The sequence below is a fragment of the Nothoprocta perdicaria genome, unplaced genomic scaffold, assembly GCF_003342845.1.
Source record: "Nothoprocta perdicaria isolate Ctin4 unplaced genomic scaffold, notPer1 scaffold_217, whole genome shotgun sequence".
In the NCBI taxonomy this organism is placed as follows: Eukaryota; Metazoa; Chordata; class Aves; order Tinamiformes; family Tinamidae; genus Nothoprocta; species Nothoprocta perdicaria.
This window is the reverse complement of record NW_020455390.1, coordinates 923,922-993,034: the sequence shown is the minus strand read 5'-3', so window position 1 is coordinate 993,034 and position 69,113 is coordinate 923,922. Positions and strand designations below refer to the sequence as shown.

At 55.2% G+C, this 69,113-nt stretch overlaps 1 protein-coding gene across 2 annotated transcripts; it reads left to right on the top strand.

Moving 5' to 3' along the window:
- Positions 1–13,553: 13,553 nt before the first annotated feature.
- EPHB1 (EPH receptor B1) lies at positions 13,554–42,490 on the top strand. Of its 2 annotated transcripts, none has more exons than XM_026038708.1 (15): positions 13,554–13,649; positions 17,681–18,362; positions 29,343–29,498; positions 30,851–31,186; positions 31,549–31,730; positions 32,650–32,812; positions 33,606–33,714; positions 33,793–33,857; positions 35,368–35,490; positions 36,353–36,600; positions 37,313–37,528; positions 39,709–39,858; positions 40,212–40,405; positions 41,398–41,553; positions 42,347–42,490. In XM_026038708.1, exons 1-15 carry the CDS (start codon positions 13,593–13,595, stop codon positions 42,453–42,455), a joined length of 2,946 nt encoding a protein of 981 aa, XP_025894493.1. In that variant the 5' UTR covers positions 13,554–13,592; the 3' UTR covers positions 42,456–42,490. The 2 variants fall into 2 exon arrangements, with proteins under 2 accessions (XP_025894493.1, XP_025894492.1); XM_026038707.1 differs by lacking the exon at positions 42,347–42,490 and adding an exon at positions 41,921–41,948 and having other exon boundaries at positions 13,593–13,649.
- Positions 42,491–69,113: the final 26,623 nt, after the last annotated feature.

Genomic DNA, 69,113 nt, shown 5'->3' with positions numbered 1-69,113 from the left:
CTCCCGTGGGGCAGCTCCTGTTCGGCACATTGTTCCCGTGCCCAATGGTTGGGATTTAGTGCAGTGAGGACCTGATGTGCCCTACACGTGCTTTTTCCTTCCTTTAAATCCCTCCAAAGCCATTTTGGCTCTTGTATCCCAGAGAAACCCGGTGGGAAGGTGGCTTTCCAAGGATGCCGCTTGCTCCAGAGCAAGAGCCAGGCTCCTCGGTCGGAGAGGCTGCCGCGATCCACTTCACTTGGCCCTGGATCCCCCGGGAGATCTTCCTGGAGCCAACAGAGATGAGACAACTCAGGGGCCAGGCCTTTCATTTCCGAAATGCTGGGAGCGATGAGCTGCACGGGAGGATGCACTAGGAACGTGGCATGCGAGCAGCACCGGAGCGGGATATTTTCAGAGAGCTCCACGAGGCGTCAGCTGGGCTTTTAATTTGAAACAAATGTGCTTGAAGCGGATAAAAATTGAGCTTTTTGAGGCTTACAGAAATAGCTCGGTGTGTTGCCAGGAGTATTTAGTACCACGTTTCGGAGGAGCCCGAGACCTTCTCGTGCCGCGTGCGTCCCGCTGCTTTGGCGCCGTCTCCTGCTGTATCCCAGAGCGGGTTGTCCTCTCCCGCCCGGGTTTTGCCATCGCTGTGCCCCTCTGAATGGTCCTCCAAGGACAGGCTGGTGGAAACGGGGACCCTCTGGGAGAGCCACCAGGGTGGCACTTGGGTAAGGAAGTGCTGGGACCCAAGTGGTTTGGAGGTGGCTCATGATGCTGGTGGTGGGTGCTGCTCCCCAACAGCTCTCCAGGCCAGGGAGTGAAGGAAGCAGATGATTCTGGAGGGCTTCCCAYGTGTTCTTCAGCATGTCTGAGGGCTGAGGTGTTTTGGGGCTGGTTTGGGAGCCGACGGGGCTCAACAGGCTTGTGCTTGAGGCGACTTGCCAACACTCAGGTGCYGTGGGACAATGCGGTGGGCGGCTCCCTCACGAGACTATCGCTTGTCACTTAGACCTGAGATGCCTCGGATCACCTATCAGGTTTGGGAGGCAGTTTGCCATGAGACACGTTGTTTATCTATTTATTTACAGTTTTGCCACGTTTTGGTGGAAACYGTGGTGTCTTTTAGGCACAGTAAGTGTACCTGATAGGTTACCTTGAGAGCTCCCATACGTCTGAGATACCCAAAGTGCAAATGCTTATAATGCGATGCCCATGCAGACCAGGAGAAGCGTTTTGTTAAGGGAGGAGAGTCGGAAAGCAGCAGAAAKAAAGCATGTTTCATGCAGTTGGTGAGCAACTTAGGAAATCTGGGAAGTTTCTCCACGTGCAGAGTTGGTGCAAGCTGTAAATGTGAATTCCTAGCCTGGTCCTTGGCTCTTGCTCTTTCTTACCTGAACTAATGCTTTCCACTTTCCATAGTTCACTTCAGTGGAGGGAGCAGAGCTTTTTGTCTTTCTGTACGATCTGATCTTACCATTTCCTATGCCAACTTCCACCTATCCTGAAGACTTCCTTCAGAGCTATCCCTGAGTAACCCAGAGGCACTTGATGCTTAGCACGTCTCTGCTTGCTTGACTGGGGTGGGAGCACCTTAGAAACCTTCCTAGACCTTTCTCATAGTCTGGATTATTTTGGCACCTTACCGTGAATGACGCCCTAGAGCTGACYGATGACCTTCCCTTCCCTCCAAAGTGTCCTTTGGCGAGCCGTGCTTGGAGAAGGGYGCCTGGAAGCACAGAAGTTGACTCGGTGGGACCTCTTGATGACTCAAGTCTTGGACATGTCCTATGTTGCCCAGATGACATAGGGGAATGGTGCCAACTCATCCCATTGAGAGGGTCTCCAGCGGGTGCCACCAAGTGACTCAATAGCCGTGGAGCAGTGTCTGTGCCCAAGCCCGCCTTGGTGCCCACCAACGTGGGTTGACCTGCCCAGGAGCAAATAGCTGGTTTTCCCTCTGCTCCGTGCGGCCGGTTCCTTCGTGTCGGCTCGGCCCCAGCTCTCCGGTGGCCGCCGYGCGCGAGGGAAGCCTCCAAAGGGATTCCTGCAGCCCCGCCTGAAGCGTGCGCGCCCGAGGAGGTCGTTCCTCTTCAGCAACCGCGTGTTTGCTTAGGTAAGGTGTTCCGGCTAATCGCTGGATTATTCCTTTGAAAACTGGGAAAGTAATTAGTTTTTTTTTAATAAGCTTCACATCCTTGGATGTAGCTGGGATTAGTGTACGTGGGTGTGTAAATATTTAATTTCCATTCATTCTCCCAGCCCCCCTCTTGAAAAACAGCGACTTTCAGGAATGGCAACAGGGCTGCAGCGATGCTTGGGCTTTCCAAAATATAATCCAACTTAAAGGTGACCTACAAAGGCGGGAGAAATTGGACTTTTGCTTGTGTTAATATACAAAGAAGGCTTAAAAGCGGTCTCTCAAAATCAAGTTTTRTTCTCTGTGCATTTGAAGTTCAAAGGATGGGCTTTGCCTTGGCTGCAGTATTCTCTTTCTCTGTCGCCCAGAAGAAGACATTGACWCCAAGAGGCTGTGACGGGGCAGCGAGCTGAGAGCTGGGCTGTCAACGCGCAGTTGTTTGGGGGCGGTTTTTGTTGGTGTCACTTGAAGTTTGCTGCTAGACTAATGTTTGGAAGGATGGGAAACAAAATTCTTGGTGTTTCAACTGGGCTCTTCTGCGTTGGGGGTGACAAATGGGCCTCCCTGGACCCTTGCGCAGGGAACCTCCTCTCTCTGGGCTTGGCCACGCGGGGACCTGTTGTCCCCAGCAACTTTGCTGGATGTTTGTGGGTCACACACCTTTTCCTTTGGAGCATTTTGTCCTGGATTTGAGAAGAGGGGAGGCAGCTCTGGATATTGGGCTGCTGCTTTGGAGCTCAAAGTGGGTTGATGCTCTCCTGGGATGCATCTAAGAGAGCTTGGACTATTAGAGTAAAGCATTGGACTTGGTCAAAACTTCCACCTCTTTGAATGTGTTTTCAAGAAAAACAAACCCAAATAGACCAAAAACCCACCTGGTTTGGGATTGTTTCCCCTTGCGGAGGTTTCTTTTTATTGGCTAAACAACTCGGACGTTTAGCAGCGAGGCGCCGTGGCGCTTGGATTCGAAACGTGGGTTTGTTTTGTAAACTTCTTCCCATGCCCACGGAAACCTTGGTGCCCAGCTGGGAAGATGGGCGAAAAGAGGCTGCCGACCTGATGCGGCCTGACGCCGCGGTGAGGGGCTCAGTATCATCATGGACCTGCCATGCGGCTCCTGGGCTCCCCAGCGAGCCCAGGACTCGTTTGCAAGCCCGGAGGGTCCCTGCGAGGTAGTTTCGTGTCATCAGTATTTAAAGCATCGAGTGCATTTGTTCCTCCAGCTGGCCGGGTTATTTATTGCCCACGTTTGCCCGGGACGGTCGCTCCGATGGCCGAGTCTTTCGGCAAAGATTTCCCTCGTAGCCTTTGGCCACAGGTGCCACGTTGGCGTCTCCGTTTCCTTGCCCGGGCCCTGGAAAACCTTCAGGGGTTATTTAAGAGGAAAAGCACTGAAGCGCTTGCAGATCTGGATTTTTTTGTTATTATTATTGTAATATATTATTATAATTAAGCATATATTTTTAGCAGCTGAAATTCAAGCTGTTTGGGGCACTTAGGCAGCAAGACGTGTTGGCTGAAGAATAGGCCAAGGCGGTCACGTGCTTGGGGCCAACATGAAACAAAAGAATCCATTTATTATCCAGGCAGGAAATTTGTTCTTCTGGATGTTGTAGCTGCAGACATAATGATTTCATTTCCTTTGGTTCCCCCGGATTAATGGCTTGTGCTCTTTTGTTTGCGCGCCCGGGGCTGYGGTTTCCCCCCGCCGCGCGCCAGCACGTGTGCGCGGGCTCCGGGCGGCGCTGCCGGCGCCCGGCRTTCCCGGGGATCGTGTTTCCCCCCGGCTCCCTCCTGGGCCGTGATGGATGGAGTCGGTCCCCGCGGGCTCTTCCCGCTGYGGCGCCCCGGGCTGTACTGGTGGGCACTGGTCATGCTCGGCGAGCGAGGGCGCCGGGGCTGCTGCGGGAACCTGCACGGCGACGCGGGTCCTTGTGGAGACCGAGTGCGCGGGTCCTTGTGGGCACTTCTTCCTSCGGTCCCGGTGGCCCTTGTGGAGCTGGTCCTGGTGACCCTCGTGGAGCTGCAGGGGCCTGTGGTGGGGTGGCCCCGTGGACCGYTGCTGCCATGGAGGTGATGCAGGCGGCAGAGGGGCGCCTCCTCCTATCTCTGGAGTCTTGAGTCTGCTCCAGGCTCTCCAAGGTGGGAGTTGGGAGGAGCGGAGCAGAGCAGAGCGCTGCAGCACCTGGGACAGGAGCTTCCTTCAGAGTCCAGAGTCCTCGTGATGCTCCATGAGTGGAGCAGCCCCCGTGCTCTCGGCGTTCAGCAGTTCATCCCGGGCACCGAGCTGTCCCCACCGCTTGAGCTCGCTCATGTCACAGARGTTCACTTTCAGAAGTCAGGAGGATCCTCCATTCTTCCACGTTAGATAATTATGCTGTTTTTTGGGTAAATGGTGAGAAGTCGCTTGGTTTCCCTGTCCCCTGGCAAGTGATGTTATCCCTACAAATGTCCTGATGGATCCAAAGCTTTGCTTCTGCTGAACTTCACAGAAATCTCCTTTGCTGTTGGTGAGATCAGACTGTCACCTGTGCTTGGCTTGTACTGTGTCCTCTYTCAGCACTCACTGGCTTGCTGGGCTCGCTTGGGCCTGCACAAGGAAGGTCTTGAGGGGTCCTGAACCTCCTGTTGTGCCTGCAGCTTGGTGACCGTGGCTCTGCAGGCCTTGGTGGTCACTCCTGGCCACTGCCTGTGAGCACAGGTCCTGCTCATGGTAGGCTTGGTTTTAGGGGGTGGCTTTGTGCACCCAAATTAGCTCAGCTCCTTCCTGCAGCCTGGGTCAGTTTGGGTGTCCCACCCAAACCAAGTCCCCAGCCATGTCCATGGGGCTGTGCTCCACGCTGGGCTGCTCCTGACCAGGACCCGGCTCCTTGCTGCTCGGCGAGCTCCTGCGTGCGGGGCGGCCGCCGTCCCCTCGCGCGCCCTCGGCCGTCAGGAAGGTGCCGCCGCTTACGGGAGCCGCAGGCCGGTGCTCAACGCGGACACCCCGAGATTAGYGCGAGTTTAATTGTTCCCTGCCTCGCTTCTAAGCGTGGGGCTATCCCCGCGGCAGCCGCCGCGCCGCCCTGGCACCGAGGTTTTCATTTACTCTTTGGAGTATAACGGTGTCACTCTGGTTCAGATTAGTCCGGAGCAACCTAATGGCTTTTAAAAGGCGTTTCTATAATGAAGGGTTGAGTCTGGCGTGGTGGGACCCGGAGCTGGCAGGGGTTTGGTAGCCGGCCTGCTCCTYTGTGCTCCTGCACAGCTTTGGGTTCGTGGGGGCTGGTGCCCTTCAGATAGGGGCAGAAGGGAAGGTTTTGGCTGCTCCTCTTGGAGGGGGTCCCTCAAGGTGAGGGATCTCATCAAGAGGAGACCAGCTTGGCTGCTGAGCTGCTGCTGCTCTCCACCRTTGTGCCAATTACTCCTTGCTCCAAGTTTCCATCTTTTGGGCACTGCTGTCCGACAGTCCCATCCTTCTGCCAACTTGCACATGTTTCTCAGTGGCTTCCTGACGCTCATCATCATCCAGCATGAGCTGTGAGGTTGCCAGGGGTCCGGCGAGCTGAACATCATATCTCAAGATCCAAACGTTGCCCAGAGATGGGGGCTGTGGGCTGCGATACCTGCCACGGGGAGCTGCTGCTGCCGCTGCGTTTCCTCCTCCCTACCTGTTCTCCAGCCTCCTCTGTGCTGCCGAGTGACAGCATCCGTAAGGCTGTGACAGCTCCATTGTGCAGCTGATGATGAACGGTAATGAGACCCCGGGCACAATGTGCGCTTGAAGTGATTGATTTCGGCGAAGCAACAGCAATCGGGGAGGATGGGCCCCGCCGTGAGGAGAAGGGTGCTGGGGAGGGGAGCAGCTCGCGGGGCGGTTCGGCACRGAGCACGGCGGCTCCTCGCATCTTCCTCCTCCTCCCTGACGTTCCTGGTTGTTTTGCTGCTCCAAAGTGAAGCTGGAAGCTCTGGATGGAGCCAGGGCTTAGCAGAAGGTGCTGAGCACTGGGCTGTGGTAAAAGCAGGGGCAGGACAAGGTGGGGCTGGGGGTACCCATCGGCACCGTCAGCCCCGGTGAATAACCAAGGCACTGGGGTTTGGTCCACGAGGTGCCAGCATGGGAGAACTCGTGTCCTGCTCCGGCCGCACACGGCCGCCCCTTCGAGTGGCACTGGGGTAAAATACGTGGGGTGAAGCCAGAAGCCRGGCGTTCCTGGCCCTGCAGCTCGGCGCGCTCTCATCCCCGCCGCCGCGAGCCGCCCGTCGCCGCCTGCTTCCGCTCCCGGCTTCCCGGATCCCCCCGGGAGGCTGGGTGTGCGGGAGCGGGGGGTTCTCAGGACACGACTCCCGACCGGTGGCTTTTCTTTCCCTCCCCTCGCTCGGTGCTTATTTATGCATGGAAATAGCAGGCCGGCTTCTCTGGAGGCTCGAGCACGTTGGGTACGCGGCRGAGGAAAAGACGCGCTTGGAAAAAAGACAGCGTGAAGCCGTCGCCATTCCGGTGCCGTGGGACCTGGCGACCGCAGCTGGGTGGCTTTTTCCAAGATTTTGATGCCTGCTGAGGACTTCATTGCCTCATTGATCTCGGAGGAGGTGTATAGGGGTGGAAAGGAGGTGTATAGGGGTGGAAAGGGCTCGTTTTTTAACCCCCGGAGTCAATAAACGGCACTTGGCTGCCGTCTGAGCAGCCTGTCATGTTGGGAGCTCATGCAGAATCCCTTTGACATTTGAAAATAAGATCTAGTAAACAGGAGCTGGACTATCCCAGGTGCATCTCTTGTCGTAAGGAGTCTCTGACAGCGCGGCTGGCATTTCAGATTTAGGGCTGCATGATTTTGTAGCGAGCGCGAAGCTTTGCTGGAGGATAGAGGCCAAGACGGTGACTCATCCTGATTCTCTAAAGAAATAAGCGCTTGTAGGGAAATGCAGGATAAATGTTTTGATTTGGAGAGCTCGCCTCATAGGCGGTGCTATCCTGCAAGGAGGCAAAATAAATCCGCGGGGAAAGGGAGGACAGCGCCGGGCTGTTTGCTCAGCAGGATTTACTGCGCCCCTCGCGGCGCCGCCTCCSTAGCCGTAACGCGTGGGGACGCGGCCGGGAGCCGCTCCGGCCCAGCCGCTTCCCGGGAAATCCCTYGGCAGCCCCGCGCGCCCAGGCGTGACGGCGGCTCGGCCTCTTGATTTGTCCTAACAAGTGTGATCGAGGATGCTCTGTCCTCTTCATTCACTAACTAATTYCCTATTTATAGGCTGTTGTTTCCCAGGAAATCCAAGGTGATTAAGAGCCCGGTTCTGCCGAGCTTGTTTGGCTCTGGTAGCCCCTGTCTTTGACATCTCGGAYTTCGTTCTCACTTGTTTTCTCATGGAGATCCTCATCCCCAGTCACTATCTACCAGTAACGAGACAGGATGTGGCCATGGCCTTGAAGGGCCACCATGATGTGGGAATGGGGTGGTACCCATCTCTCCCAGAGCAGAGTTCTGGAATTAGCTCCCTTGCCCTGTACAGGTTGGATGAAGAGTCCAAAGAGTGTGTGTCCGAAGCCACTATGTAGTATTTGSGCAGCAAAATCCACAAAACTGTTGTGTTTGATGACAAACTACTCTGTGACTCGTGTCCAGGCTTTTGGAGAACATCTGATCAATCCTGACTAGGGGAAGATGGAAGCTAAAGGCTGTGTTTTCTGGACAATGTGTTCCTGGTAAGGCCCCTCTTTGACTCGTAGCTGCACGGTGCTGTTAGGCTGCAGCAGGTTGGTAATTTGTCATCTAATACCAGAGAAAAGCAAGAGTTTAACCTGTTCCATCGGAGAGACCAGCAAAGSCCTTTTGTGGGAGCAGGTTCTCCCAGATGTTTGGTTTGACCTTGTCTCCCTTTAAGACATGGGGTCCAACTTGGAAGTGTGGTGAGTTGGAGTAGTCGGTCTCCACTGCTCGCTTTATCCACCTGTGCTATGTAGTGACAGGGGACGAGGCGGCTGAACCCAGCTTGTGCCAAAGCCACCTGGACTGCGTGGTGGTGAATGGAGCCTCGTTGGGCTAGCGACCTGCAGCTGGAGCCAATTTGGGCTTCGTTCTTCCTGAAACAGTGCAGCTGGTGAAGAGATTTGGCCATAAAACTTGAGCTGGAGGCCTAAGTGGTGGCCTAGGCAGAGGTCCCTGTTGAGATGGGGGTGTGTGTGCCCTGAAGCTCTGTGCAAAGCTGGAGCAGCAAAGTTTCCTGGCAGCCTCGTGCCGGGCTCCTGTGCGGAGCCGTCTGGAGGATGCGCCGAGGAGCTGCCAGGCRGGACATATGGCGAGTTTGGGGGCAGGCTGCGGAGTCGAGTGACGTCTGTTGGCACCCGGGGCCGGAGAGAGCCCGGAGGAGGAGGAGGAGGGCTGAACCACGCGGCGCCGTTGGTGTCGAAGCCGCTCCAAGGGCAGCCTGCGCTTGCCGGAACTTTTCCTCTTTTCCTCATTTCCATGCTGGTTTTTGGCAGTTTTCTATCAGTTTCTTTCTCTCTCTGCAGTTCTCTTGCCTTTTTTCTCTCATCCTCCCCTTCCTTCTGCCTCCCTCCCTGTTTCCCATGATGTTTTTCCAGGCAGGCTGTCCCTGTGACTCGCAGCGTCTCGGCAGGGTTGGGATGAACGGATGGGGCTGCTCCGGTCGCTTCCCTTCGGAGCGTGGCAAGCGATGCCCAGTGCGCGTGTGACCTCCTGCCCTGGTGTCCCTGTCCCCTCCAACAGCGGTGCCCTGCTCGCCCTCGTCATCCTCACCCGCCAGACCTTGGCAGCCCGTCGCTTCGTGTACGTCTATTAAATACACGGTGCAACCACATCCGGAAAGCGGCAAAATTTGCCTTGTCCAGCTCCTACATTTTTCGGAAAAAAAAGGATTAAAAAAGCTGGGTTTTATTATTTTTTATTTTATTTTTTTTCCTCACAAGGAAGGAAAAATAAATAAATAAACTCCAAGCCACAGTTGGAAAAGCGGTTGCTAGCAGCATTGTGGCTGCGAGGCGGCCGGCCCTGCTTGCGCACGCGGCTGCCGGTGYGTGGTGTGGGKTTTTTTTTGTTTGTTTTTTTGTGGTGATTTTGTTAAAAATACGCAGCCCGTGGCCGCCCCTCGGGGGAGCGCCCGGGCCCGCTCCGCGCCGCTTGCTCACAATGCTCCGCGCCGGGAACTTGGCTTCCGCCGTTTCCTGTTATTTGAACGGCTCTGTCAGGCACAGGGCTTGGTGCAGGGTGGGTTTTTTTGTCTTCTTTTTCCTGATTCGGTGGGTGTGCACGTACRTGTGTGTGCACAGAAACCCAGGCGGGTAGCTTGGACACTCCATGCCTGTATTTTGGACATTTTTTGCCTAAACAGGGTGAAAAATGGGGCTTTTTTTTCCCCTGATAGCAGTGGCTCTGCCTCCTCGGAGCGCCCGGTCCCGTGGCGCCGGATTGACCACGTTGTCCCAGGGCTGCTGAGCAAACCCACCCTATYCCAAGCAGTGTCCTGGTTCCTGACGCGTCCCCCATGCTCCCAGCTCGGTTTGTTATTCTGCGGATCGCCCTTCCGAACGAATCCGCGGGAGATTGATGGGGAAAAGCTCGTTATGCACTTCCYGAGCCGCTTCCCCATAATTTGGTAGCGGCAAAATGCACCATTAAAGGCAGAGAGCCCTGGGAATGATGGGCCGTAATTAGTTGTTGCTATAATATTTTTGATGGAATGTGTGTGGATACCACGAGTAGTTCTTTGGGAAGTCGGTCAAGGCGAGCGGCGCTTATGGAGTGGGAAGGGGCGATCCCGTTCTCCCAGCCTGGCYGCCTCTCCATTAAAGCGCCTGGCGCTTGCGGGAGGGCTTTGAGGGGAGCAAAGGGACCAGCCTGCCCTCCCTTCCAATTAGGAAGGAAAACCCGGAGGAGATTTCTCTGGAATAAAAGGCTTTTTRGGGGGCGGATGGGCGCTGTCGCTGGCCGTCTCCGTGCCGTGGAGCTGCGCGTTGGCTTTGCTCCTGCTTTTCTCATTCCCGAGCAGTGCAGAGCCCAGGATGGAGCAGAGCTGCACCCACGGGTGCCCCTGGGGCTTTTTGCACCTGCATTAAGGGGTTCTGCATCCTTGCACTGCGGAGGGAGGGAGGGAACGTGCAGGTCCTGGCAATGGGGGCCGTGGCGCAAACTCTTGCGGTCCCGATGGCCTCGGGACGGCAGAGCTGGGACGTGATTTCAGTGGATGCTGCAAGGGCTGGTGCTAAATAATAGAGCCTCTTGGCGTTTGTTTCTTGCATTGTTCCCTCTTCCTTATAGTGCTGCCAAAGTCGGAGTGAAGCTTCCCGAGCTGTGTGGCCGCTGTGGGCTGTTTTTGCTACAACTCTCAGGAGAGAAACAGGGTGGCGGAGGGGAAAGTTGGCTGTTTCTGAGCACGAAACATGGGGGAAAGGTGGTGCTTTCCTTCTGGAAAATGAAATCCTGGAGTCTTCTGCCTTTCGAAGGGACAGAGACTGCTCAGGGGCTTCAGTGTGTCTCTTGGCGTGGGCCTGAGGCCCGTTCTGCTCTTGTGGCCTCCTAGGAATGAGAGCTGCTGCTTGGGCAAGGGACTGCATCTGAGCTGCCCCTTGGAAAAAGGCAGAGGAGGATTTTCACAGCCTCCCTGAGCAGAGCACTTGCTGTTACCTCCTCACCCGTTACCTTACCTGAGTTTAGGGGCGGTTGGTCTCTTGCCAGACTTCCAGGCGCGTTTGCGTTCTCCCTGCCCGCTCCTCGCAGGCCGGCCGTCGATCGCGGTGCGCTGGACCTGCTCACACTGGACCTGCTCGCGCTGTGTCGCTCTCGGCATCGTGCTGCGCTGGAGGGGTCTCAAACGTGGCTTTTTGGGCAGGAGCTGTCAAGAAATGAGCTTAGCTCCGCTTCCTGGCAGTGCACGAGGGTTTTCCATGGAAGAATCTTATACCTTGTTGGGAAGAGCCRTCAACAAGATGGCATTAGATGATGGAAACGAGAAGTTCAGCTCTGTTGTATCTTGTGCTGCTCTGCTCAGCCCTGGCCCCTCAATATTTGTGCTCCGAGTTCACAGAATGCTCAAGGTTGGGAGGGACCTCTAGAGACCGTCTAGTCCAAGTCTAGGACGATCTAGATCGTCCTTTGGCCCCATGATTTGAGACTTGCCGCTTGCTCCTACGAGATGCCACTTACCCCAGCCCAGACATCAACTCCTTGTTGGGCCTGGGGTCATCTCCGTGTCGGGCATGGGGTGCCTCCCGTGTCCCCCATGAAGGAAGGCGTGGGCAGCCCCTTGGGCCCGGCCTCGCAGCAGCTCCTCCCCGCGCACCTCGAGTGCGGAGCAGTGGAGCCGCGCCGCAGATGGGCGCTCGGCGCCGCGGAGCGCGTGTGCTCCTGCATCCTAATTGCTGGCATCTTTACTTGTTACCAGTGTAATTGTGAGTAGACGTTTGTTTTTGTATTGATAATTAGGGAGTGGAGCAGATGGCGGAGGCTTCGTTGGAAGTAATGTGTCCATTAAAGAAAATCTACTGTGTGCAGCTGAAGATTCCCCGCTCGAGCGGCGCCTTGCGTGCCCTCGCCGGGCGCCGCGGCCCTGCTCTCCCCGAGGCCTCGTGAAGGATGCGGGGTCGCTCTCCTCGCTCCTTCCCCTGCCCGTGATGGAGGCCCTCGCCTCTGTGGCACCAGGGCATGCGCTGGGGCCTTGATTACCTGTAACCTGCAGGAGATCCCGTGGGTGGCCCCTTGGTGCTGGAGCTCCCAGCAGGGTCTGTCCTGCGTGGGCACCTCGGGTGGGCACCTCGGCCCGGGCAGGGCCMAGCAGGAGGCCGAGTGCCCGCTGGGACAGGGGAAGGGGCTCCGCGGTCAGATCCCCCCGCGCCTTGGAGGCGCAAGCGCTGGATGAGGAGGGAAGGGAGGCAGGCGYGCCGTGAAGGCTCTGCAATGTCCGTGCCTGCTGAGCCCTGTCTCGCTAAGCCGAGGCTCAGGGTTAGCCAGCAAAGGTGTGGAGGCATCATGCTCACCGTGAGGCACGTCTTGCCTCGCCTGGCAAACCGTATTGTGCAGATATGGGCAGAGGGAGGTGTCTCGATTACCAGAGAAACGCAGCGGTGTYGTTCAAGGGCTGCACCTCGCCCAAGGGGGTTGTCCTGTTGCTACAGAGCCTCCACAGGACGTGGGACACGAGTTGCACGGACCTGACTGCCGGTGTGTGGGATGTGAGGAGGTGACGTGGCCCGTGGCTCAGCCCTGCGCTGGTGTCTCTCCGTGACCTGGCAGCCAGCGCCGCTGAGGCCCGGGATGGCTCCTCCTGAGGGCACGTCGCGGTGGTGTGGTGGGGCAGAGCTTGCTTGCAGGTCAGCGCTTGGGGTTCCTCYAGCGAGCGACCCAGAGGGGACTCGGTGTTCAGCTCTGTTTCGGTGTCAGTGACACAATCRATGGATGTCTTAGGTGTAATGGATGGTGTCCTACGTGAGGGCTTCTCCTGAGGGGCCTTAACGTGCCTCTGTTTCTCCTTCTCTTCCCTGGCTTCCTGAGGGCCACGGGGGCAGAGCAGGGCATGGGTTTGTCCAGCCAGGCACCCAGCAGCTCTCTGGCCTCAGGTGATCGTGAGCAAGAAGGCCCATGTTTCCACGGACCTTCGGCACGTATTGCAACCTCGGGGGAGCCCGAGGAGGAGCAGAGGTGCTCAGGGGCTTTGTGGGCAGCTCTCGTGACTGTGCTCCTGGTGGGCTTGGTGGAAAGGGAGCGCAGCGCCCACGGCTTCGCGTCCGCCAAGCCCCGGTGTGCGTGAGCCGCGCTGGCTGTGCCATCGCTTCCCTCTCACAAAGAAAGGTCTGGGGCCACGGGAGGAGAGAATGGGAGGAAAAGGGCACATTGGGGCCGTGGGAGGGGAGGAGCTGCCTGGCTGGCCCCACTCTCCGCAGGCTGCCCTGGCTGCCCCGACCCGCGGGGCTCCAGGTGCAAACTATTGTTCCTTGGCCTTGCATTTGCAGAGCCGAGCCGGAGGGCTGGGAAAAGGCTGCCCTTCCTGTGCCCCCTGGCCGGCGTTTGGCAGAGCTGGCACGGGGACCCGGGTGCATCTCGGCACCCTCCCCACGAGGGTTTTAGTGCCGGGTGCTGGAGCCCCTTGGTGCTCGCGGGAGTGGGGAATGCTCCATGGGAGCGTTTGGCAGGAGGGGCAGGGTGGAGGCTGCCCCGGTCATGTGCGCTTCCCGTCCCTGTGGCGACGTCCATGGGAGTCGCTTGCTTCCTGCTTGCTGGAAGTGTTCCCGGGAAAATGAGGAGCTGCTGCCCATCCTCCTGCCTGCCTGGGTGGGATGAGGGGATATGGGCTGGTGGATCTGCTGCAAACAAATGAACCTTGGAGGGCTTTTTCCCATCTGCTTCTCTGTGTCGTCATCCTCACTGTTCTTCTTGCTGTGGCGCTCGTTCGTTCCCGCCATGCCCGTGTGTCCCGAACCTCGCTGACAGCCTCTGGAGTCGCTCACTTGTTTCTGCTCTCTTGTGTGTCCCCAGAAACCTTGATGGATACCCGGACGGCGACGGCGGAGCTGGGCTGGACGGCGAACCCGCCTTCGGGGGTAAGTGGGGGCCGTGGAGATGTCGCCCACCTCGGCCTTGGCAGGACCTTGCAGTTCCTCAGTGCTGCTGCGTTGCTCAGCATTGCTCACGGCGCTTTGGGGAGCGCGGTGGTGATGCCCATGGTGATGCCCATGGGCGCCTCCGCGCAAGCAGAGCAGGGATTCCCACGAGCTGCCAGCYGGCACAGGAGGCAGCTGCTTGTGTAGGGATGTGCAGCCCTCCCTCTGGAATAAYGGTGCAGATACTGCTCCAACTGTCCTCAGCCCTGGGAAAACCTTCATTGGGTACCATTTTGGTATCCAGCAATGACTCTAGTGAGAGCAACTTTGACCTCCTTTGCTACTGAGGTGTTCTGGGATATCTGTGTCCTTCAAGGGACCAAGTTTAACAAGTCTTGCATGGTAGCGGAGACAAAAGGGTCTTAATGGGGACAGGAGAGAGGGAGGTTGTCCCTTCCATTTTCCCTTGCAAAGAACCTTTCAAGTGTCAGTGAATGAGATCCAAGGGAGAGTATGAAGCGTAGCTGCTCCCAGCTAGCTGCCTGCCTCCCCAGCAGTTCGATCCCAGCCTAGCAGCACTGCACGAGGGAAGAAACACCGAGGAAACCCTTCTTCAAAAGCACATCTTCCATTTGGTTTTGATGCTGTGTAGATCCTTAGAGCAGAGATGTGGAAAAGCCACTGCTTTCTGAGAGTGTGTGAGAGAAGTCCMGCCCAGGTCCAGTTAGGAAGCATCTCCTGCTCTGAACCATGGACTTATTGTTTCCAAGGCATGAGGGAATGTAGCCTTCCAACACCTTGGGGCTTAAAGATGGAGGCACCAAAACCTCTTGGGAACCTCTTGGCCAACACGCCTCAACCCAAGTGTTGAAGAGGCCAGATGTGGTGCTAGCTGCTCCTTGCATCTTGCTGTTTGGATTGGTGACAGTTGTCTTGTGCAGGCAGGGGACGTCCCCGTGGCACATGCATCTGCCTGCGTGCTCCATCCCAACACAGGACTGTGCTTCTCCCAGCTCACCTGTGATGTGCCGTGGTGTCTGGAGAAGACAGAGCTTCCTTCCGTGCAGACAGGTCCCTGCACGCGCTGCTCTCCTTGYGCTTCGCCTTCCAGGGAGAGCGTTCAGCGAAATCACCGTCTCCATCCTCGCGCTCGTGCGTTCGCTCTCTTTCTGTACCAAAAGGCTTGTAATTAGGAGACATTAGCAGGCTCAAAACAGCTTTCATACCTGGAACATCATCCATAATTGCACTCAGCAGTGCTCTTCCCTGGCTATTAATGTCACTTTTATGAAGTAATGAGGAACAAAACACCCTGAGGCACTTAAAACATCTTTTTTATATAATACGAGTCTTTGAGGAATGGAAGCATAAAATAACCTGACTCACATTCCCCTGACAGAGAAAGTGATAGACAAAGACAGTAGCAGACGGGGGAGAAGATCAGTTGGAAAGGCGGGCGCGAGCTTAATAGATGGGCTTAACAGCTTGATAGGTAGTAGGTTGGGTAGCRATGGATGCAACAGCGGGGTGACGCTCAGGTGGGCCAGTGGTGGGTTCGAGAGGCTCTGTTAAATCAGCAGAACTAAAGAGGTGGATAAATGTCATGGAGAAAACTCTAATAGAGTTTCTTTAGTTATGTGTGGTGTCTTGGTAGGCCCTTTCAGTGTGGAGGGTTCAGCCCTGAGGCCTCAAGTATGTGGAACCAGTTGAGAAGGTGTAGGAGACAGCCCTCCTTAGGGCTCGCCTGGCTTTTGGCAGGTCTTCTTGAAAGCAGTTCCACAGAGTTACTGAAACTACATGGCATAGCTTTAAAAAATACGCAGTGCGATGGGTACGCAGCAGGCACGAGATCCTGTCCCTCAGTGGAAGGGGCCTTTGAAACGTGGGGTTTCACAAGGGCTTTTGAAAGCTCTGTGCTGGGCAGGCTGTACCCAGGTGATGGACAAGGCTCTGCATGCCCTGAGTTCAGCCCTTCCTGGTCTCTTGTGATGGCCTGAGCCACTCCATATGTCAGGGGATAGTCTAGCACTTAAGAGCAGCTCCTGCTCCAGGTTGGAGCTCGCTGGTTTGTGTTTGTTGCTGACGTAATTAAAATAAAATACATAGTGCTTCCTCTGTCCCTGCACTGAGACAAACTTCTGTTTTAACTGAACAGAAATYTATCTTGAGGAAGCTCTCAAGAGCGGTGTTACATGGAGCAGGGCCTGCTGAGGTCTCTAGGTCCAGGATGCTTCAGAGATGGGCAGATAGCGACGGCTGATAGGACCTTGCCACCAGCAGCGGGTGACGAGAAGACCTGGGCGGTCACAGTGAGGTGCTGCGTAGCCCCCAGCCAAGGGGAGGTGAGGCCCAGGGAGGCCACAGAGGCAGGAGTTGACAGATAAGGAGCCAGATGGATGGGTGCACTGGTAGATGCTCTAGCAATAAGAGGGCCTGTGGGCTCCTGGCTGCATCAGGAGGATGTTGCCAGCAGGTCAAGGGAGGGGATCCTGCCCCTCTGCTCAGCTCTGGTGCGGCTGCACCTGGAGTATTGGGGGCAGTTCTGGGCTCCCCAGGACAAGAAGCTCCTGTGGAGCTTCTCGAGAGGGTCCAGTGGAGAGCAACAAAGATGATTAAGGGACTAGAGCATCTATAGGTATGAAGAGAGACTGAGTGAGCTGGACCTGTTTAGCCTGGAGAAGAGAAGGCTGAGAGGGGATTTTATCAACATGTACAAGTACCTGAGGGGAGAATGTAGGGAAGAGGGGGCCAAACTCTTCTCAGTGGTGGCCAATGACAGGACCCAGGGCAGTGGGTGTAAGTTGAAACACAGGAAGTTCCATCTCCACGTGAGGAGGAGCTTCTTCACTGTGAGGGTGMCAGAGCCCTGGCACAGGCTGTCCAGGGAGGTTATGGAGTCTTCTGCTCTGGAGGTCTCCAAAGCCCGCGTAGATACGACCTCTGCCCTGTGCTCTGGGTGTCCCTGCTGGAGCAGGGGGCTGGACTAGATGATGTTTAGAGGTCCCTTCCAAACTCARCCGTTCTGTGATAAGAAATTAGTAAAAAGGGGAAACAGAGTCAACGAAGGGAGGGAGAAGAGCAGCCTAGTGCGTAGGCAAAGGTGATGGCAACCACTGGATCATGCGAGGATGCCAAATTAGTCCCTCGCAGCCCAGGGTGGCGAGAGGACGAGCTTGGCCGTGGGGACGAGCCTGCCCGTCCTCTTCGCTGGCTCGGTAAACATCACGTAACAACAAGGCCAACCTTGAGCTGTGCTCTTTGCTTTAGCTTATGAGAGCTCAACAGCTAGACCCGGGAGCAAATATTGTGACTCATTTGCTGGCAGTGAGTACTGCGAGAGCATCRCCTTTTGGAGGGGAAAAAAAAAATAAAAAAAGGCATTTTTGGTTGTATTTACCTCAGTGCTGCAGTTCACAAGAGGGAAGCTCAAGGAGCAGGTGGTGTTTGGAGGGGAATGGAGGAGGCCCAAGGTTGCAGCGTTGGGTGGGTGTCCTCCCCGTCTGTGCCCCAGTGGAGGGGGTGCCGATGTGCGCGAGCGTCGCCGTAGTGTCACACCTGGAAATTATGCACGATATTCACAGCGCTGCTTAAAGCCTTGCCATGTGAATAACGCTGTTATGAGGAGACTGTAAACATGGATTAGTTGAAATGAATGGATTATGAGGTTGTAAATCTGTCGGTGGGACTCTAATGCCATCGTAGACTATTCACAGTTTGCTGCTGTCCCTTAATTGAAATTGTAGCCAAGATTGTATTAATGCACTTCTATAAATCGAATTGCAAATCTATTCTCTCCCCTGCAGCTGCAGTGTGGCTTTGGTTTTGGTTGATTTTTATTTTATTTAATTTCTTTGCTCACAGAAGTGAGACTGCCCTTCCTCGCACCTGGGGTCCCTTAGGTCCTGCAGCGATGACTTGGTCTTTGTAGAGACACAGTCTTCTGTCACAGCCCCCTGGTGTCTTGGGCCTCCATGGGCCRTGCATGTTCCCTCTGCCTCCCTCTCACAGCCACTTTCTGCTCCTTTCTTCAGTGGGAAGAGGTCAGCGGCTACGACGAAAACCTGAACACCATCCGCACGTACCAGGTGTGCAATGTCTTCGAGCCCAACCAGAACAACTGGCTCCTCACCACGTTCATCAACCGGCGCGGCGCGCACCGCATCTACACAGAAATGCGCTTCACCGTGCGGGACTGCAGCAGCCTCCCCAACGTGCCCGGCTCCTGCAAGGAGACCTTCAACCTCTACTACTACGAGACGGACTCGGTCATTGCCACCAAGAAGTCRGCCTTCTGGACGGAGGCACCCTACCTCAAAGTGGACACCATTGCTGCCGACGAGAGCTTCTCACAGGTGGACTTTGGGGGCCGGTTGATGAAGGTGAACACAGAAGTGAGAAGTTTTGGGCCCCTGACCCGCAATGGCTTTTACCTGGCTTTCCAGGACTACGGGGCTTGTATGTCTCTCTTGTCAGTCAGAGTCTTCTTCAAGAAGTGCCCTAGCGTGGTGCAGAACTTTGCCATCTTCCCAGAGACTATGACGGGTGCGGAAAGCACCTCGCTGGTGACTGCGCGGGGCACCTGCATCCCCAACGCCGAGGAAGTGGATGTGCCCATTAAGCTGTACTGCAACGGCGATGGGGAATGGATGGTGCCCATCGGCCGCTGCACTTGTAAGGCCGGCTACGAGCCGGAGAACAACGTGGCTTGCAAAGGTAAGGTGCTTYTACTGGTGTCTAAGGAACTGTGGATCTCTGTGAGGTTTTTATGGAGCATGTATGTGTAGGCTGTGTGTTGGTGCTGGGAATGCTTGCCTGGAAGATGCCGGTGAGCAAGGAGGCCTTGGAGGAAAGGCGTTGATGGGATGTGGTGTGTAGGGGCATCCAGTAAACAGAGTTTGTGGGTGTGTAAATAGGGCTGCTGTGAACACGAGTCCTAAAGGGCTGACTCCAATGCTTGGTGCTTCTTTGGARGTGTTAGGTGGCTGATGAGTGCAGGCAGCCCGTGCCTTCCTCGTCATGGAAGGGCATGGAGCAGCGTTGCTCTGTATGTGCTGGGGTTCTATGGAGGTGCTTGTCCCTATGCCACCATCTGGGAGCCTGGGATGGACCAGTACAGCTAAATGTGAGGGCTGTGAGGAATTGGTCTGGAAGGTGCCCTGTGCTGGGAGGTGTGTCCTGGCCGAGCCGCTTGCGTCCTGCTGGTCATYCCTGAGCGGAGCCTTGGGAGCTGGGCACCCCTGGTTCTTCTGCAAGCTGTTTTGGATGGTGTAAATACTGAGCGTGCAGCATGGAGCCAAGGGAAGGGTGGAGAGAAGAGCTCCACAGGCTGCTGTCCACTTGCTTGGAAAAAGGGTAGGGTCCTGCTGCTGGAAACAATGATGGGACATTGCAAGGCACATGGCTTTGTGCCTCACCTGSTCCTGCACCACGACATGGGAGGATAAATCTGAGGGTGGGGCCCATGGTTGTAACTCCTTACGGGTGCTGTGCAGCAGAATTGTACCAGAGCCCTTGAATTTTTCCTCATTTCTTTTTTCTTTTCAAGCTGCACATTTGACGCAAAGTAAAACCTTACTTGCAATGTGTTATCCTCTTGTGGGGAACTGAAGGAAAAGCCCTTTTTTTTTTTTTTTTGAGGAAGGTCTCTTAACCAGAATGTTTTTGCGAGACCTTTTCTCTCTGACTCAGCAAACGAGAAACTCGCATGCTCTTATGGCAAAGTGACATTTTTTCCCCTTTTGTACAAAAATAAATACTAATTTTTGCTAGAAATTAGAATTGAAAAATTAATGCTGTTGTGCTAGAAGTTCATAATAACGTCAACAAGGTAAAGCTGCCTTAGGTTTTGTTGTCTTTGATCCTCTGGGGCTGTGGAAGGTGTTCTGAGCAGGTGTCCTCTGGAGAGGAATCGTTGGGATTTGTGTTTGGATGGCTGGGGAATTAACTGTGAGTGAAAGCTGGACCTTGGGTTGGACTCTGGCACCTGTGTAGCTTAAGTGCCCCTGTTGGCTGTGAACTTGGGTTTGACCTTGCCAAAGCAGGGCTGGGAAGACAGCAAAGGCGCCTTGTGAGCTTGGGCAGTGCCAGGAGGGTCTGGGCTGGAGGCTTTGGGAGAGGAGGGCACTGCTGGGGCTCCTTGGCCACYGGAGAGGTGGAGCTGCCGGCACCCTGAGCCAACAGGGCTTGGGGTCACTTTGTGCTGGCGGTTATTATTGCAGGCGCAATGAATAATTCATGGGGTGCAGCAGCCCGTGCTGCGCTCGGGTTCATATTAAATCCATTCGTCTTGTTGTGCCCTGGCTCAGGGCCTGGSTTTGTGGCTTGGGCAAGGTGCGGTGGGTCACTGAGCCACAGGAGGAGACGTGGGGACAGGTAGGGTGAAGGACGAGGCACCTGGGGACTGGCTAGATCCTCGTTCCCCCTTGAGCAAGACAATTAAATGTGCTCTATTCTGCTGGCGTTTGACTCTAAAACCTACTGATGACAAGCTAGCGCCTCGGGCGGCGCGCTGGGCTCTGAGCTGAGGCCTTTTTGACTCTGAGCAGCTTGAAGACTCTCTTAGTGCCTCCTGACGAGGTAAAGCCACGGAGGAACGCGGGTGTTTCATGGCACGGAGCAGACTGCAGGCCCAGGAGGCAGGCTCGGCGTGAGAGCAGCGGCGCCAGGGCAGCCTTTGAGGCGGCTGTGTAGATCTGGCAGAGATTTCAGGGTTTGGGTGGGTCTCTTGAACGTTTTTCTCCGCCCCACCTTGCCTGGCACCGTGGGCCTTGGTGTGAGGGGCCGGAGGAACGAGGCATTCCTGCCTAGGCCGCGACTTGTCCTTCCCCTTCCGTGCCACAGCCCTGCTGCTAATTATTGATTTCCTCTATTTATAAACCCCTGGGGGCTGAGAACAATAGAAAACAATAGCAGAAGATTTATAAAGTGCCCTTTTTTTCTTTTGTTTTAAATAATTAGGAACGTTCTGTAATTATCAGGCGCCTAATTTGCTGACGTTTAAGAAAAAGAAAAATGAGGGAAACGTTGCAGTTTSCCCCGAAACGTGGTGAGTGCTGCAGCATGTTGGGCTTCCCCGCTGCCCATCCGCCAGCTGCTCCGTGCATCCCGCGGCATTCCCGATGTGGTCCTAGGGGTGACGGCCTTTGCCAGGAGCCCTTCGGGGAAGCCTGACTGCTTTCTCCTGGGGMGAGATCAGCCCCTTGATCCTGTCCCTAACCGGGGCCTTCGTGAGGCGCAGGGACCTATCGGAGCTGCGTCGCTGCCCCTTGACCACACGCCGTGACGTCGGCGYCAACCACGTCTTGCGGACACCCCCAGAACGTCACCATGGGGATTTGATGGTGCCATGTGGGGAATATCGCCCCATGGACACGCTGGATCCCCTGGGTGGATGAGAAGTCCTTGTTGCCGTGGTTCCCCACGCGCTTCCAGGCCTCCCGCGGYGCTGGCGCGCCCGCCCGCTGGCCACCCCTTGACGCTGGAAGATGGCGGCTCCCCCACGCGCCCGGAGGAGCTTGGTGCCCGTCCGGACCGCCCTTGTGCCGCGGCGGCTTCTCACGATCCTTCCTGTTGCCGCCACTGGGTGGAACAGGCAGCCCAGGTTTCCCGACGGCCCTGCCTCCGTCGGAAGCCCCGCGCTTCTAGAATGAAAGGAAGGAGAAAGGAAAAGGTGTAATTTGTCTTAAATTATGCATTAATGAAGACATCCATTAACACCCATAACAATTTCACAAGGAAAATGTCCAGGAAAACCTTATTAATATATTTTTTTAGTGAGTGAGGTGGTTTATAATGGAAGTCTTAATTAGACATTATTAGCAAAGATGTTCCTCTAGTGGATTTGGGCCCTTTCTGTCCATGTGCAGACCTTGGAAACTCTGTGTGCTCCCTGCTGGCCTGTGTCACCTCCTGACTGTGATCACCTCCTGGCAAGGGCCACCTCGCTTGCAGCACCTTCTGCCCAGGCTCTGCCCTGCTCAGGTGCTTGGAGGGTTTCATGAGGGCTTCCTGAGGCCAGTCGGGTGGTGAAGCAGAGCAGCACCATCGTGATCAAGCCCCCTTTGAAGGAGAAGGGAAGGAAAAACAAGTCAGGTGAGGTGGAGACATGGGGAGGATGCATTCTCCAGCYGGAAGACCCAACCTGAGTCACTGTGGTCTTGATCATTGCGCTTGAGAGCCTAGGCAAGGTTTAGAGGTGTCCGCAGGAGACACAAGGAAGGTGGTGAGAAGGAGGCTTGGGACCTCCTCCTTGTGAAGAAGCACTTGAGACCTCTTWATGGTGGGGCTGGTTGAGAAAGGAGGAAACCAGTGTTCATCAGWGCTGCTCCATGACTTGGAGAAGCCTAGATCCAGAGAGTGGCCTCCTTGGGGGCCGTGAGCAAGGACCACTTGCTGCCCTGGCCCATCTCCCTGTTGGGCCGCCTCCATGGAATAGCAACTGCTCACACCAGGCTGCTGTTTTGCTGGCGTCAGAGGGATTGCCAAGCCAACTGTCGAGCCATAACATACGGTTTTGTTTTTCTGCTTRTGTTTTATCTCCTCCAAGAACACCATGGGCCATTTATTTATCCCCCCCTTTATAATGAGAGCTCTTGAATGTTATATTGATTCTAGCCTTAAAAGAAGAAGAAAAAGCCCGCATTGATTTTTTTTTCAAGCTTCCCCCCCCCCCCTTTTTTCTTTTTATGAGCTTATTTACAAATGGGGGAATAAATCTGCTTCAGGACTGTTGACTTTGTTCTACCCTGTTAATGGTCAACCTAAGAAACTTTGTGCAGTAGCTTAAGTGTTTGGGCAAATGAGTCGTTTCTGATGGCGGTGACCAGGAGCGATCTGTCCTGGGAGCAAAACGTCCTTCTGTGACTTGGATGTGTGGGTGCTACTTGTATTTGGACTTTGTTTAGAATATCAATAGTGATATTTTAATATGTTTTTTCAGTACGTGCAGCTTCCCTAAGTGGAGAGTTTGTATGGTGTGGCACTATCAAGGCTCAGCAATTTTTGAAATTCAGGATCCTTTGCACAGATCTGTACGTTGTGTCACGATGAGCCAGGTCCCTGGAGAAAGAGCCACTTGAAGTGGCCGTTTTTCATTCCCAGTGGTTTTTGCCTCTGAGGATTATGCGCCAAGAGCACGGACGCGACGATTAAATCAAAGCGTCCGTCATGCACTGAGTGCTCCTCAGGAGGAGGAGGCAAAGCCCATGGTGAGGATATGGAGTCCTGTGTGACTCTTCCCRGATGGAGGCGGCTGGATGCATTAGTGGGAGACAGGGAAGTAGATTTGGCTGGATCCAGTTGCCTGCTCTGAAAGATCCTCTGAGTGCTAATGGAGGAGCTTCCTGGTAGCATTGCCCAACTTCCTCATTATCCTGGTTATAAAATGAAGTCAGCAAGGTGGAGGGTTGGCCAGCAGCTCAGTGGGGAAAGGTGCCTGGAAGCAAGAGATTTTGCCAGGAATGTTTCTCCTCACTGGCAGGAAATTCTGGTGCAGTAGCTTGGTTCTCTGTCAAGGCCATCACACTGCAGCCTCTCCTCGTCCTCAAAACTCTTTTGAAGGATGAGGTGAGGGGGCAAAAAGGCYGAGGAGATGAGTTGTTCTAACTTAGTTATTCAAGATATCAACCTAGATATTCAAGATATTCAACCTAGAGCAATTTCCTGGGGTGGAGGCAGCCCTGCTGCTTATGCAGCCAGGGTAGTGAACATGGTGGTGGCATCTGAAGGAGCTTAGCAGGTGGTTTGGGCAGAAAGGTCTTCTGAGCCTTGGTTTGGTCAAGCATCTAGTGATTGCCCTGCAGTGTGGGCACCTCTACAGCTGCCCCAGAAAGCCCCTCTAGGCCTAGCTGTGCTTGCTGAGGGGTGATGGGGAGCTGGGAAGTTCTCCTGGATGCCTCTGTTGTCTCAAGGTTCATTTTGGAGTAATAAGGTGTTATAGGCAAAAATCACCCTCTGCCCCGGTAAGAAAGCAGCGGGAGGAGAAAATTTCTCCTGAGTGCAGTAAAACAGCCCTCGTGTGGAAATGAAATTGTATTTTGGGAAAAAGAAAGAGCAGAGAAAGAGAGTGCAGATAGCAGGAAAAAAAAAAAAAAAAAAGAAGCAGAAAGAAGATGGGCAGAACTTTGAGAAATTGCTTCTCTGGCTTCCCAGGCATTTCTGGCTCCCGCCAGCTCTCGAGATTAGGGCTGATAATAGTTTCTCCACGGGAACAAGCAGCCTCGACCGAGGTGAGCACTGTGCTCGCACCGCTTAGCTGCGTAGGGTGGGCCAGGAAGCATTATTAAAAGAGGCAAATTATACAAAATTTCTACTTCTATAGATGGCCATCRCTTATAATAGAGAGCAAATTACTCGCATGAGACGAGGCTTGATTTGATGCCGACACCTGTGGGCAGCCCAGCCCTTGGACCCTGCTGGATTCTTCTCCTTGGTTTGTCCTAGGTGCAATTCCTTGAGTTGCAACCTTGCTCTGACACCTGTGTCTTGGCTAGGAGGGATTTGCTGTGATCCCATGCGTGGCAGTGTGGTCRGCCGGCCACCAACGTGTCCTTTGACCCGTCCATCCTGGTATGGGCACTGATGGGGAGCCACTTCCTGTGTAATTAAGGTGGAGGGGATACTGCCTGGCGTGAGCTCGAAAAGAAGGTGCTATTAATGGAGGGCTGCATCTGCTCCCCGGAGAAGGGGATCGGGGTGCTGGGAATGGGGACTGCCCTTCACCCACTTGTGGTTTCCTGCCTCAAGGGAGAGCTGGGATAAAAAAATAAATAAAACAAGCTGAAGAACATGGAAATCAGGCTTGTGGTGTCCGAAATCCCCAGGGGAATTGTTCCAGACGCAGAGTGAAAAGCAGATGGGTCCTTGGGGGGAGTTTCCAGCTGCTTTGTGCTTCCCTGCTCCCTGGCAGGAGAGCTTCAGCACCCTTTTATCATAACCCCTCCCCAGCCCGATGTGGCCACGTTTGATAGAGTGCCCCATTTCCTAACAGCACCTCGTAATGTTCTTGACCTGGGGAAGAACTGCTCCCTGAGCTCTGCYGTGGTTTATTTTGGTGTGTGAGCTCCCTTTCCCGCTCGTTGGATGGCTCAATAGCTCATGGAGGTGTTGAAGGGTGGACATGATGTGCTGGGTTAAGTGGGACATCRGAGGATCATCTCTTCGGTGCAGGCTGCAGTCCCGATCTGTTGACTTCTGGAGACAAGAAAGGGCTGTAGAAATCTCACACTTTTACAGCATGGAGGAAATAATTTCACTGCAGAGACTCCTGTATTGAAACCAATAGGTAGGAATTGAGTAGAGCGTCTTCTACATCTGTGTCCAGCCTTGGTGTTGAAGGCAGCAGGACACGGAGCCCCCCAGCTTGGCTCCACCTTGCTCTGATGGTCATGAGYGAGTGGCTTGGGCTCCAGGAGGGAGGGACAGCGAGGGACCTCCAGGTCCAAGGAGTGCGTCCCAGGTAGGGGAGAAAGGGCAGTGGGGTATCCCACAAGTGGACATGGAGAAGGACACRGGCAGTCAGGAGGTACAAAGCGAGGAGGACCACGATAAACCTCGTGTAGAAGCTGTTTCTGTGCTGATTTCAGCAGATTTAGTGGGAGCTTCGTACCCACAGTTAATGGGCACATCAGCGGAGCTTACGTTAGCGGCGCAAAGCGGCTTAAGCTAAGCCTTATGTAAACTGCCCTTATTAAGCCAAAGAGTGCCCAAATTGGCCACAGTTTAGCGAAATCCATTTTTCAGTTGTGTCTTTAGTCACGATGGGCGGGCCGTGCAGCCGGGGAGGTGAGAGGATGCTATGGACCCCATAGGTAAGGAGCACTTGGGTTGGCACTCGCTCAGCTGCAGCCCTGCAGGAGCTGGGGTTGGGGCTTCCCGTGGCTTATGGAGCATCACGGATTTCACCTGTCGTTCCTAGAGTCACTCCTGSAGTGCGAGAACAGCCGCCACCTCTGCGTGCCTCCGTGCTGTGCTGGACTGGCCATCTACTGCTGCAAAATAAGGGTCTGGAGAGGCTGAGGAGGCCAAGTTGGGGGTCTGGAGCGGTCGAGAGGCCTAGTTGGGGTCCCAAAACTTCTCCTAGGGCATCTGCTCCCCATGTTGGTCCCATGCAGACGCTTCCGAGTGGTGCATCGGGCCGCCTTGCCATTGCCACTCACCTCCTTGGGTTGATCTCRATGCAGCATGGGCTGCTTGGCCTCCTGCCGCTGCTCCCCAGCCCGCGGGGTTTGGTTTTCGTTCTCTTTTCCGGTGCCTTGGGAATGTCCTTGCCCTTTCCCATCAAGGTAGGCGGGCGATGGAGCGGCCCTCGCTGTCCGGGTGGGGGAGCCCATCTGTCCGCTCAGCCTGGGACCTTATAAGAGGATTAAGTCTCATTCCCTGCGTTCTCACCATCTTCCTCATCCAACCAGCCCGTTCGGGGCAGGTCTCTCAGCTGCTGCTGCCAAATGCTCCCAGGCGTAAGGACATGGAGAAAGCGGAGCCCAGGGCGGTGCCTGCCCGGGTGCAATCGGAGCTGTCGGGAAGGTCGGTGCAAAATCAGCTGCACATCGAGGACACCAGGCCCCGTCAAGGGCTGGTTTTTCTCCAGCTCTGTCTCCTGCTCCTTTTCAAGACAGCCCAAGCCCCATAGTGTCAACTCCTGCCCTACAAGCACCACCCAAGTCCTGCCCCTTGTCTTTCTGGGGCAAAGCTCTTCCCTCTTTTAGAGTAAGAGCAGAAATAAGAAGGGGAGCCACAGTGAATGGTGCTTCATTCCTGCGTGAATATGTCGCTGCAGAGCAGGCTCAGAAGCCACTGACTAATTTCCCTGTGTCCTGGGGCAGGTTTAACGTGAGTTTTTTTCCTCCCTGAGGTGAAGGGCTGGTTTAGTTAAGCCCCTGTGTCATGAGGAGCGGGGGCCTCCCCTCTCCCTGGGTCTGGTAATGAAGGTGGAGTTGGGTAATAAATGTCATGGGAGAGAGAAGCACCGAGTACATGGCTGTGGGGTGAAGCTGCACGCTTGGTGTGACCAGCTCACTGCTGCAGGTGCTGCAGGAGCCTATGGTGTCTCCCTGAGAGCTGGGATGTCCCTTGGTGGTTGGGCTTTTTGGGTGTTTTTGGACACCAGTGCCCTGGCGCCTGCCAGTTGGCCATGGCCACGTTGCATTGAGCCCGATTCTCTCTTGTCCCCTGCCTGCTCTGGAGGTTGCRGAGTCTCCATCCTTGGACWTGTTCAGGAGGGGTCTGGGCAACGTGCTGTAGTTGGCCCTGCTTGGGCAGGGGGTTGGACTGGATGATCTCCAGAGGTCCTTTCAGAGCCCAATTCTGGCAGGATTCCTGACCTGGGGGCCAGGATGCTCCAAATGCAGAAGTTCCCCTTCCTTGGGTGGCCTTTCYGCCTCCACCGGGTACGGCAGGAGCATTCGAAACACGCAGGGAGATTTGGTGGCTCTTTCTTGCAACCCGAGGCCTCGTTGAGCTAACAAGGCATGGCAAGGTGTACGGCAGCAGGAAAGATTGCGATTCTGTCTGGAAAATTGGAGCCGSTCACGGTCCCTGTGGCGTGTTGCAGGGCCCGGGCTCGGAGGCAGCTGGTGAGTGCAGGCAGCAGCAGTGACTCCCAGGCTTCCCGTCCCGCCGGGTTGATGCTGCTGGATGTCTTTCCCTTCCTGGGCGGCTCATCTCCCTTCCCTTCCTTCCTTCTCCTGTCCTCCCTTCCTTCGTGCTTTACAGCCCGAGGAAGCTAAGGGGGCTTCCTGGGCGCCCTGTGTCCAGGAGGCCTCCAAAGCAAGAGCACCACRGTCTGTAGCTCCTCGCTGAGGCTCCTCTTTTACCAGCTCCTCAGGAAAAGGCTGCTCCCTGTCCCCAGAGAGCCTCGGAGCCGCTTACCATAGAGGAGATGTCTCCTTCCATGCCTTTTTTCCCCCTTTCTTTCTTAACTAAAGCTTCCCTGAGAGTGTAATTAAGAAGAGTGAGTTCCCGGCAGCATCCGAGCGGGTTTGGGGTGACAGAGGTTCCGCTCGGCTGCCCCTGTGCTCCTGTTCTAGAGCATTGAGCTCCCCAGCGCTCGCTTGGCAGCCCCGAGCACAGCCAGGGCCTTYGGAAAAGCCTTTGGGTGAAAACCAGGCCAAATCGGAGCTCGTTGGGCAGAGGGAACCCCACGGGGCTGGGGGACACGGGTTGAAGCTCGTCACGGGGTGACGAGTGTCTAGTTCAGCCTTCCTGAATGAGGAGCCCTGTGGGCAGCGCTGGGGCTTGAGATCAGGGAGGGAGCGACCRCGGCGGGACGGAGCCGCTCAACGGAGCCTCCCGGAATATAATTACAGGAGAGAAATGCTAATTTGTAATAATAACAATTAAGAGCGGCGCCTGTGCCGATTACAGGGCTTTGCGGCGGAGCGATGAAAGAAGCCCGCGCGTGCCGCCGAGCCCGGCGCGCTTTGTTGCTTTATTTTGACAAGCGCCGTTTAGTTTAATTGTAATTAGAGCTAAACAAAGCCCTGGCGCCGCGGCACCGGCAGGCCCATATGCCGGGAGCCGGCGCGCGTCTGTACCGGCGCGACCCCCGGGCCCGGCCTCCTCCCGCGCGTTGGCCCACGCGGGAGCCCTCGCCGTGGCTTTCTCCGAGGAGCTCCCTGTGATTCCCCTGGGTTTCGGAGGGTCTCCCGGCTCTGGAGAGCCTCCGTGGTGGTGAGATGTGTATGGYGGGGAGCTGGCAGAGCCGGGCGGTGACCTTGGGTGCTTGGGGGACTTGGGTGCTGAGGCCTGGAAGGGGAGGCCACGTCCCTAAGTGGAGTTTTGCCTTGGAAGCCTTCGGGGCAACCTGGGGCTGGGCCTTTGGGCCAGCCTCCCTGGTGCCGCRTGGGGTCCCCTGTGTGTCACCAGCCTCCCTGGTGTCCTGTGGGGTCCCCCAGGTGTCACCAGCCTCCCCGGCGCCCCATGGGGTCCCCCGTGTGTCACCAGCCTCCCCAGTGCCCCATGGGTCCCTCGCGTGTCACCATGCACCGAGTCCTTGGGTGGGGCTTCCTGGGGAGGGAGAGCAGCTCGAGGCCCTCGCAGCTGCCCCCGGGGAGGAACCGGTTGCGGCGGGAGCAGCCTGGCGGGTTGGAGCCCCTCACGGAATTTGCTCTTTTGATAATGGCGTGTTCCGAGCGGGACTCGCATCCAAACCCGGGTGATGAATCCAGGGATCGGCTGGGGAGGCCGCCCCAGCTCCCGCTTGGGTTGCCCCGGAGGAGCCGAGGTGGCCGCCGGCTGGGAACCGGCTCGTGTCGATGCTGCTGGTTGCGTCAGGCTGACGGCGAGGGGGGAAAAATCCCCCCAATAATAAAATTGTAAAATAGCGGTTTGATTCATGCTTTTTTATCAGCTTTTAATATCTGGAACTACCGTGTGAGCAAGAGGCCTCCATGAGTTTTGAATGGCAGGTTAAAGGGCTCCAATAAAGATTAGATGGCCGCCTATCTCCCAAGGAAATTGCATCCAAGTGGTTACTCCTGCYGGCTCCCGTTAATTTCCTCCTCAGGGCTGCCTCATATCCTGGTGCCGCGGGCAGGGGCTAAGAGGCGCTTCCCGTTATCTCCATCACGGGTGCGTGGATGCGATGGGGAGGGTGTGGGGGCCGTGGGGCACAGCAGGTGCCCGGGGTTGGGGTGTCGGGGCGCGGGGTCCCCCGCGGCGCTCCCGCTGACGCCCTTGTCCCGTGCTCTCTTGCAGCGTGCGCGCCGGGCACGTTCAAGGCCAGCCAGGGCGCGGGGCCGTGCGCGCCCTGTCCCGCCAACAGCCGCTCGGCGGCCGAGGCGGCGCCGCTCTGCGCCTGCCGCAGCGGCTTCTACCGCGCCGACCTCGACGCGCCCGCCGCCGCCTGCACCGGTGAGTAGGGGACGCGGGGAGGGGACCCTCCCCTGAGCCCGGCGTCCCKCTGGGAAGCAGCTCGGGAAGGGGCCGGGGGCTCTCGGCTGCTGCCGGGATGGGGAGGCGCAGGCTTGAGYTTCGGCCAAGGCCCCCCAAGGAAGCGCAGCGTGCTCTGGGCCATTGAATCAGTCCAGCGAGGATCTCACAACTGAGGGAATTGTGGATGTAGCCGTTCCCGCTCGGATCTGCGGAGATGCGCRGGATGCCAGGGAGCACCTGGAATAGGGAATTAATTGGCTTATCCTGCTGGAGCTGTCACGAACAGACGGGAGGGACAGGCGGGCGGGAAGAGTTGGAAAGGAACCCGCATCTTGGCTCTGTCTCGTTACGTAGCTGCCTTTCAGAACGTGACACCGACGGGCTGCTGTCCAGCACGAGCCGCTTCCCCGTCCTTATTTCTTCCCGTTAAAGCTTCATTTTAAAATGCTCTAATCGGAGGGCCCAGCTGCTCTGTTCTGCAAGGGCCGTTGTGGAGTCGCATCATCCCGGGCCGCGGCGGACGCTGCTCCTTGCAGGCACGATCCGGACGTGCCGCCGGAGCGGCTCCAGCGTGCGGATGCGGGAGCGGCTCCGCACGCGCTGCTGGAAGGGAGAGGCTGCGGCTCTGGGCTGGGCCGCCCTTGCTGGCGACAGCTCTGCCGCTGCAAAACTGCAGGAATACGAATTTTTTATTTACGTTTTCCTTCGTTTTTGCYGTTTTCTAGCCATTTTGATGCACCACTTCCCTCCGCAGTAGCTGTGGCAACAAGGCTCCTGAGGGGAGCCTGACGAGGGGAGCCGAGAAGGGGGTTCGGAGCGGGGCCAGAGCCGCCKCCGCCCTGGCGCCCTTTGGGATTTTGCCCGTCCATGTCTCATTCCCAGCCCCTCTATCCCTCATGGCCTRTTTTGCTGATAGCTGGAATTGGGGCTGTGTTTAATTCCCATCTTCCGGAGCGGCTGTGATCGCTCCCAGCTCCGTATTCCCCATGGATTTGATCAATGAACTCTCTAGCGCAACCTCYGAGCTGCTAATAAAATAGGGAAGGAATAAAGCAGCCTGGAGGAGAGCCGTCCGCGCCGCTCCGAGCGGGATGTGCAGGGCTGGTACGGCCGCTCCTGAGGTGCTGCTTGCCCGGGGACGGTCCCCCTGCCCCACTTGTCCCTTTGGGGCGCTCCCATGGGCTGCCCACGCTCTATGCTCCGGTATCTTGCGGGCGTTAAGGTGGGTCCATCCTCACGGTGTGGTGGCAGCCCAAAAATTGGGGTATGGGGGCGCTGGTGGAGCAGGGCGCAACACGAGAACCCGAGTCACCCGTGCTGCTTCCCGCCAGGCGTCCCCTCGGGGCCCCGCAACGTCATCTCCATCGTCAACGAGACGTCCATCATCCTGGAGTGGCACCCGCCGCGCGAGACGGGCGGCCGGGACGAYGTCACCTACAACATCGTGTGCAAGAAGTGCCGCTCGGACCGGCGCGCCTGCTCGCGCTGCGACGACAACGTGGACTTCGTGCCCCGCCAGCTGGGCCTCACGCAGACGCGCGTCTTCATCAGCAGCCTGTGGGCGCACACGCCGTACACCTTCGAGATCCAGGCCGTGAACGGCGTCTCCGGCAAGAGCCCCTTCCCRCCGCAGCACGTCTCCGTGAACATCACCACCAACCAGGCTGGTGAGCGCCCCGTCCGCGCGTGCCAGCTCCGCCCTGGGSGTGGGTCCCGGCTCCTCGAGGTTCTCCACAAGGCGGGTGCCGTCTCCCGTGTGCGGGGACATCCCTGCAYGGGTGCCGTGGATTCCCCCATGCTCATCGTGGCCTTCTCGGTCCCAAATGCTTTCACAAAGGCTGTTTCGGGGGGTGTTTGCTCTAAGACCTCGATCACCCTATGTCCTATCTTGTCCTCCTTCCCCTCAGGCACCCTCTTCCCATCCTGCTTCTCTCCAGCAGTTCTCGAGCATTTCCCCCACTCTGTGTCCGAGTGTTTTACCTCCCTTTACCCCCTTCACACTAACCCTGCGCCCCGCGTGTCCCCGCAGCGCCTTCCTCCGTGCCCATCGTGCACCAGGTGAGTGCCACCATGCGGAGCATCACGCTGTCGTGGCCGCAGCCCGAGCAGCCCAACGGCATCATCCTGGACTACGAGCTGCGCTACTACGAGAAGGCGAGCCGCATCTGCACGCCCGAGCTCGGCGGCGCCGGCGCCTCCCGGCCCGCCACGGTGAGTGCTCTGCGATCTCCTGCCTCCACAGAGGGCTGAAGTTAAACACAAATAATTAGAGTGATCACTAGAGATTCACAGAATGTTCAAGGTTGGAAGGGAYCTCTAGAGATCATCTAGTCCGACCTTCCTACTCAAGCAGGGACACCCAGAGCATGTGGCACAGGGTGGCATCCAGGCGGGTTTTGAAGACCTCCAGAGAAGGAGACTCCACAACCTCCCTGGGCAGCCTGTTCCACTGCTCTGTCACCCTCACAGGAAAGAAGTTCTTCCTAAGAGCTTCTTCCAACTTCTTCTTGGTAAAAAGAAGATTGGAGACACGAGGTGTTTCCCCATGTCTTTAGCTTGGGGTGCGGTGGCCAATGGCAGAAGCAGGTCACCCTTGATGTGACTTGGGCAGGGACACGTGGTGTTGGGGTGGCTTAGGTGCCTCCACGGTCGCCTGCTCTCCCGGAGCTCTGCTGGAGCGGAGCTGGCTGCGGGATGAGGGATCCACTCCAGCAGGTCTCTCTCCTCCTCCAGTTTCTTGCTGATGTTTTAGCGTCTTTTCTTCCTCYCGTTGCTCTGAGTTATTCCCCGTGGGCCGGCCTATGCCGCCGGTCCACCTCCTCCGTGCACCGCGCACGGAGCCTCCAGCTGGAAAATTCCTCCGGCTCCTTCCAGGAGGCGCCTTTGGCAGCCAGGCCGCTCCAGCTCTTCCTGACAGAGCCTCCTTGGAGAGCCCGGTCCCCTTTTCCCTAAGGAAAGACGCTGTCCAACACCCCTCCCCACCCAAAAGCATCTGCAAAACCCATCTCACGACAACCTTTGGGCCCTCGTTTCCCCGTGGAGAGGGCGGCCACGCGGCGGGGCGGCCGTAGGACGACTCCTCTGCGTGGGGAGCTGCCGATTCTGACGCCTCTTTTCCCGTGTCCCGCAGGAGCACAGCGAGTACAACTCGTCCACGGCGCGGAGCCAGACCAACACGGCRCGCGTCGAGGGCCTGCGGCCCGGCGCCGTCTACGTGGTGCAGGTGCGGGCGCGCACCGTGGCCGGCTACGGCAAGTACAGCGGCAAGATGTGCTTCCAGACGCTGAGCGACGGTGAGCGGCGCCCTCGGTGAAGGAAAAGCAGGAAACCGGCCCCAGCATCCCGGCCTCGCGTCGGCCGTTAATTGGGATTTAATAAGAAGGGATATTGCAGATTATTAAATAGTAATTGATTGTTGGATGAGGGGTTCGCAGGACTTAGGCGGCGCGCGGAGGATAAAGCTGGTTGCTGGTAATTAACTGCGGAATGGGGGAATGCTGATAAATGGGCGCTGAATGGGGTTTTCTTTGGAATTAATTTTGGTTTAGCTCTTGCTTGTGGCTCCTGGAGGGGATGGAGAAGCCCTGTTCTTGTTTACTCTGCCACCCTTTCATACCTTAGCTTTCAAATGGCCTTAAGGTAGACAGAAGCATCTTTCATTAGATGCCGTCTACAGCACAATGTGATGGGAATCTCGTCAAGTCTCCTTGAGTTAGATGCACAATGAAAATTAAAATAAAATGGCTTTTTTTCTGCTGTGGGGCTTCTCAGGGATGTGGTGGGTGCTGGGGCAAGGAGCAGGGCTCAAGAGGCTGCTGCAGTTCCTGCTGCTTTGGGGTTTYRGGCTCAATTTTGAGTGCTGTGGGGGTTYTCTGGTGTCTAATATGAGCAGGCGGGTTGTGCAGCCTGCCCCWGTTCTGTTGGCCGTTACCAGAGTCTCTCCTCTGCCTGTTTTAATGGAACCTGTGGGAATTGCATGTCTTTCGGACTCCGGTGTCGAATACAGTTGAACAGTAGGGTAAATTAACCGAGGGAAGAGAAATCAGGCAGGACAAGGGAACTTACCCCRTGCATTTTGCCTCGCAGACGACTACAAGTCGGAGCTGCGGGAGCAGCTGCCCCTCATCGCGGGCTCCGCGGCTGCCGGCGTGGTCTTCATCGTCTCCTTGGTGGCCATTTCCATCGTCTGCAGCAGGTCTGTGYGCGCGTGTGGGGCTCCCCGGGCTCCTCGAGGGGCTCGGCGGGGCTCACGCGGCGCCGTTTCTCCCCGCAGGAAGCGCGCGTACAGCAAGGAGGCCGTTTACAGCGACAAGCTGCAGCACTACAGCACGGGCCGAGGTGAGTGGTGGGGCCCGTGGGTGCCTCCGTGTCCCCCCGCAGCCCCCCGGCCCACGCAGGGGCAGCCTGCGAGGTGCCTAAGGGAGGGCTGGGATGCAGGGGAGAAGGAAGAGGATGCTGCGAAGGCCACTKGCGGTCTCTCCTCCGGCGACCCAGGGATACTCACTGAAAAGAAAGAAAAAGGAAGTTATGTCAGGTGGGATCTAACACTCTGACAAGTCAGGGTCACCGCACTGAGTACTTAGACTTTCTAAAAGTGATAAATAACTTGCTCTTGTCCAAAGCACTGGTAAATGGCCCGGTGCCGTAAGAGCATCCAGGCTATTTTAAGGATCTCTTTGCAGGAAAGCTCAGCACTGATTTCCTTCTGTGTTGTGCTCAAATTCCCTGTGTCTTCCCCCCGAGCATCCCAGGATTTGTCTGCCTGGAGATGGCCAGCGAGGGGCTGAAATTTCCAGAGGTATCGAAGCAGGTGTAGGCAGGTGTCCTCTGTGCCGATGGGAATTGGGAATTTCCATGCCTTGGGTGTCACTRCCAGCAGTGTCCTTGGGGAGGAGAGCTGGCTGAATGTGAACCTGGGCRTTTTTGTCATCTTCAGGTAGCTGCAGGGGGGTTCTCCGTTTGGATACAGGGAGCAGGGAAGCCCACGGGCACCGTGCAAGAAGCACCAGAGGGTGTCTGAAAGCCAGCAGGCGTCGGCAGGGGCAGGGAGTCTCTGCGCCGCTTCCTCCTTTATTTATTCCGTTTGGGGATCAGCAAGTCAGTCGCGGTTACGATCCTGTAAATCCCTTTGTAATCCGGGCYGGAGCATCAGCTGCTCTTGTAAAAAAAATTTATAGGGCCGTTAAGGCAGAGCCATAAAGGGCTTTACCAAGTGGGAAATGCACAGATGGCTTCATCATGGCTGTGGGGAGGATGAGGAGGCTCCTTCTTCATCCCTGCCGAGCCCGGGGCCAGGAGGCTCTCCCCTGTGCCCGGATCCCGGCCCTCCGGGTTTGGTGGCTGGACTCCTCCAGCTTCCTTCAGAGCCCCATGTGCTGCAGTCGTGGTGTTTTGGCCTGCTCGAGGCTTCTGCTGGAAGCAGACATCCACCTTCCCTGCCTGTGGAGAGAAGAAACGTGGGCGTGCGATCAGTTGGAGCCTGAAAAGCGCAAAACTGAGTAGAGGAGTCCCCAGAAAGTCATTTTTTAGGAAGGCTTTTAAGCTCTTGGGATATTTAGACCAGCCTGGAGGCTCAGCCGGTGCCTGGGGTGAAAGCCTCGTGCCTTGTGGTGATGGTGACAGTCCCAGCTTTCCTTCCCGGGCGCTTCTCCCTGTCGAGGTCGCAGCAGTGGGAGGCAAGGGGGAGACGATGATGAGCCGTGCTGCAGGAGAGCACAGCGGGTAGCGGTGGGTTTAGCTGCCGCGGGAAGGAGGAGGAGGCCTGAGGATGCAGGGCTCTGCAGACCTGAGCACGGGGTAACCCCGCTGCACCCCTCTCCCCTTCTCTCCCTCTCCTGCCCGTGACCAGGGTCTCCGGGGATGAAGATCTACATCGACCCCTTCACTTATGAGGACCCCAACGAGGCCGTTCGTGAGTTTGCCAAGGAGATCGACGTGTCCTTCGTGAAGATCGAAGAAGTCATTGGAGCAGGTGGGTGCCGCTTTCCCGTCCTGCCCATCCCGCCCGGCCTCTTGGATCCGCAGGRAGGGATTCTCTGTGTGTGCACAGAGTCCCTCAGCACAGCGTGCCCTCCAGCCCGGCCCCCCGAAGGGACACGGGGCTGTCCGGGGTTTGCGATGGATGGGGACACAGGGGTTGGCTTGGCCCGTGTGCCAGCCTSTCACCTGTCACCACCCTGTGCCATGTTCACGTCCACAGGAATACATACATGTGTTTACACACACGTGACTCTCATTTGGGCTRCTTTGAGTTCAGTTTTTTAAGCAGTAGAAGAAAAGCTGCAGKGAAGCTCCGGAGAAGCAACGAGCTGTTTCAGTGAGGATCAAGCTCAGCTGCGGAGCAGTTGCCTTTTGCTGCTCATCAAGGCAAAACCTGGCTTAAATGTAATCTGGTCATGGGGCAATGGAAAAGCTCCCCAAGTGACGTGACGGGAGCCTTTTTCTGTGTTTTAAATGAGAGTGCTGAAGTGAAAATAATGGAAAAAGTGAAGTGCAAAAGAGAAAGATGAGCAACAACCTCCTGATATCTGAGGCAGGTCCTAAGCAGGAGCTCTCCCTCCAGCCCTGCAAACCCTTCTGCAGGGATCTGCAGGAGTTGCTCCCAGTGTCACCTCTGCAGTGGTTGGGTTCTGCCAACAGAGAGAAGACTAAGTGCTGGCCCCAAATACGTCCTCAACAGCAACGTTGCCCCTCGGGAGGGCACTAATGCCCTCTTAATTGGCTCGGGTTTATTAGCCGGTTGGTTTGCAGAGCAGGTAGCCCCGTGGCGCTGCTGTTTGGTGCAGTGTTTTCTGTGGAGGAGGAGGTGGTAGCTGGAGGTCTTGCACTCACAGGGGAGTTTGGAGAAGTCTACAAGGGACGGCTGAAGCTGCCCGGCAAGCGGGAGATCTACGTGGCCATCAAGACGTTGAAGGCAGGTTACTCGGAGAAGCAGCGGCGGGATTTCCTGAGCGAGGCCAGCATCATGGGGCAGTTCGACCACCCCAACATCATTCGGCTGGAAGGGGTGGTGACCAAGAGCCGGCCCGTCATGATCATCACGGAGTTCATGGAAAACGGGGCCCTGGACTCCTTCCTGCGGGTAAGGAGGGCTTTGGGACCCGTTGGGGGTACTTGTTGGTGGGATGTGGGCTCTGTTGCTGCTCAGCAGCATTCCCAGCATGGATGGGAACTGATTCCTGGGCAAGGAGCAGGGCAGTGCCTGGAGCCAGCCTTGTGGGACAAGGGGGTTTAGGGTGTCCTCGGCAAAGAGAGCCAAGATGCCAGCACCTGCCTGCAGAGAAGGTAGAAATGGGGGAAAAATGGCAAGGGAAAGGAAGGGAGAAGGTGAGGAGAGGGAGGAGGGAAGGAGATGCAGGGGAAGAAATGGAGTAAAGCCCTTAGGTTGGGAACTTCAAAGGAAATTGCAAAATAGTTGAGTACCTGGTATCCAGTCCTGTAAATCTGCTCAGTTTCTTTAGCTCCAAAGCCAGGTAATTTATAAGCCTAATTTCAGCCTTGATGTAAAAATAGCAGCGTTAATTAGCACATCGGCTGCTCAGCAAGGTAGAAAAGTAGGTCATCAGTTCTGCTGCGTGGAGGCTCCTCGGTGTAGGGATCCCTCCGTCCTGGGGGAACGCGGGGTGTCCGGGTGCTGGTTTTCCCACAAAGGAGCGGAAAAGACAGGGAGGGATTTGGAAAAGGAATAAATCTGGCTGGAAAAGTATCGGAGGCTCCTGGGTACCCACCAGCCGGGTCCGTGGTGGTTTCAGACGGCTCTCGCTGACCCCGGCGCCTGCTCTTTCTGCTCCCAGCAAAACGACGGGCAGTTCACGGTGATCCAGCTGGTGGGGATGCTCCGAGGAATTGCCGCCGGGATGAAGTACCTGGCGGAGATGAACTACGTGCACCGTGACCTGGCKGCCAGGAACATCCTGGTTAACAGCAACCTGGTGTGCAAGGTGTCAGACTTCGGCCTCTCGCGCTACCTGCAGGACGACACGTCCGACCCCACCTACACCAGCTCCTTGGTACGTTCCGGCCGGCTCCCCGAGCGTGGAATCCGGGAGGTCACTAAGAAGGACAGAGATTCGACCTGTGCAGGGTCTCTCAGGCCTGTGCTGCGCTCTGCTTTCCGAGCCTGACACTCTCGTTTTCCTTGCTCTCGTCCTTTCTTCCTCCATCATCCTCTTCCCCTTCCTTTCTGAGCTTTCCGTCTCCCTCCTTCCCACAGCTCCCTTGTGCCCTTGGCAGTTTCCAAGGGCCCCTCTCCTGTCTGCTCCGTGGAGGGAAGGGATGAGGCAGGGTCCCTGTTGCAGCCGGGACCTGCAGGAGGGCTCAGGAGGCAGAGGGCAATAGGCAGCCTGCTTGACCACGGAGCTGGGGCGCTTTGAGTGCCGGAGCTGCCGCGCTGCTCTTCTGGGCCACTTCTCTCCCCTGGAAATTTGTTCCAGGCGTTAATTAAAGAGGTCTAATAGAAGCGCTGCTACTCCCCAGCCGCTCTTAATTAACTCCTTTGCCGATACTCCCAGCTCCTCCCTGCTCCCTGTTGCCTCTTCTGCAGCCCCAGGCGGGCAGTCGGAGCCTTCCTCCCGCTCCGGCGGGATCCCTCTGGCCCCAGCCACTCGCTTCCACGTCCCCTTTCTTCCCACCTCTGCCCACACGAGCAGCTTGGCCGTGTCCTCGTGGTCCCATCCAGGTGGTGTGAGCACCTTGCAGCCGGTGCTCCCGGGCCCGGCGCTGTGGCTGGTGTTGTGAATGAGCACAGGAGAAGCTCATGAGGAAGCTGTTGACCTGGTGGGCTCCGTAATGGATGAATCATTTATTAAAAGAGCTTAGTTTATTACAAGGGCTAATAAACTTCTTAACTCTTTATAAACAATTCATAATACGGCGGGGAGTAGCGTGGCAGGGCCATGCCTTGCAGGAGGAGGGTGAAGGGACCACATTTTTTATTGGCAGTGCTAAAGAAGAGGCTGCTGGTTCCAGCTGAGCAGGTCACATCTCCCCGAGGGAGGAGAGCGGTGCAAAATCTGGGCTTTGTGGGTCTGGGGTTTCTCGGTGGTGGATGAAGTGAGATGGTGTCTCCCAAGGAGGGACCWTAGGGCCTGGTTCCTTGTTCCTGGGGACCTTGTGGTGCTGGTGGAAGGTACGAGTTGGGTGAAGGGCCAAGGAGAGGCCTCCTGGACCAGCTCCTGCCAAAGCGGTTCCCCTGCCCACTTCCCCATGTGGCTTTCATCAAGTTAAGCGGAGGAATCGGGGAGTTGTGCAGGTCTGRAGCAGACCCAGCCCGTGGCTCCTGGCTGCCATCGGCTCCTCTCCTGCTCCGGCAGCGCTCCGTGCCCAAGCCCATCCCGCCGGCAGCGGCTCCTCCTGGGAAAGAATGGCACTTTTCCCGTTTCAGGTGCCCAGCAGTAGCTGGGAAAAGGCACGAAAAGGCCTTTCCCCACCTTTCGAGATAAAAGAGATTATCTCATCCGTGTTTATATTTAATTTAGGCCATAATAGATCTTCTCAGCAGCTGGGAAACGATGCTCTGCCTGCGATTACATCACTCTGCCTCCCACAGCAGCTTTTTAGCTCTGGGGAAAAGGCAGGAAAAACAACGTAGCAGTTAATTTCTCCATTTGTAGTTATTCAAATCCAATTTTTGCCATTCATCCYTAAAGAGCAGCTGACGCTTTGTTGGGAAGGCTGTGGAAAACAGTGGTGCTCAAYGAGACACAACACAGTTCTGGCCCGAGTCCGTCTTGGCCCTTTCCTTGTTTCTTCCCTCCTCCCGTGCTGTTTTTGCCATTGCCTACATCGCGCCAAGAGGACGGGACCTGGCTTTGCTCAGGARGAGTTGGGCTGCTCTTAATGCTCCTTGGTGGAGGCCACCACTACCCTGAGCTCGCCGCGTGCCTGGAGGGTTGAGCTGGTGCTGAAGAGACCTCCCTAAGCGGTGGGATGGGAGGCAGAGGGTGCTGCTCGCCATAGGAGCTGGAGGAACATGGGGTGGCTCCTGGTGGCCCTGACTTGCTCACACAAGGGACTCTTTTATTCACTTATCCCTCCTAAACCTGGCTGCTGGGTTGGCTCCATGCAGCCATGTCACCGAGAGGTGCAGGCAGGYGGTTGATGGCCTGAGAAAGGGAGGCAAATCCCTTGGATTTCCGTGGAGGAAAAACAGCTGGGATGCCAGGGCCTGACCCGGCTCCTCCTCCTGCAGGGCGGCAAGATCCCCGTGCGGTGGACGGCGCCRGAGGCCATCGCGTACCGCAAGTTCACCTCGGCCAGCGACGTGTGGAGCTACGGCATCGTCATGTGGGAGGTGATGTCCTTCGGCGAGAGGCCCTACTGGGACATGTCCAACCAAGACGTGAGTCGCCGACRGGGCGCGGGGCCGGAGGCGCCGCGGGCGGTTGTGGAGGGGCGCACGGCGCTTCTGCCCGCTGCTCCCTGCAGCTTTTCGAGCTGAAAAAAGGCCGGCGAGTKAAAGGAGAGGCGCAGGCAGAGGGGGAAGAAAAGCTGGCGGGCTGGCGATTGCACTCGGGGAGCCTGGAAAGCCTTTGGAAACGTTTGGGAGCAGGGAAGGAGCGCTGGTGGTGGCAGTGCCGTGCGCGGTGGAGCTCACGAGAGTGGGGCTGTGCTGCGCACGGGCATCAGAGCCACTCAACCCGCTGCTGGCTCCCTGCTCGCCGCTCAGCGGCCGCTCTCCTGGTCCTGCCGCAGGTCATCAACGCCATCGAGCAGGACTATCGGCTGCCGCCGCCCATGGACTGCCCCGCYGCCCTGCACCAGCTCATGCTGGACTGCTGGCAGAAAGACCGCAACGCCCGGCCCCGCTTCGCCGAGATCGTCAACACCCTCGACAAGATGATCCGCAACCCGGCCAGCCTCAAAACTGTGGCCACCATCACCGCTGTGTGAGTCCCGTCGGCACCGGGAGCGGGGAGCTCCCGTTGGCTCCCGCGCCGCGGCCGGGGCTCGCTGAGCTGCTCGTGTCGCTGGTGGGAAGAGCATAAATTCATAAATTGCTCCGCATCGCGTGGGATTTGTCTTTGCTCTGCCTGACAGGCAGACAAAGAACATGTAGTTTGCAGTCTAGCAACAGCAGTAATTCTTTGCTATTGATTCCTTGTGGCGTGTGACCGGCGAGGCGCGTGGCACGGCGGCTGCTCCGCTCGCGTCGCGGCCCCCAGAGCCGCCGCTCTGCTCTGGGTGTCCCTGTGGGAGCAGGGGGTTGGACTAGCTGATCTCTAGGGGTCCCTTCCAACCTCAACCGTTCTGGGGGTGCGAGGGCTGCCTGTGCAGACCCTCCCCACAGCGAGTGCCACCCTGCTGGTGTCTGCGGGGCAAAATGTGGGTGCTGCACCAACAGGTAGAGGTGCCGAGTTGGGATGTTTGGGGCTCTGGGCAGGGAGGCAGTATTCCCAACAGGACTCCCCAGGGAGCCACAGAGCCACCGTTCCCTTCTACCTTTGGAAAACGGATAGAAGGAACGTGAAGAACCCCATCCCTGTCACGTGTTAGCCTCTCCACGGCCAATTTCAGTTCCTTAGGAGGTCTCTTGCCTTCACGGCAGCGCCCGGAGCATCCCTGGGGAGCACCTTGGACCCTGGCGGTGCTGCCCTGCCTTTTCCAAGGATCTGTCCTGTTGGCTGCCCGTCCCCAGCGCCTCCCTCGGCAGGAGGCAGCTGCCCACTAGCGTAGATGCTCCTTGGGGCACCCTGGGGTCCACGACGGCCCATCCCGCTGTCTGCCTGGGCCCTGGGAGCCCCGGGAGGCCAGGAGATGGGGAATTTCGGGTGGGCTGGAGGTGCCATAGGCCTCTGGTTGGGGCCACCTCTCCGCAGCCGGGTTATCAGCAGTCGCTGCCTCCGCAGCCCAACGCTGGTGCTTCTCTGTGGCGTTTCAGGCCTTCTCAGCCACTCTTGGACCGCTCCATCCCTGACTTCACTGCCTTTACCTCAGTCGAAGACTGGCTAAGCGCCGTCAAGATGAGCCAGTACAGAGACAACTTCCTGACGGCCGGGTTCACCTCCCTGCAGCTCGTGGCCCAGATGACATCAGAGTAAGTTTGAGGCGGTCACGCGGGTCCCCTCAACATCTCCAGCGTGCTGGTTGTGCTYGGGGGTGGGCCAGGCCTCCAAAGGCCTTTTTCTGCTGTAAGATGGTTCTGTGCTTTGGGGATGAGGGAAGGCAGATGTTGCCCCTCCTGCTTTGGGAGCTAGGAGGGGACGGGAGGGGTGCAGAGAGCCCAGGGCAGTGGGAGCACRTGGGGTTGGATGAGGGGTCTTTGTGGCCTGGGTGAACATCTGGGGTGTTCTCTGCTTGCTCTTGTGTTCTGTGTCATAGAAGAGGGAATGTAGGGAGGAGGGGGCCAAAYTCTTCTCAGGGGCAATGGGTACAAGTTGAAACCTTAGAAGTTCCATCTCCAGGTGAGGAGGAACTTCTTTCCTGTGAGGGTGCCAGAGCCTTGGCACAGGCTGCCCAGGGATGTTGTGGAGTCTCCTGCTCTGGAAGTCTCCCATACCCGCCTGGATGCCACCCTGTGCCCCGTGCTCTGGGTGTCCCTGCTGGAGCAGGGGGCTGGACTAGATGATCTCTAGAGGCCTCTTCCAACCTCAACCAATCTGTGGTTCCATGGTTCCTCACATGCCCCAGTGCTCACTGGGCTCTTCACGTGGACTCTGCTCTGGGCTCCGTGCTCCCAGGTGGAAGTTGCTCAGAGTGCTGAGCGGAACAAACCAGCACCTCAGAGTCTGCATCACGCGCGTGTCTTAGGGACAGCAAAATAAACACAGCAAAACTGACCTGTCCGTTGACTTTTTGTTGGTTTGCTTCTTTTCTTCCTTTCCCTCCAGAGACCTCCTGAGAATAGGGGTGACTTTAGCTGGACACCAGAAGAAGATTCTGAACAGCGTGCAGTCGATGAGAGTGCAGATGAGCCAGTCTCCGACCTCGATGGCGTGACCGTCGTCCCCGCTGCGCCGGGGAGGGCACGGGGAGGGCAGCAGCGGCGGGGCGGAGGCGGGAGGGCAGGAACTGATGGAAGCAGCAGGGAAGCGTGTGGAGAGGCTGCAGCGTGGCCGGAGACCTGGAACGGCAGACGGAGGAGGTGCCTGGGACTCGTGTCCTAACGGGTGACTTCGTTTCTCACCACAGAAGCACACTTAGCGATGTCGTGGGGAGCAGCGTATAAATAACGTATAAATATGTACAAATCATATATTTAAAAAAAACAAAAAACAAAAAACAAACATGCAATGAAGACAAACCACTATGTGTTGGGGAGAAACCCCCAATCCCTGGAAACCAGACTCCAATCCCACCGCCAGTGAGCAGTAGTCAAGACTGATACGGAAGAAGGGGCTGTTGGGGAAGGGAAAGGCACAAGGATTGAGTTTCGGGTCCGGAGCGAGGGCCTCCAGCAACGAGGTTCCTTTCCCTTTCTTCTTTTGCTCTCCTTCCCCCACCCCGGCCCTTCCTGCCTCCCCCTGGCCCTTTTCTCTGCTCGTGACCTGTATGGAAGYGTCTTCAGGAGTCTCCACAGCTACCTACCGTCGTACCCAGATGTCGTTCCGCCGACTACCAAAGGACTTCACTGACCACTGCATGGGGGATCCGAATCAATCCAGTTAATGTCTTCATATTGAAGAAGAGATGTACCTTCAATAGAAAACCTTGTTTTTCTTTTGCTTGCATTTTTTTGCAAAAAGGAAAAAAAAAAAATCCATCATGGAAAACAGAGAAAGAGGTGTTCCCGTGTGTGTGTGTGCGCTTGTGCGCGTGTGTACGTTGTCAGCTCCCTGTGGACTCGCTGCTTGTCCATAAGAGAAAATCACAACCGACCCTGACATGACTGAACAGTCAGTTCCAAACCCTCGGGGGGATCTGGGGTGGTGGGGAGGGAGAAGTGGATGGATTTGTGTCCGGATCCGCCGCACCGGAGCTAGCGGGAAGTAACAGGGCCAAGCGCAGGAGGCGAAGCGAGCGCTCGGCGCCCTGCGGCCGGGAGGAGGAAGCGGAGGCCGCCTCGGCCTCCTGGGACTCGAGGAGCCGCCGCGCGCTCGGCGCTGCCTTGGTGACTGCGGAGGCCGCCGGAGAAGCGGGAGCGACGCTCTGGGAAGCAGACTGAGGAGCCCTCGGAGCCTTGGGCGCCGCGGGAGGGGGCTGCGGCCGACCTGCCCCGTCGCGTGGACCTAAGGATTTTGAGATTAAATTACAGACTTAGGTTTCACGGCTTCAGAGGTAGGTCCATTTGTTTCACCTGCCTCTCTGCGCATCCGTCCTGCCCACCTCTATTTTCCACTCCCTTCTCGACAGCCTCTTCCCATGCATATTTCCACGCACTTAATTTGATTTCTTTTTTACCTTTTGTTCCACCGCTGGTCTCCTTGCGAACGGGTCCAGTTAAACTAAGCAGAAGTGCGTCGGTGTTTACACAGGATATTGTAAGCCCAGGCAATCTCTCTTCCCTCCATGGACCACGTGCAGAGTTGATGAAATGAATGAGCTCTTCATAAGGCTTTTCCTTAGGTGATGGTGCATGGGCTGGGATGGTTGGGTTGGTGTTTTCTCTCCAAGAGGCCCCATCTTGGTGGYCCTCCTGGGTGGTGCCTCTGATGTTGAGGTGCCCCTCAAGCACYGCCTGGTTGGTGTCGTTGGGCTCTCCTGGCCTTGGCAGCGACGTCGGTGTGCGTGGAGGGCGCTGGGCTGAACGTCCCTCGTCCTCCAGCTCTGCCTCTGAGCTTCYCATGGACCTCGTTGGTCCCGGGGACCTGAGAAAGCCAAATCAGAACCAGCAGCGCAGTCCTGAGCACGTGGTGGGACAACCCATGGGCAAGAGCTCCAAAATTGCACTTCTTAGTCTGGGAGAGGAACTTTTTTTCCCCCTCTCAAAGATTTTCTTCCTTTTCTTTAAGGAAAACAGGCAGAGCCTCATTCTCTCTCTTTTTTTTTTTTTTTTTTTTTTTTTTTTTAAGCCTTTTTTTTTTACTTTTTTTTTCTCATTTGGTAAGGGAAAGCAAAGAGAAAAATGCAAAATATTCTCAGTTGGTCTTTGCTTCTATGGAAGGAAGAATGTGCAAAATTCAGGAGATTTTCCAGTGGAGCATTTTCTCCTTTTAGGAGTCTTTCTCCCAAAGAAATTGTATTTTCCAGCCCGGAAAGCACTTCCATGTGGTAGTGACTGCAATGCTAGGAGTGCTAGCTCTGCCTCGCAGCGATCATGGTGTGAGATAGGCTGCTTCTCCTTCCTTGCCCTCCTTCGTGGAGTGGCAAGGAGAAACCCTTGCTCCTGCCTGGCTGTTTTCTCAGCAGGTTCGCTTCATTCTTACCTGCCTGTTTATCTCCCCGGAGCAAGGATGGAGAGTCCTTCCCATGGAGAAATKGCTCCAGGAGTTGTTTTTTCATTGAAGATGCCACAGAGCATCGAGAAGCTCCAGCTTCTGCCTTCTGCGGAGACGGGGCGGGAGCTGCAAGCAGCGCTTGGGACCTCGGGTGAGCGTCTTGGGGTAGAGCTGCAGGTTGTTTTGGACCAGGGGCAAATGCAGATAAAAAAAGAGGACCAAAAACGAACCACTGAATGGGATCTAAACCCAGAAGGTGCCGTTTGGCGCTCGCTGCTCTTGSAGCTTTTGGGTCCATGACGGCCTCTTCTGCCACAAAGGGCTCTCCAGTTGTCAGCTTCTCTCCCACATTTCTATGGCAACTGTGAAACCTCCGTCCTCTGGCATCTTGTTTAGGGTGTGGGGTCCTTTTTGTTTGCATGTGTTTGCTTTTTCCTTTCTTTGCACGCAGCCGATTCGCTCCGAGGCTGCCCCTACTCCCCATCACTTAACTGCTAAAAAGAGCCCAGCATCCAGGGAAGCCGGAACCCCCCCCCCGGCCCCTCCCTGAAAATCCCGGGGCAATTTGGGTGTTTTTCCCGGCTCTGGAATGAGCCTTTTCGTGCACCCGGCGCGGGGAGGAGGCGGCTTCCTCAATAGCTGTAATTAAAAGGAGCTGCGGTGCCGCGGGAAGCGGCAGTCGCGCACGGCCGAGGCGGGAGCGAGCGTCTCCGTGTGCGAGAGGAGCACGTTTTAACAGCGTTATTATGTGCCTCCTTATCAAATATATATATATATATATATCCTGCGCCATTTAATGACCTTCAAATTAACGGCTCTTTGAAAGCACTTATGTATATTTAATTTTCAATGTTGCTGCAAGCCGGAGTGGCGCTCGCAATGAAAACAGCAGGCAGCCGGTTCTTAAATAAAAGCCAACTGGGGCCGCTCGTCGGGCGCTTGTCAGCCTGCGGCGCCTTCATGGCGCTCGCTGGCCTCCGYGGAGGCTCGCGGCCTCCCCGGCCTCCCCTTCGCCCGGCCCCTTGCCTCCTGCTCCTTTGCTTGAGCCAGGGCGACAAGTGGCGTTTTTGGGTAGTGACTGTTGCTCGTGAGCCCGTGAAGTCTCCTATCCCCGTCCATAAAACCCTGTGCTTTATTTGAGCCGCTCTCTATTTATTTGGAAATCTTTATTCTTCAACATCGAATTTATTTAACTTGAAAATGAACTCAGTTGGTTTCCAGCACAGGGAATGGATCCACAGGTCCTGCAGTGGATTTTCGGGTTCTCAGATGCATCTTGGCTCCGAGGCCACCCATCCTCTCCCCACCCCGTCTCTCTCATTGACGTTACGCCCAGTTAAACGGTGAAGAGAAAGGCTGGAATTCAKCCTGACTCCTGCCTTCCTCCAGGACTTATGTATCCCTTCTCCTCTAAAGTCCTCGCCGTGGCAGGAGACCACAGGAGGTTATTTAATGGACGTGTCATAATATGATTTGGTGCTTCTTTTGTGGAGGATCCTGCCAAGATGGATGCTCATCGAATTATAACTTGGTTGCCTTCCAAATGATTTTCCGAGAGGCTCAAGGAGACCTTCGGGGGCGCCGTGCCGCAGAGCTCCTCGGGCTTTGGAGAGACCCACGAGGAGCTTCCCGCGGCTCCGCGTGGCGACGGCTCTGCCTCCCTGTAGCCTGAGTGTTGGTGCGGTGACCTGACCGCTGTTAGACGGAGTATTGGTGAGCGGCGTGCCGAGATGGTGCTGGGAAAGAAGTTATTTCGGTGGCAAAACTGACCTGGAAAGGGGCCTGGAAAGTGACCTGTACGTTTGGAGGGCGTGATGGGGCTTTTAATTTCATGTCTTGTTGCGCTCTCCCATTTCKGATGCCCTTGGGTTTTGGCTCTGTGTCTGGGCAGACGTCTGCACGGGGAGTCCTGCCTCCCTGTTGGGCCCTGCCCGGGTTTGGGCTCCGTTCGGTGCTGCCGCCGGCGCGCTCGGAGCTGCAGCAAGGCCAGCCGCTCCGGAGCGAGCGCAGCTCGGAGCGCCCCGCGACATCCCAGCGGAGCTGATCGCGTGGCCCCGAGCAGAGCCGCGCCACGACGGGCATCCTCGTGCCCAGCACGAGCTCCCCTTCCCCATCGTCACCTTCCTCCTGCTCGTTCCGTCTCCGCGGGGYTTCCCTGGGGCTCGTGCCGGTGTCTCGCTGCGGGATGGAGCAGCCCCGGGGCTGCGTGTCGGGTGCCCTGCGCCCTCCTTGCGTGGCGAGGTCAGCGGGAAGGCGCCGGCGACGCGGGTTTTCCGTGGWTCCGCTGGCCTGCTCCCGTTCCCCAAGGGGACGCCCGCTTTCAGGGCTAACGCGGAAGTGGATTAGGCAAAACCTGCTTAAGGCTCCGTTCATTCGAGATGGGTCTTAAGGGGATTAACGCAGTTTACACTGTCGCTTTTAAAATTAATCTGAGCCAGCTTCTCCCGGTGCCCTGTGTGAGCAGGTCTCTTGCTGCCCGTCCCGGGCTGTTTCCATCCTCCTCTCCGCCTCGCCCACGCGGTGCCCCGGATCTGACTTGTTCGGGGCGCTTTCTCCTCGGGAGCCGCCTCCCCGAAACCTGCGGTTACCCCGGGGGGGATTGGCGCCTTTGTCCTGATTATCCTCAGGGGTCTCATTAGGCGATTGAACMTTGGTTTGAAGGTGGGGAAGGGAGGGCGGGAAAATTACGCTCGACATCAGCGCAATTATCAACGCTAATTAGCACTGAGTGGGAGTGACAGCGTGAAGCGCAGACCGTGCCGGGGATCACGTTGAAGGAGCCAGTGGCCCTGGAGTCCCACGTTGGAAGGCAGTCCGGCACCTTYGGAGGCATCCATGGGGAAGCAGCTCGGAGCGCGCCGGTCTCTTCCCGGATTTCTCCATGCTTTTGCTAAGCTGCTCCGTGGGCTTTAGAGATTCCAGCTTAAATATGGTGGAGGAGGGTCTACCTGTTGTGCTTTGGATGTAAGGGCGCAAGGAGCTCCCGTCGAGGGGAGGTGCCCCGTGCAGCGAGGACAAGAGTCGCTCCCCAGACGCTCGCGGCCTCCTGGCCTTTTCTCTGCCACATGGARAAGCTCCTGCAGCGCCTGCGGGCTCTGCTCTCCCAGCAGCCTGAGCCCCGGGTGCTCCGTGCCCGGGAGAGCAACCTGGTCCCCGTTCCCGCCGCGGGGCTGCATCCCGTTGGTCGTCGGTCACCAAGGAGCTTTGTGCTAACGCCGCAAACACGTTTCAGCTCTTGGCGTGGGGTGGCCTCCCRTGGGGCATCCAAAGCCCCTGGCAGGGGTGGCGGCTGCCGCAGCCGGTCCCGGCTCCCGCCGCAGCCGCCGCTCTCGCCCTTGGGCTGCTGGAAGGGGCTGGAGCAGGGGGCGAGGAGGCGGCCGCTCCGTTCCGCTCCGGCCGCACTGCCCAGCGCTGGTGCCGGCTCTCCCGGGAGCGGCTCCGTGTCCGCGCGGGAGCCCGAGCACGGTGCTCATTGAGGGCGCTGCTGCTGACRGCTCCTGCCATTGCCAGGGCGCTTCTCATCCTGCCAACGAGGCCTCTTTGTTGCTGCTGGTGTCGCAGCAGCCCYGGAGCTCAGAGCGCGGCAACGCCTCGGCCATGAGTCACTCCCGGCGCCCATCCCTGTCCCGCCGCAGCCCTCCGGCTTTGCCCCTCGCTTAGGTTTTAACGCAGCCGAACCTGGGGCTGATGTAAATACCCAGCCGCTTCAGCAGCACCTTAACCAGCAGCTGCTCYGTCCTCCGGGACTTGTGCTCTGCACAACAACACGGCTGTGTTCCCATTGCGGAGTCATSCCCTCGTGTTCCCATCAGTGTTAAYGGGAGCCCTCGGCTCCGAGCGAGGGGACCCCGGCACATAAGAACCCCCCGGCTCTGTCTTTTCCCACATCTAAGCTCCCTTTCCAAGATCATCTCCATCTCTCCTACCCTTTCTCCCATACATTCATTTATTTTCCCCTCCTGCTAAATTACTAAATAAAAGTTTCATTACCATCTAGGTTTGCTAAAAATGATTTTCATTCAGCACAATGATGAATTTTAATAGGAGCAAAATGTCAGGCGCAGCCGGAGGTTTTTCCTACAGCACTGGTACGTCAGGAGAGCTGCGGAGATGCCCCGGAATAATCCTGCCCTCGCAGCRGGACTGAGCAAGGGCGTGCGGCGCTCAGGGCTTCGTTATTTAACCCAGGGCTCCGTGTTGCTGGGGTGCAATTGGGTGTCACATCACAGGGTGTGCTCCTTGGAGTGGCTGCACGGTGGGATTTGCCCCTGTGCTGCCCTGCGCAGGGCAAGGAGATGCCAGCACTTYGGATGGGCTCCGCGTCAGCCCATGGTGGAAGACGGCACTTGGGTTTGTGTTGGTTTGGCCCCCAGGGGGAAACCTTGAACCCTTTCAGTGCCACAGCCACCTCCCTGACCTCTGCTAACGAACAACCTCTTCCTCAGGTTCCCATACCCATTGGAGCGGATCCTGGGCCAGCCCCACGGCTGTGGGGACTTTTGGGGTGCTCCCCGCGTGGGGCAGGGCAGCTCCGCGCTCCGCTCCTGCTCACGCTTCTCTCCCCTTGTCGCCCTGCAGGGAGGCCGCAGCGCCCCGAGGAGCCGCCGCCGCAGCGCCCTGCCCTGTACATAACCAGTGAGGTGTCCGTGGAAGAGTCCGCCCGGTGTAATACTTTTTTTATTATTATTATTATTGTTATTTTTATTATTTTGCCCCCCTGCCCCATCCCCACCCTGGCCAATTTGTTGATTGTGTTGAAATTGTCGGAGTTTGTAACAGTAACTTTCAGAGAATATTGTACTACAGAGAGAAATTGCACTCAATAAAAAGGATGAAATCAGCCCGACTGCTTTTCTTCTCCTTCCCAGGGGCGGTTGCTCTGTTCCTGTTTTATCTTCAGCCTCGTGCTGGGTGAATATTTGCCATGAATATTCATGGTGGGAGCTGGCAGCGCTCCATCACTGCCTGCCTCACCTCTGCTCCGGTTGATGTTGATCAGATTTGGCCCTCGGGTTTGCGAGTGAACCGACTTTATTCGCCGWGATCCCTATCACGGGCTGCTTGCTGCAAAAAAGGCCTCTTTGGGACAGAGGTTTTTACACAAAACGCACCCCAAAACAATTGCGCTGGGCAACGGGGCTGGAAGTGCTCACGTGGATGGAAGTCCCGGGCGAGACGCGTGTTGCTCGGCTGGGACCCGCTCCCCGCAGTGCTGGATGCGGATGGGAGCAGGGAAGGTCCTGGCTCCCGCTGCAGGGCCGGGCCGGAGCGGGCACCGGGCAAACCACCCACCTGGGGATGTCCGACGGGGTCAGAAGCCGGCGGGAACATGATAACGGGGCGCGCACGGCAGCGGGGCTCGGCCTCGGGATGAGGGAGCAATCACAAAAGCATCTGGGATTCCAAAGCAGGATCCCCCCTCGGAATCGCCAGGCTACAGGTAAGGGCTTTCCATCCCGTTGCCCAGCCGCTGCATTGAAGAGACTGCTGAAGGGACAGACCTCGGCATTCCCAGGATGTGGGGCACGGAGAGGACCTATCTCTTACACAGGTCACTGAAGGTTTTCCCYGTAAGTAACCAACAGCCTGCGCTTAAAGTTCATGGAGCGGCTTGTCTGGGAATATCCCTTCAATTGGGGGTGTGGTGACAGTTTAATGGGATCGCCAGGACACCCACAGCAGGAATGGAGCCGCTCGTCACCGTGTCGGGGCCATGGCTTCCAGATGGTCCTGGGCTGGTCCTTGTGCTCCTTGGGCCGTTCCTCGTCCTCCTTGGGCAGGTCCTTGTGCTCCTTGGGACAGTCGCAGTGCTCCCCAGGCCCATCCTCGCCCCGGAACACCAGCATGGGCACAGGGGTTCGTGCAGCTGCAGGCTCCAGCTCCCGGATCTCTCGTTTCCTGCGAGCTGGCTGGGCATTAACTTCTGCTGCTTGCCTCGAAAGAAATGTCATGTCTGAAGGCCACGCGACATCCAAAAAAAAAGTTTTCCTGAGCTTGGAATATAGATCTCGGCAGCTGTCACAGCCCGAGCAGAGAGTAACTCTCAGAATGAAARATCTTTCCTTCACGGCTCTGGGGTTTGAAGGATGGAGGCAGCACGTGGCTTCCAATTACTCTGCAGCAGCTCAGGGAAATTCCAATGCAGCCGACGCGCGGGTCTGACGCCGGCCTAACGTGGCCCAGCCTAGCGCAGCCCCGCTGCATCCCGCTGAGCACCCTGCTCCCAGCCCCGCCAGCCTCCTGCTTCCCAAGGCCCGGCCTGGGATTTTCCCGTGTCCCAGGGCCTCTATGGCCTCCCACAGCCTCCGGAGCGGCACAGCTCCCGGGCGCTCCCTTTACCTCCTGGCTCCACGCGTAGCCCATGCAGTTATTTACCCAGCGCCTTCCCCACGCTCTGCTGAACGCCCCATTATTCACTGCCCTCACGGGCCCTTTTTTCCATGGTGTTCCCGTCAGTCTCTTAGCTCCTTACAAACACTCAGGAATGTATTTCCCGCCACCCTCGTGAGCCAAGCCGGGTATTCGATCCTCCTTCATATGCCAGGTGCCCAGGCACCCACTGGCGCCTTCAAAGCCACAGGCTTCACCCCATGGCCACGTGGATCCCTGCTCAGCCTTCCCGGAGCAGCAGGGCCAGGGGACAAGATCCCAGGGATCCCACTATCCCAGATATCATCCCCAGCATCCCTGCACAAGGCACTTCTCAGCCAGGTGCYGGTTTTCCTTCCAGTATTTAGCCCTCTGAGCACTCCCTAACTTTGGAATGTGACATTTGCAGACACCAGCACTGTTTTTCCACGCTCCGGGTGGGCAGCTCAGTCCCCAGGCCGGCCCACCCGCCTGTGGGCGCATTCCCAGCCGGTGCCCCCACGCAGCGCTCCCTCTGGGTGCTCCCACGGAGGAGCCTTTCCCGGGACAACATGGGGGCAACGGGAGGGCTCCATCCCCCCCGCATTGGCTCCCGCTTCCAGCCTCTACGTGCGGGGCTGCGCGGGACCTCGGGGCGCCCCTGGCGGCGGTTAACGGCCGGACCACGTGACCAGCAACGGCCGTGCCGCGCGGCGGGAAAGGGAGGGTCAGGTGGTCACCAACAGCCGTGCCGCGTGGCGGGGGAGGGCGGGCCACGTGACCAGCAACGGCCGTGCCGCGTGGCGGTTAAGGGTGAGTCACGTGACCACCAACGGCCGTGCCGCGTGGCGGTTAAGGGCCGGCCACGTGATCAGTAAGGGGCATGCGCAGGAGGCGGTAACGGTCGCGCGCCGCCTATAACGGTCGCTGCGGCGGTTGGGGCGCTCTGTTTGCGCTATGTCCTCTCCGAGTGGCTCCCTAGGGCACCTTGTCCTGCCCGTTCGTTCTGCTGCCGCCCTCGTGCCTCTTGGCTCCTCCATACGCTCGATTCCCAGTGTTGCTGCGTGCTGGTGAGTTGCTTTTGCTTGGGTGTTATTTGCTTTGTTGTGTGTGCCCCTGCTTTCGTGTTTATGCTGAGCTCCTTTTAGTCTTTGCCTCCTGCTGAGTCTCTGCCGGCTTGCCTGGGACCATGGGGAGGAGTGGGCTGTGCAGGAGCAGGAGGTCTGAAAAGGCATCTGGGGTGGCATATGGCTGCTCATGGCTCTCCAGGTACCTCTTCCTGCTGTGATATCCTCTTAGGAGAAACAGAGGTGCTTGGCAGCCTMTGCGTGCTCTCCAAAGTATGAGTATGAACTACTGAGGATGTGGTGGAGGTCTATAAAGGGAAGGCTGGTGTAGTGGCGTGTGCTTCCAGTCGTGGTTTGCTCTCCAAAGTATGAGTATGAACTACTGAGGATGTGGTGGAGGTCTSTAAAGGGAAYGCTGGTGTAGTGGCGTGTGCTTCCAGTCGTRGTTTGACATGGGCAGGCCTGTTAGTGGGGACTCTAAGGAGCTGGACGGTGTGCTGCAGGTCCTCATATAGTCACCTGTGCCCTCCTGCTGCTGGAGGGCATGTAATCACAGCTCCCTGGGATAGCCCTGTGAATGTGGAGCAATGCCAAGGGATGCTCCATGGGGCACCAAAATGCAGCACATGCGTTGGGCTGAGGAAGTTTTGCGAGGCCTGGCTGTGGTGCAGCCCCTGCTTAGGCATTCCCCTGCCTTAGGACTCCTTCCCCCAGCCTCAGTGTGGTGGAATGAGAGCTTCGGGGCGAGCTGGGAGCTTTCCTATTATATCCTTGTTGTATCACTAAGAGTGTAGGAATGACAACAGAGAGCCCATTCTCGTGCTATTTTAGGCCCAGTTAAAATGGGAAAATACTGGAATGCTTCAACTGATGTTAAACACAGGAGGGCATGGCTCACCCTGCTGGAGGGTCGGGAGGAAAAGCAGGATATTTGTAAAGTCTCCTTGAAATAGTTTCCTGTGGATCAGTAGAAACCCTGGAGTGTCATCATCTTGGTGAGAGTAACAGCCCGATACCTACTTTGTACCTTCAGCAGTCAGGCGCAGGACCCTGAAACTGCTTAGCCTTGGCCTAAACTTTGCATACTGGAGGCAGGAGTGGGTTTATTTGAAGCTTCCTTAAGGAGAATTGGGAGAGACTGAATTTCTTGGTGACTTTAACTCACTGGAAAAGCTGGGATGTTTGGCACTGGAGTATTCAGCCTTTATCAGTGCTGTAATTCCCAGCAGATTCCTCCTGGGTTGGAGTAGGGGAAGGTGCTTGTTCCTATGGGACTGAGTTCTTGCCCTCCWGCCCCTCTGCAGGAGCCTCCTGCTGCAGCCCTTGATGTGGCAGAAGGTGGCAGGTGACTCTGCCCTCTGCCCTGGGGCCGGGGCCTGTGCAGGGAGGTGGCAGCTGTGTCCTGCACCTGCTCCAGCTACCGCTGAGCGTGGCTTCTCTAAGCAAGTCTGCACCGTGCCGGACAAAAGCAGACAAATCCTGCTTTGTTCAGAGGAAATCCAGCCAGGTGTTGCCCTGACGGGTGACATGTGGACCCTGCTGTTTGTGCAGGAGGCCTCACAGGGCCCTTTTCATCCTCCCTGAAGGTTGGGAGAGGTCCCTGCTAGTGCCTGGGCACCCGGCAAGCCCCAGGGCAGCTTGTGGCTCTCCTGCCTGCGTGTGGCTTTCAGGCTGGTGCTGCTTTGCAGCTCCTGCTCCAGCCAAGCTGTGCGGGAGGCGACGTGCTCATTGAGCAAGAGGCACCCGCACGGGTAGCCCTGGCAAGCGGCAATTACAGCACTGACGAAAGTTTTGAGGTGTTTTGCAAATATTTTTGAAGCCCTATTACAGTGGTGGAAGTAGGCGTAATTGCACATAAAAATGTATCTCCTTTATAGTCTTTTAATTATGTACTCAGGTGAACTATAATTTGAGGGGGAAAAGTTTAATTTTTTTTTTGTTTCTAATAATGAGAAGGGAGAATGCTATTTTAATCCAATTAAGAGAAGATAAAGGTGGGTGGTTGGACTAGAAGGGAAGGATCTGTGCTGTACCTGAGCCCTCCAGTACAAAAAGAGCTTGAGCATCAGGCCTGGAAGATGCATCTGATGGATGCCCACTGAAATGAAATAGGTGTTGGGCCCCCAAGGAGCATCTTTGTGAGGTRGATGTGGGAGAGTGGGGCTGTAGCTGCAGGGTATGTCCCTTATGCAGCAGGATGGGAGAGAAGAGCCTGGAGAAGGACAAGACTTGCTGCTGGGAGTGCGAATCCTCTCAGACCAGAGCAGTGTTGTCCTGGCCTGGACAATGGGTGAGCAGCCAGATTTGCTGTTAGGACCTTTCTAGGAAGACACCTCAGGCTCCAGTTAGTCTGAGTTCAGTTGGTGACAGGGATGCCTCAGGTGCTGGTGAGACACATGTGGCTCCCAGGGACCCAGCTAGTGAATTGGGAAAACGAGGCTGCTTTTAGCAGCACACACATGCTTTCCCAGAGAGACAGGAGGCCTCGCTACCTATCTGCACTTCTGTTATCATGAATGTCAAGCACTTTACAAACAGAGGCATTAAATGTCAGCGCCTGTCCCTGCAAGCCCTCCTTGTACTCGGAGTGCTCAGACATGCTCTGTGGCCATCGCGTTCCCATTTCCTTCCTCTGATAAGCAGTGTCCTTTATAGCACTGTGTTTTGAGGCAGGCCCACAGAGCAGTGCTCTGTGCTGCTCGGGAAGTTCACCCCCATGTCTCCATCCTCTGTCCCAGGCACTTGAGAACTCCCAGGATCAGGCCTCTGCCCGGCTCCCTGCCTTGGAAGTTGGGACATGCTCTTTGGCGAGACATTTAAATCCCGTCAGACTTAGATTACCTGCCTTTCTTTTAACCATTGATTCTCAGCTCTAAAGCACAGCTTTTTTTTTTTTTTTTTAAAATGTATTTTTCTGTATAGTGTCTCTGCTGTTACTTTGCCGTAGGTGCCCTGACGGGCCTAAGCATGGGCTGGTTTGTGCCCTTAGGGAGGTACCACTGTGTCTCCTTTTCTAGGTTGTTGCATCTCCCCCTTAGTCCCTTCCCACACTTCACAGTGCACTCGCAATAGCCCCTAGTGCTGCTCGCTTTCCAGTTGCTTTTCCATGATACCTGGCTTTCCCCTTGGAAAAAGGTGTGTGCCAGCACGAAGCGTGCCGGTGACAAAGTGCTGCACTGTATCACATGTGGTGCCTTTGAGATGGAATTCATCATCTGCACAGTGGCACTGATACACAACAAACTAATAAATAACATGCATATGATAAATTAAAGCAAATACAGCATGCTGGGGCTCAGACATTTGGAACTGGCTGCATGCACTGTGCAGGCTAACGAGGTGCATTTTAATAATTACATCCAAACCCGTGGCCAAAAGAGTCGTTACTGAACACACCTGTAATGAATGCTGATGCTTTCGTTCCCCACCGAATGCTGATAATCACATTTGCTCGTGCATTAGGACTGATTCAGCAGTAGACAATAGCTTCCACCTCGGTTTGTTTTACAGCATGTTGACTGTAGCAGGTAGCTCTTTCTGTTATTGAAATATTTGTAAATATTTTGCCAAGCCTTCACACTGCGGTTGTCAATTCACAATAAAGGGGGAGAAAAATAAAAGGAAACAACAGTCGTGTTCGCCCTCTGCATAACCCAAGGAGCTCATGGTTGGTTTTCCCCCCCTTTTGTTATAATAATTGTTCTTCCTACAGTGACTGCCGCATGGTTTGTAAGCTTATTTCAGGCTCAACTGTGGGGATTAGTGATAACACTGCCTATTGTATGGAGGTTCATATTATTTAAAATTGGAAGTAGAACAAAGGCAATTCAATTCCAATCCCTTGCTGTATGTGGAAAGAAATGGCATTTACTGCCACTGTCCAGGAAATGCAAAGACAGAAATCTGCTTCTGCCTGTTCTGCCTTTACAGAGCCTGAGGAAGGGAGCTAAGTGGTGCAGAGCAGCCTTTGTCCAGTGTTAGAGCTGTGTAACCTGGGCGCTAGAGGAGCTTGACTTTTCTTTTTGATTGCCACTTCCATGGTGCTGGTTATTAATGTCCCCTTAAGGAGTGCCGTTTGACCTGCAGATCTCCAAGCAGCTGGCACAGCAGGAAGAAGGCATGGGCCTGCAGTGGAAATAATCTGATTTATGTCTCTTTGGCTTGTTAAAAACTTCCAGTACAATGGGGCCTTGGGGCGCTCAAACAGGAGGGCCAGCACTGAGGTTGAGCCCTTGGGGCTACCTCCCCCACTTGCTGCGAACAGCTCTGCTTCTGGCTGCAGCAGTGACATCCTGCACGTGCTCCTGTGGGATCTGGGCTCCGAGCTCCTCCTCCAGGGCAAGGAGGGCACCCAGGCTGGCAGCCCRTCTGCCCAGCTCTGTTGTTGGCAGTGCAAGGCCAGGTCTGCAGCTGCTAGCCCAGCTTCACCTCTTCCTAACGTGGCTTTGCTTCAGTGCCAGAAGTAATCCCAAAGCTATGTTAGATGAAGCTGCCTTGCCTTCTGGTGCCTGTGGGGCAGGTGTCGCTGAGCTTCATATGTTCTTCAGCTCTGCTTTTGCACTCATTAGGCTGCCTCAGATCGTGGCAGGAGATGCTGCTGCACGGGAGCATGTCCCATGGGATGGGAGGTCTCGGGGTGACAGAGGCTTGACGGGCCTCTGTTGCCTGTATCCTTTGGAGAACTGTAGTTGTGCTCTGCTTGGTGTTTGCATTTCTGCTCTTGGAGTTTCATTGTGGCTTGGGATTTAAAGGGAAAATGGCACTTGTGCAGCCATTGAGGTTCTTGTTAAATTTTGTCAGAAACACGGAGCCTCCACCTGTTCCCAGCCAGGACACTAGCAGAATTTCATCCCATGTATTTGCCACTGTTTATTTCTTCTACTTGGGTGTGATTCCCTCTGGCCACTGCTGTGTGTAACCTGCCCAGCCCTGCAAGTCACCTTCTCTTTAGTCCCCTGCCAGCAAAAGGAGCAGAGAGTGTGTGGGGGGTGTGCGTGTGTACAGGGGGTGGTGAGAAACTCCAGATACACAAAAGCTGGAGCAACCACAAGCAGCTGTAACCCTAGCAACAGTGTCTCAGGATTTGAATGTAATTATACCTCGAACGTGATAAACACTCTGAAGAACTCCTTGTGTGGAGATCATACTAAACAAGTCTTTGAAATTACCCTCATCAAATATTGATAGAGGGAGAATTTAAAAATAAAGGGGAGAGGGGGGAAGAAAAAAATTAAAAAGGCAAATTGTTGCTCCTGTCCACAGGCTGCAGGTTAATGGGAATCTGTTGGTTTTTCACCACAGTGCAAGCCCCACCGAAGCTCCAGCTTCCTGGGAAAATTATAAGCAGGGAGGGAGAGAATAAAAGAGAAGAAATCATCAGGTGAGGCAGCTGTATAGATTGGCATTTTGTGTTTTTGTGCTTGGCATGCAGGGGAGTGATCCCAGTAAGCACCACTTATCTTGCCCAGCTGCAGCAATGCAGGTTGAATTGCTGCAGGGTGGGAGTGGGAAGGGCTGTTGCAGGAAAGCCCGCGAGGGCGGAGGGTTGCGCGGGGTCTGTGTTCCTCGGTCTGAGAGCAGCAGGCATAGGGGATCCCTCCCACGTGTGACTTGGGAGGAGGCAGGCGGGGCGTCCTCTGCGCTCCCGTGTTGCTTTCTGCGCTGAGTGCCTGTTTGCGATTGYGGAGAGCTTGCGGAGTGCGTGCCGGGAGCGGCTGAGGCATCTGCTGGAATGGCTTGGTTGGCTCTGTGCCTGAGCTGTGCTGTGCAGGGGGGCTCCGCACGCTCCCTTCTCCTTGCTCGTGTTCAGAGCAGCGTCTCATCTATTCCAATACCCTCACTGTCCTTGAGGAGCTTCCCTGGAGAGCTTCCACAACTTGAGCTGTGTAGGATGGGAGGGAGGTGAACTTTGTTTTTTCCCCACTCTCCTAAATGTGGTAGCTGTGAGGGGCTATAGTTCTCAAACACAAGCCTGAGGGGCATTGACTCTGGCTGTTGTGGAAGGCAGGTGATGCTGTGATGAACAGAGCTGTCTCAGAGCAGCTTCCAGGCTCACGAGTGATCTCTGAACAATGTGCAGATGGGAGTACAATGGTGAAGAAACTGTCCCATGTAGAAGCACTTGCAACTTATTCACATCTGAAACTCTAGAAAGGTGGAGAAGTAGCAGAGAAGTAAGTGGCTCCTTGCTCTGCCTCCGCTAGCAGTGAGCGTTGGGACAAAGAAGTGTAGCCTGGGGTGAAGCTTCTGGAGGCTGGACATGGCACTAATTCTGGGGCCATGTCAGAGACGGGCAGTGCAGCCTGAAAGCAAGTGGGAGGCTTTGGCATTTTGGTACTGATGGTGGAGGCATGAAGAGGTTTCTGCTTAGGTGAGGAGCTGCACAACCCCAGCGCCTTGCAGGCGGCTGAGACTCTGCTGCTCCCGCACTGCACTTCAGATGTAGCCTGTAACATCAGCTCAGAAAGGAGCGGGTGAGCTTCAAAGCTTCGCAGGGTGAAGTACTCCTGCTGTAACTGTGCTGCTGCAGCCGACACAGTGGGGAGCGGGGTAGTAAAGAGGGATTCACAGGCAGTCGTGTTGGGAGCCTCAGTGCTAGGAGCTAGTGCATTTGCATCTTGGCTTTGATTCCTAGGTGGATGTGTCTGATCTGTCCCCGGACTCTTCCCGGGAGTGCGGTGATGCTGTGTGTTTTTTTTCTTTCTGTGTAATCAAATCTACTTGAGACTGGCATTTTTGCTGGGTATTAACAATAGCAGGACTGGTGGCTTCTGGTAGCTGTAAAAAACCTAGGGAATAACTGCTTTGTTTCTGACAGGCCTGGCTAAAACTGCCTTTCAAGCTGCATCTCTGCCAGAAGGGACGCAGCAAACGTGTCCTGAGCAAGAGGAAAATCTCTTTTCAGCTCCAGTCACCCAGACCGCAAATTCAATATGAGGCTGAGTTGTGCCAAGATAGATGAAGGTTTTGGAGTGTGTGACCAAAAAGGAGCGGTGTGCAGCTGAGCCCCGTGTTTTGTGCGTGTCAGTCTGCGGCCTCTAGCTCTGTGCCAATTTGTAGCCAATTCTCTGGTATCCTATTTCCCTCTCCAAGAGCAGGTTTGGTTGAACTCRATGTAGTTGATGACCGTGACCGCTGACTGGGCCAATGAAGAGGCTGTGGAAAATGCTCTTAAAATTGGCAGGAGGCCTCAGCAGCTGAGGGGCTCCTGTTGAAGCGATGTTGGAGTAGGAAGGGAAATGTGGGCAGACATCACCCAACAATCATGGGTGCCCTCTGAGAAAAACATAGGTGGGAATTTCAGTCGAGGTTAAAAGTGATGCTTGGGGCTTTGGGAGGAGCGGCCTGGCTGCGGTGGCTGGGGTGCARTGCAGCAGTTTGCAGAGCAGGCTGAGCTCTCGGGCTGAGCCAGGCGAGCAGTAGTGCACTGGAAGAGCTGCCTCTCCTGGAACGCTTAGAGTGCATGCTTAGAGCTTCCTCCAAAGGTTAGTTCTCCCCTGTCGCATCTGGAAGGGAACCTAGAGTGTTGAGAGGGAATTAGACTCAGTACAAAGGGTCTTAACGCATGCAGTTTCTGGCTTTGTTTTTTTTAAATGTTAAAATTTGCTCTTATTCATTTCTTTTTAAAACAACCCCAGCTTGCCTCCCAGTGCAGAGGCACAAAGGGAGGCAGTAGCAGGGCAGCCTGCGCTTCCTCCTGCTCCGGGGTGGCAGAATAAAGAGCTCCTGCAGGAATCCTTTCTCCAGGCACCACATTGTTAAATCCCTCCTTGGGGAAATCCGGGGAGCGTAATTGCTCTCGGCTGCCTGTGCCCGCTGAGCTGCTTGAATTAAGTGGGTGTTTTGGAATCCTGAGCGGAGCCTTGTGGGAAGTGACCTTCGCCTTCCACTGCCGCGCTCAGCAACCTGCTGCTAATTAGGCTGGAGAGAGCCTGCCTTTGTTTTCCAATAGCAGTTTACCCCTGTCTCAGCTGTGTGCTGGGAGCCGACTGCTGTGGCTCGGCACACTGAGAGCGGGCAAGGCAGATGGGAGCGCTCCGGCACCTCGCTCCGTGGCTTCTAACGGGAGAGGCCGGACTTTGAACTGCCTCCTCTTCCCAGCAAAGCGCTTCATTAGCCGTGGAGCAACTGGCGTGAGAGTTAACGTTGGGAGCGGCGCTTTGTTTAAAAAATTAACTTCCYTGGGTGCTTTCATCCAGTATTTGCAAACTCGGGAGGTGCTGAGGAGGAGGCACCGCAATGGATAGGCACAAGGCGCTGCTGAAGGCCATGGAAAGACCTCCATGGCTTTGGGTGGGTGTTGGCTCTGGCCACAGGGCTTCATGCAGATCCCTCTTGCCCAGTCTATGGGGCTAGGACCTGGACAATCCCATCCTGTCCCCAGTGCCTGGTGGTGTGTGAAGCTCTGATGCTCACTGCCACGGAGCCAAAGGGGGTCCTGAGACCTGCTTCTACGTTGGGTCCTCACATGCTCAGTGTCAATACTGGATTTCCAATAACTTGCCCAGTGCCATGCAGCTGTGATTTTAAAAATAATGTTAAAAGAGGACCCAGAGCTATTCTTTGGAAAAAAGCTGGTGTGGAGGGTGGCCTGAGCTAGGTTATGTCAGTGTCTCTGCTTCCTTAATGAGAATGAATTGYAGCTCCAAGGAGGGGAATTGATCTTTTCTTGGGAAGGGAGTGTGTGTATGGGGAGTGCGTGGTAGTAAATGGGATGGAGGCAGCACAAGCCAGGCAGCTGCACGAAGGCTGGCAGAGCTGCTTGGGGAGCTCCTTGCTGGTGCCGGGAGGGAGGGGAATAACTCACCTGCCATGTGAGCAGCTGAGGCCGTGCCAGCTTGGCGCATGTTGCCTTGTGCAGTGTATCGTGACAGCACCATTCTGCCCTGTGTCCCGGCTGTGCAGCSACTGCCTGAGCGGGATCAGTTGGCAGCCCTGGCCTGATTTTGCTCATTTTGATTCATGACCTGTCAAGATATTAAGCAAATACTGCATTTTCATCTTTACTTTGTACTCTCCCTTGACTGCTTGTGCCAGGAATGTCTGTTGCCTTGTGAGGTCCTCTGGTCWGCAGGCTCGGGGACTGGTCTGTCCCCATGGTGGCAAAACATTTCTCCCATGAGAAGGGGAGACTCTACTTGGAATTTGAGAGTTCCTGTTCTGGTCACCTCTCTGTTCAGTGTGGCTGCTTGTTAAGAATCCTGATGAGTGAGCGGGTGACTGGGGTGCTYGGACCCTTCGGGGCTGCTCTCCCATCTCAGGTCCCTTGTGCAGCTAAAGTTTCACCTCCTGTGGGTGCTTGGGCTCCATTGCAGGGTCTGGCTGCTCTGAAAACAGAGGAGGAAAGCTAAATTAGAGGGCAAGTAAACATGAGCATTTCTGAATAAGTGATTTGCCTTCCCGCTTCTGCCCTGTGGGTCATGATGGAGTGGGAGGGAACAGTTCATTAAATTCAGCCTGAATCTGCAAGGGGCTTCAAGCTCTGCAAAATACCTTGTGCAGCAAATTGGCTGTTCACCAGGCTATACCCTTTTCCTTTTTGGTTTCTGTGGGGCTTGGCTGGGAATTGACTCATTAACTTAGAGGAATGCCAAAGTGATGTGGGAGGCTTGTAGAGCTTATAGGCTACCTATATGTGGCTTGCTTGTCAGTGACTCCGTTCCTGAGCCTGGAGTTGGAGGGCTTTGGGCTATATTGGCCTCTGGTAGAAAYCAGGGTAACTGAGGGTTACCCAGGCTGCTGATTTGCTTCCAACATTAGTGTGTCCTCCCGCTCTGCCTGTAGTACCTGGGGTCTGATGCCTGAATGCAGATAGTTCCTTGGCCAGCAAAGAGCTGCTCTCCCTGCAGGGGTGCAGGTTAGGAAGTTGCAAAGTGAGRCTTGGTCAGTGACCTCTCTGAGAAACAAAAGCAGGGCTTGTATTTAAGGCCAAGTCTCTGCTCCCAAACAAACCATGCACCTTTGTGCCCCAAAAAAGAACCCTCCAAATGGTTAATTATCATGTAGCTCATGGAGAGATGACTGCACTGCAGCTTTTGCAAAGCGTTCCAGTCCTTGCTCACTGAGCTCCATCCAGGGAGCAAGGGCAGACACAAGCAGCCTCCTTCCACGCTGCAGGAATGCTCCCTGCCTTAAGCTTTCTGGGAATGGCCACCCAGCAAGGCAGAGCAGGGCTCAGGTCTGCTTACCTGCYGCCTCCTTTGCTCATTGCTCCTTCCTCTTGCATCCCTAGATGCTCCGGAGAGATACCGAGGCTTGGGTGAAAGCGCCGAGTTGGCAACTTTTTAGTATTGCTGAAACATAATCAGCTTTTGCTTCTACAGCAATTAGCATGTTATTACCCATAATGTTTTGCATGGCAATTTTGTTGTAAACATTTGTACTAATTCACCATAACCTAATTATTTTTATGACATGTAATTATGAAATATTTTTGGAGGAAGACTGGTTTCATTTTCTATTTATACTATTATTTCCTGGAAACGTCAGATAGTTTTAATGTGAGGAAATAGCARTACTCCCCTTCCCCAATTAGATTTTTTATTTATGGCCTCCAGTTGCCTGGATAGCACAGTAGCTGGGAGCATATTCTTATGGAAATGTGTGATGGATTCCAGGAAAGATTAATCAAGCTGTAATTTGCGTTAGCCCAACACTGAAATGGAACAATATCCCAAGTTGTTTTCCTCACTGCTTCAGCAGTAGATGCGATGGCTCCCAATTAAGATGTCTGTCACAGCATCCCCTCTCTAAATACTGGAGTGTGGTGAGGTGAGGCTGCTCTCTTGGGAGCCTGTCTTTGGGGAATGCAACTGATCTGAACTTGGATTTGGGATCTCTTGTGGGAGATACCTGTGGTTTTTGACATTGCAGCAGTGAAACCTTTAGGTGGAGAGGACTTGGGTCCCTGGACTAGGGTTGGTAAGTGACTCTCCAGCTCATTTTCTGGTGTGGCTTTGCCTTTGAGCTAAGAGGATGGGGATTCAGGGTCCACTTAGGTACTTGGGGATGMCAGTCTGCCTAATGACTAGGATACTGGGGCAGCAGGAACAAGGATGAGATTCCTGGGCTCTAAAGGAAGAAGCTGAATTGAAGGTACAGAGGAAAATATGGATATGGTATCTGGAGCAATGAGAGTGYTTAGGGAATGCTGTAGGGTAATTCAAGAAGTAATTTCGGATCCCTGCAACTGGGCAGGAAATTGGACTTGTCTGACTGCTTCCAGCAGGTGCTGTTCACCTGGTTGCCACACACAATGGAGAGCTGCTCACCTTGTGTTGAAAGGTCACGGCAGCGACAGAGCTGGTGCTCGGCCTCGACAGCGGACAGAGGTTCCTCGTGGCTGTCCCATCCACAGAGTCACTGTATAAAAAATGTTCACAGTTTGGGCTAAATAGTAACAAATGTGGGCAACTGGGCACGCTGGGAGGCCTGCGTGTCTTGCCTGACTGCTCTCTGGAGAGGTCTCTGAGCAAAGCCATGTATGGCACAATAACATCCTCAAGGAGTTTCTATAGAAAATGCATTTTTGGACGAGTGCGCACCATGTAAATGAAGCTTATTTTGATACCTGTCATGATAGTTGAAGCAACAATAAAATCARTAACTGCCAGCCCTATGGCCGTGTAAGCTCTGAATCCTCTAGCCACAGCAGTATTTCTATATAATAATGGCAGGCAATGCATTGTCTGTATATCTGAAGTGGGGGATCTCCTGCTTGGCATATGTACAGCTATGGCATGTGCAGTGTAATTTATGTGGACAACAGGTAGTGTTCAATGCACTGGCCCATGGGAAGGAGTGTTTAATAGTCACAATTTGAGTATGAGCAGTGTTGCAAGCAGAGYGTTGCTGTTTTCAGAAGCAGCCTAAAATTGTTACCCACGTTGATGAAGAATGTAGCAGCTGAGTTGGGAGAGATTTCACTTGTTCTTCTTTTTATCCTTCTCAGCACTGGATATTAGTGCGAAGTCACACTTTCAGAAAGCCTGCAAGTAATCAAAGGTGCAGATCTGAAATGATACAGTGATTTTTGTGACTGCAGGACTTGAGAATTGAATTGGACTATTATCTGGTGAGTTTTAGCAGCTCTTTGCCCTCTMTGAATACCAACAGCCTCCCCAAAACTCTGTCAAAATGGACTTGTCCACCAACCCTTCTGGAAYGTGGTTGCTTTATTCCCAGGGTTATTCAGTGCCTGTCAGAATGGAGAAGGTGACTTAAAAAGTTCTTTCATCTCCAATGCCCAGTGTTATCCTTGATCTTTCTGCAAAAGTAATGAATTGAGATAGTCTTTACACCACAATCTTATGAAATACCTTCAAAATGAAGTGAACTCCGTGCCGAGTTGTGATCCAGATGATGCTGTTAGTGTATTTTTTCCCCTAGCAGAAGTTCCAGTACTTTCTGACAAAACATTGATGTGTTTATCAGGAGTTAAGCATCAACAAGGTTATTCTGTACATCAGCAGAGAGAGATGTGTCAAAACCTGATACGCTGTTTGATGCTATCAGTTGAATTCCCCTAAAGTCCCCACCGTTAAGCATCCTGGCCAGGGATTTAGAAAATGAGTCAAGGATATCTAGAAGGTCCCAAGTGACTGGCAATCATTTCTGCATCAGACTGATAAGATAGAATGATCACTTTGATATGTAATGAATTTTCTATACGGGAACTGTAAGCCATTAGCAAGACAAGTGTAGCTGGAATTGATGAAAATGAGCCAGTTCTGCTGTCCTAATACGTGTGGGGAATCTGATTCTGCACCTGGCTTGGGAGCAAATTCAAGGATATGTATGTCCTTCCAAGGTATCTAGTGAAGACCTGGTGGTTTGTGAGGACTAGTCTAATATTATAGTGCACAGGAAATTGGAAAGAGCAGCTCGGCATGATGGAGAAGTTTTCTACCTTATGACTGGAAATGACACAGTCAAGAGGTGTCTGATGTATTCTGATAATTCAGTGAGTTATCTATGAGGTTGTGTCAGTGTTTTGTTTTTCACAGGAATAGGTATAATCAAAAAAGGAGACAGAGACAAAGGATATCTTTGGTCTATCAGAAAATCTAATGAAAATCCATCCCTTATCACTGCTGGAGGCCTTATGAAGACTGAGTTAACTGTCCATCTCCAAGACCATGTAAGCCATATCTGATTTGTGAAAGTAGCTGCATTAGTATCATCTATCCATAGAAATGAAACACCCTCGAAATGCTCTGTGTGCTTGAACTTCACTGGCAAAGCACGTTCACCTTGACCTCAGAGGTAACCTGCTTTGCTGTGTGTTTATGTATATGTAAGATCTTCTTACTAGCCTGCTGCYCATACTGGTTGGATGGGCAACCTGTGACAGGCCATCCTCTCAAAGCAGCTGTCTGAGTGCTTGTCAAAASCGAGTGTGGAATGACTTGAGGTGAGGTGGGTGTCAGGAGGCTGCTCCGTAGTGTACGGCTCTGTCAGCGTGACGGTGAGCGAAACTAAATGCTGCGTGGATAGGGATCTGAAAGCCCCGAAGCCCCGTGCCTGTGAACTCCAAACGGCCGTGGATTTCATTTATTTGCTGGGATTATGCCTGAATTGTGCTTGTGGGCTTTGTAGAACCGGGATATCGAGGGAAAAATTGTAGGAGCCGACAGATGGACTCGTATGGCTACGAGGAGATGCTTATGAGACATAAGCGTTCAAAATTTATAGTGAGTATAAAGACCCGTGGAAATGATTGATTCTGCTCAATGTTCTTACAAGAAATGATGGATACTAAAATAAAACAGTAACTGATGGCCTCTGAGCTAGGAATTAAATTTCTCTATGATGTCACTCTGATGTCATACCTTATTGCCTGTAATTTAGAAATCTGTCTGGGCCCCTAGGTGTTGTCACCGTGCTGAGGGTCCCACATTGGACGTCGCACGCTGTTCTGTCAGCACCCGGCTGCTGGCAGTGCTCGGTGCTTGGGGTCGTGTTTCACCTCATCCTTCTTCCCTTAGGGCTGGGATTTAAAGCGTGCTCCTCTCCCGAGCAGGGACCTTGCTGCTTTGTCAGTGCATATCGTATTCCGGGCTGCCTGTTGGTAGGTCTGAGGAGGGAGCAGAATTTGGTGGGGTTTTGGAGAAGGCAGTGTGTGGTGTTCTCAGGTGCAGCTTACTTGAAAAACAAGAGTTTTGTGGCCTGTAGGTCCCCTTTGGGCTCGAGTGCCGATCAGGAGATGAAGTACTGGCTGACACTGTTTAATAGATGGCTGCTTTTCCCGAAGACTGCACATGGGAAGCACTGCACATAGGAAGCACTGGGTCCTTTTCTGAAAGAGATACTGCTATTCCCTAAGAACAAGTAGGAAGGAGAGCAAGGGTTCCCTGAGAACTGAGTCAGATCAGGATGGATGCATAGCCACCCCAGTGGCCTGATTACCAGGATGGGTGCTGCTGGAGCACACCGGCTTGCATAGGAAATCTGGGAATATGAAAGAGCCCAAACAATGTGCTGCTTTATTCTAGTGCTCCTCTATTCCAGAGAAGCACTTCTTGCCCCTCCGAGAAGGGCTGAGGAAAGGGAAGACCAGGGGCTCTGGGGCCAAAGCAGAGGGAGGTGCTCGCAGGAGTGATGCGAAGCTGTGGTGCTGGATGTCGGGCTGGCCAGCTTGGAGTATTTAGTGACCTGTTCACACTGGTGTCTGGTTTCCATGCAGATAAGTGGTCTGTAGCTAGGCAGATGCTACGTTTTCCAAGCTGGTGCTTTGCATGAGAACCCACCAGGAAGCCCAGAGCAACCATTCTGCTCATCTAGCCCCTCTCTTCCCTTTTGGACAGCAAAGGCTTCTGGAGCAGGTGTCTCTTCCTCAATTTCCAGCCTCTTGGTGCCTTTTTGTTCGCCCGCCAAGTGCCTGTCAGCACCCAGCAGCCCCTCGCCAGCCCTTTGGACTTCTGTCTGCAAACCTGGGCGCTGGTTATTTTTAAATGTMGGATTATTTTGACACTTCTACTCTGTAGCATCATCCTCTCATCCTCTTCTCCAGCTGGTTGAATTGTATCTGGATTCCCTTTACCATAAGGATAGACACAGGAGCAAAGTCTGTCATTTCTGCAAAGGCTGTGGAAGCAGATTGCTGCGTTTTCTGTCAGTTCATTAATTACCAGCGCATTAACTTCAGGACTGGCAAACACTGGAAATAGCGAGGTTGCTTCTTGTGTTTTATAAATAACCATTTGGATAGTTCTGAAGCGGCAAAGATAACTCCAAAGCTGCCCAACTTATCTTGCAGTTAGTTCCTTGGGGCTCTTCTGTAACAGGGAGCAACGTTAACTGAAGAGCCAGCGCTTCACTGTAACCCACATTACAGCTCCACGTTAGTCCTGGGGTGAACCTGCTTGCTGGGACAGACCTCCCTAGGGACCACGGGCCCAGACTGCAGCAGACATGTCTCTCAACCACATAGGAAACTGAACTTGACAGCAAAATTCTCACCGATTTTGTGGACTTAGTGTGTGTGGTGGGTGCCAGCACATGCTGCTGCAGGAGGCAGGAACAAATCAGAGCAGTAGCAGCAGTGGTGACCCTGCCTCAGCCCCTGGCGCAGCTGGCTGCGCTCAGCCCGGCAGCACCGCAGAGGAAATGCTTCCCAGCGCTTCCAGGTGATGGGCTTGCACGTCGGAGCATGAAGTTTGATTGCCCTTGTAACGTTTTATTAGCTTGCATAGCTGCAAATGTTATTAATGCTCATAAAATTATCCAGTTCCTTAAAATGTCCATTCCAGTGGTGCGTGTCTCCCTGGTTTCCTGGATTCCAGAAGTGACTGTGCATGGTGAGGGCCTATTTTTTATTTCATTGGTCTCAAATGTGCAGCCTCTCTGTTTTGCCAACTCCCCTTTGTTTTTTTCCTCCTAAATTGGTGCAAACTTTGCTCTTTCATGCTCACATCAAACCTCTCCATGCATTTTTCATATCCAGACCATAACCCGGCAGAGAGGGTTTGTAGTTCTTTGGAACACAGATCTATATCTGCATTAGTATATCTGTACATGTATGTATAGGCACGTATGTTTATGTACATATAGTGTCATCATCAAACATCTTGCTGGGTGGCTTGGGGATCAGCAGCTTGCTGCTGTCCCCTCCGTGCCTGTGAAGGATGCTCTGGGAGGCAGAATAATAACAGAGAAGAAAAATGTTGCTCCGAGCCGTGTGTCAGCAGACTTCAGACACAATGGGGCCCGTGTTTCCAGACAAGCCTTTTTAGCTAATTAGCTTAGCAAAAAAATCTATTTCTCTTCTTAAATTCTCTGCCATCCATCTACTTAATAGAGTCGAGCAGCTATATATTGTGTGGGGGGTACACGATGCATCATCTCTTGCAGGATTTATCTCTCTGCTTGGAGCCCATCTCTCCATCTYCCTGCCCACTAGAGCTGCCAGGTTGCCTTTTGTGGCTGCTCCCTTTTTGAGGTGATGAGAGTACTAGAGCTTCTTCCTCCTCCTCCTTCCTTCCTTCCTTCCCCTTGGCTGTCCCACGCCAGTGTAGCTCTTGCCCTGCTTGGGTATTTGGGTTCCTTGAGGAAGCAACCAGAGACCAAAGAAGATACTTGTGCCCCTATGAAGGTTCCCTAGGGAACTTTCTTTGCTTTATAAGGCCTGTCTAAGGTGTGGCCCTTAACCCTGCTGCAACAAGTGGGACAAGGGGACGGATGGTTGTGTTCCTCTGTTCCYGCTTTTCAGGATGCGAGGCTGTAGGTCCTGTTTGGGATGAGTGTGAGAGGTCCAGGTTGGTCTGGTGGCACTTTGGCTCCAGCATATTTCAGTCTAGAGGATGCTACCTCTGAATCCTGGGCACAAGGCTCACCACTAGGAGTTGGGTGCAGCATCACCTCTTGGA